Source organism: Thermobia domestica, unplaced genomic scaffold, assembly GCF_964235325.1.
Source record: "Thermobia domestica unplaced genomic scaffold, izTheDome1.hap1.1 HAP1_SCAFFOLD_767, whole genome shotgun sequence".
In the NCBI taxonomy this organism is placed as follows: Eukaryota; Metazoa; Arthropoda; class Insecta; order Zygentoma; family Lepismatidae; genus Thermobia; species Thermobia domestica.
In genome coordinates this window covers 2,072-74,160 of record NW_027656477.1, presented here as the reverse complement: position 1 = coordinate 74,160, position 72,089 = coordinate 2,072, and the positions used below count along the sequence as shown (strand labels likewise).

The 72,089-nt window shown below is 35.3% G+C and overlaps 1 protein-coding gene across 3 annotated transcripts; it reads right to left on the bottom strand.

Annotated features, from left to right (window-relative positions):
* Positions 1-25,468: 25,468 nt before the first annotated feature.
* On the bottom strand, positions 25,469-61,982 carry LOC145677323 (uncharacterized). 3 transcript variants are annotated; one of them, XM_081747856.1, is made up of 3 exons: positions 61,760-61,982; positions 33,663-34,139; positions 25,469-30,552 (listed from the first exon to the last, which is right to left on the bottom strand). In XM_081747856.1, exons 2-3 carry the CDS (start codon positions 34,034-34,036, stop codon positions 29,397-29,399), a joined length of 1,530 nt encoding a protein of 509 aa, XP_081603982.1. In that variant the 5' UTR covers positions 34,037-34,139; positions 61,760-61,982; the 3' UTR covers positions 25,469-29,396. The 3 variants fall into 3 exon arrangements, with proteins under 3 accessions (XP_081603982.1, XP_081603984.1, XP_081603983.1); XM_081747858.1 differs by having other exon boundaries at positions 61,744-61,765; XM_081747857.1 differs by lacking the exon at positions 61,760-61,982 and adding an exon at positions 61,472-61,707.
* Between the last annotated feature and the right edge of the window lie 10,107 nt (positions 61,983-72,089).

Here is a 72,089-nt window from a genome sequence, read left to right as displayed (position 1 = left end):
TTCGCCAAATACTCGAAAAGAAGTGGGAATTCAGTAGCCTGGTACATCATCTTTTCATTGATTTTAGGAAGCCTTACGACTCGGTTAGGAGAGAAACATTGTATAACGTTCTTACAGAATTTGGAATACCGAAAAAGCTAATTAGATCGATTAAGGCATGTTTAAATGAATCAAAAAGTAAAGCCCGAGTAGGAAAATTTTGGGCCACGAGCTTTCAAGTTGAGAATGGCCTGAAACAAGGAGATGCGTTGTCGCTATTATTATTAATTTTGTCCTAGAAATCGCTATAACGAAAATCAAAGATAACAACCAGGACCTAGAGCTGAACGGTGTTCACCAGGATATGGCGTACGCTAATGATATAAATTTAATAGGGTATGATATGAGAACAATAGAAAGAAATGCAGAGTTCTTATTAAAAGCTTGCAGGGACAAGGGTTAAGAAGTAAATGCAGAGAAAACTAAATACATGGAAGTGCATCGGGACCGTAACACGGCAAATTATGGATGCGTTAAAATATTAAATAGGAGAGAGGTGCCGAATATCGCACCCATTTTCTTTTCGTACGTAGCAAAGCAGAAATAGTTGAAAATGAAAACAGAACAAGGACAAGGCAAAGGATGGAGTGTTTGCCAACTCGTGTGATGTCTAGAATGGATTTCAATACATTACATACTTGTAGTTAACGTTTTAAACAAAAGTCTACGATTTTCCGAGTTGAAAACAACTGTGCATAATATCGCACCCCGGTGCGATATTAAGAACACATTATGTAAGGGCATAATGTGCAAGACTTTGTTGCCGAAATCAAGAACAAGAAGTTATAATGAGGCATGTAATCAAACAGAGGCCTCTTACATGTTAATATGCTACAACTATTAAGGCCTCTTACATGCTACAATAGAAAAAAATAAACATGTTTGGTCTACATTCTAAAGCATAAAACACATTCTTGTAGAGATTATCTAGAAATGGAACATGGAAATTGCAGAATAGCCTACATGTGTGCTACAAATTACAAAGGAAACATGAAATTGCATACGCCTACAAACAAAGCTAGAAATATTCAATGAAATATGGAATGGATGCTTTGAAAAAAACATTAGAAAAGATGTAGTTAAAGAAGAGGGGAAATAAAAAAATAATGCCGCCAATGCGGTTCAGTGTTCACGTCAAATTCAATGTGAAAGTGATTATTCTAATGTTCCAAACACAAATCACACACAAGCTGCTTGTAGTCGTCAGTACTCGTGCATAGTTCATGCCACCAAGAGCTACACTGAATACAACGGATCCATTTTTCGCCTCCTTTCTCACGTGAAAATGTTCCGTTACAATAAGGACATTCTCAGTCTTCATTTTCACTGTCTTCATCAGTTGACACTAAATGAAAAGACATATCCAAATCTTCATTACTGGTTATAGAAAATAAGTAAAACCAATATAAGATTACGTCTTTCGCTCCTCTTAGATTTGAGATAAACCTTTTAAATCTCATTATTTCTTGAAACCTGTTTCTGGACATGACATTCCGAAAGAAGCTGCAGCTCAAGCTTTCCAGACCAGACACACTTTACACTTAACGCTCTTCACCCTGGTTGCTCCACGAAAATACAGTAAGACAATAATTGCATCAAACTCATCGACAAAAACTGACCAGTTAGGATCATCTAAAACTCGACGAACATCAACTTCTGTATACTTTATATTTCGCAGTAGAGTATTTGTTACACTCAGTCTGAACGCACTTGCACAAGCATAATCCATATTACGTATAAGGAGTGATGTTTGTTCTAGTTTGATACGAACTATATTATGTTCTTTTAATCTTCCGCATGTCTTGTTGTTTACATCTACTATCGTCCACACAGTCTGATCCTCAGTTCACTTGGTCTACCAGTAATTTCAGTACAATTCCCTTGCTCATATTCTTCACTTGAATCATTACTATTAGAATCAGTATATTTGACTCCTTTGTCATAACTACTGGAAAAATCTTATTTTCCAAGGTTTGTAACATCTTCCTTTTCAATCCAGCTGTTACTGTCCTCATCACCAATAGCACTATCGTCAATACCCTGTAACTGTGCTAGAAACGCTGCTGCTGCATATCGTTTACCACCTGAAGACTCCATCATTCGCAAACACTGAAACACGTTCTTCAAACAACCACCACAAATCAATAGTGGTTCAAAATTGCTTCAGGGATATCAATAATACACCTTGATAAAAAGTATAAACAAAAATCAAAAAAGGCATTCTTATCGAGGGTAGGAAATAGGAAGTTAAATTTGTGGTGGGTTTTCTCGAGGTTTGCCTGTTTCCTCCCACTTTGTTGATTGCACTATTCCGTTCCTTTCTCATCATCACCGTCGCAATTAACCTAGCCGGCATAAACGTGGGATGTAAAACTCTAAGATTTCATTTTCATTTTCAAAGTAAATAGGTAGGTGTCAAAATGACCCCCGTGGTAGTTCTAGGTAAATCATCATTTTTAAAGAAAACAAAAAATAATTGAAATAGTATTTAGGATATAATCACACTGGTTAGAGAGAAGAAAAGTGGTGCAATATGTTTTACATATTTTAATTAATGTTCAAATTAAAAGATAACGAAGGACGGTGAGGGGTCAAAATTACCCCTTTGGTAGTTCGTGTTAAGGGGATAGCGGTCAAAACAAGAGGTCCACAATTCATTATTACTTTAATTTCAAAATAAAACAATACATAGACTACAGAACATAAATTTGAATTTTAATTACTTCAAAATAAGAGCTGACGATCGCGGAGAAGTGATCTAAGCTACTCTTCCAACCAGGGATAAAAATGGTTCTGAAATAGTAGGGTGACGCATGATAACGCGTCCTCCTTGCCAATGTTTGTTTACTGTAAATTTTTTAGGAAGTGGGGGACGCAAAGATATTTTTGGAAGTGGGGTAACGACGTCCCCCAGCATATCCCTCACTTTACTCTGCTTCCAACCCAAGTCCCAAACAAAACAACACTTACTCGTAAATCTTACAGTAAGTCATAAAGATCGCCAACCATCATCCATATAGAAGATGACGTACATTTGTATCCTACGCTCTAGAGAGCTTTGTGTATGCAAACAGAGAAATTTCCTTTTTTATGTAAGGAAAAATATGAAAATTCATTATTAATAATAATATATTTCTTTAACTTCTCGAAGTAAGGTAAAAGCAGGAGATTGTTCACTTTTCATTTTCTTTCACAGTAGATCAGTAGAACGTGGAAAAAGCAGGAGATCTGCAAAATCAGTAGAACTGGCAACTATGTATCTCGAACTTCTTCTTCTTCCAGCGTTGGACATTCATTGTTGTCAGTGTTGGAACTTCTGTTAATCTTGATATGTGAGTTCCAGACGTAATATGATTATCCCCTTTTAACCGGCGATAAGAGAAACGTAATTATGGTAACAGGTGCTTCGGTATTACGTACCGGAATTTGGATCTAAGTACGGTAAAGAATATTTAACTTACAATTTTCATAGTTTCATTTATTTAGCAGGAAATGATCTTGATTTAGCCCATTAGATGTATGCAGTGCTTCAAGTTCGAAAATTTCATGGAGTTGGAAAAATTGCGGAAAGGCTATGTGAACTAAAAGATTTTTTTTCTGATACGCCAAAAGCTTGAAACGTAATGATAGATTTCCAAAGTCTGAACACTAACATGGTCTTTTGTATTCATCACGTCAGTCTCCACAATACAGTTCTATTGTTTATGATAATTTCAGACCTTAATGGTACAAACCAGATAGTTGTTGCTTGGTCAGTTCGAATTCAATTGTGTTAATATACAATGTTTCTTATAATAGAACGCGCAAGTGCATGTGCATTGTTTGTGAGCGTGTGTCCTCCCTCACACCCATTCCATTTTAAATTCCTCAGTGAACCCCATCTGAAGTGGAAGAAGGCTCTATACACAATACGTTCACGCAAACCTTATATTATGGTGCTGTCTTTATAAACGTGTTGGCAACGCTTCACCGTGATGAGTTGCCTTATGTGCACAGGAAACAAAGAGACGTGAAGTGGCTATGATCTTTAAAAAAATAGTTTCTTAATACTTGATGCCATCAATGTTTATTTCTATTGTTTTTGGTATTTGGATTATTTTAATTAAATGGTATATAGGTATAAAACTTAACAGTACATATATTATTTACAAATGAACGTTTTCTAATAGTATTGTAATATTACGTACTACAATCAATAGGCGTAGGAAGACGAACACTTGGTGTCGGAGGCGCGAAAAATTGGCATTGGGACGCTATGGTTAAGTAAATGAACCTATATGTGAATCGCGTGTCAAGAAAATCTCTGATTTAACAAACCATTACCCGAAGTGTTGTAAAATTAACTATGCAAATGTTTACGATGGTCAATGCCGTTTCTCGACATAAATATTTTAGTGAAAATCAGTGAACATATGCCAAAATAATGCAGATTACCTGAAGTCATGCGAACGCACATCGTAACATCCAAAATCCGATTGTGATCAATGTGAAAGTTAGTGGGTGTTTAGTGAATCAATGTGTGCTAAGTGGTCGTGCACCACTAATCTTGATCTCGGCCGGCGATGAAAATATAATTCCATTTTAAATTAATTCTTCATCTTTTTTTAAAATTTAATATTAAATGGGCTAAAATGTTCTGAAAATACATTGAAACCTATGTATCAATAGAAGTATACTAGTAAAAAGATACAAGTAAGTAAATGTGAAATGTAAATTAACTACTGATTAAGTAAAATATATCCTATGTGTTTATTTTTTCAGTTATCTATTCCACGTTTCTTACAGAAATCATTACAGGAATTCTTAACATTTTGTGCTGGTATTCATACATAATCTGTACACCTCAATGATTGACGCGTCAGGGATGGTGGGTAAGTACGAAAGCAACATCCGCACGAGTTCAATTGGTCTACGATTCGGTTAAGAGTTGCACTTAACTTTTGTTCTAACCACTGCCACCTGCAGAGTTAAGTATTTGTTCTTACTAACCACTAAATCCATTTTTGGACACAAAATTAACAGCCGAACACGGGAATTTGAACCTGGCCGGTCATATGAATGACAGAACGACAGAATTTCTGCACCGTTAAATTGAAAGTAGTGATTTATGTTTAGAAACATAAAATAAAAGATAAGTCTGACTCGTGTTTAGAATTTTTGTTTAGTCGTGCAAAATGGATGAAAGTAATGTCAAGTTATTGTTGGACGCAATTAAAGCAAATAAAGATGAAATGCAACTTTTACGCGAATCTTTGGAAAATAAAATAGTTGAAGATAGTGAACAAGCTAATAAGGTACGCGAAGCTTTAGAAAGCAAAATAGGAAAGATTAATGAATCTTTTGAAAGTCAGATGTTAGAAATCAGTGAAGCCACAAAAAAACAAATTGACGATAAACTCGAGGTACAATTAGAAATAATAAGGAAAAAATGTGCGGGTAGATATGAACAAATATCTAAGGAAATAGACGAGAAATGTGAGAAGGTAAATGATAAATGTGAGAAAATATGGGGAAAAACTAAAGAACTTGAGGATTTACGGTTGATTTGGGTAGATGTGAGCAAAAGGTGGACCGTGCATTAGAAAATATTGGATCAATCGAGGAGTCTGTAATAAGCATTGAAAGTAATTTAGAAAATAAAGAAAAGATATTAGTAGCATTGAGTGACACGGCTCATAAGTTAGAAAGAAATGTCAACATATTGCACCGTAGGGTTGATAGTTTGTCACAGAATACTATTTCTCAAGGTATTGATGTAATCAATATGAATCAAGACATTGCTTTAATAAGTGATAGATTCTCAGGGTTGGAAATAAAAGTGGACGACACTCAAGCGAGGTTAACTTCTTTAGTTGAGAGCGCTAACAAAGAGAGTGAACGTAATTCGCGTAGATCAAGTGTATCGAGCGATGATAGGAGTAGTTATAAGTCAAAGTGTAGTAAGGAAGAAAGTAGTAGTTGTAACCAAATGGATTCTAGTTCCCCGACATCAAGCTAGATAACAAACTTGAAAAAACGAATCAAAGTAAGAAAGTCAGATAGGGGCGATGTGAAAAATGCTAAACGGCGAAAATTACGTCACGGTGACATTGAAATGTTTCCAAAGTTTTCAGGTTTAGAAGATGATGGGTCATCAACTTCATTGTTAAAGCAGTTTGAGCACGGGGCGCATTCTGTAGATTTACCTGAATCCCAATACTTAGATGTAATAAGATTTATTTTTACCGGTAATGCTCGTGAGTGGTACAAGTCAAAATTAGGTACATTTCGTTCATTCTAGGACTTTACTAAAGAATTCGAAGCTCAATTTGCTTCCGAACAAGTTATTGCGAGTAAATTATCGGTGTTGCAATCTCAAGCGTTTAACCCAAAAACCGACGGTACTGTTACTGACTTTGTTTATAAAAGATTCAATAAGATGCGTGGTTTGTCATCTGGTATACCGGAAACTTTTATTGTAAACACGATTAAACAGCTGATTCTCATTTCTTACCGACGACAATTGGCGTTGTTCCGAAATATAGATTTTAATTCATTTTTAACTTCCATACAAAATCTTGAAGCGTTGTATTATGATAGTAGAAACATTAATGATAGGAACAATTTCCACGGTAGGACTGTACGTGTTAATCAGATAGATGAAGTAAAAGACAACCATGAGAAGTATAGTAAAAAGGGAAATTATAGTAATGAAAACCGTGAAAATTTAAATAAAGGGAAGCTCAAAGGACCGAATCACGAGAGAAATTCAAACAAGAAAAGGTTTTATTGGAAGAAAGGTAAGAATAGTCATGCGGGGAGTAATGATCGTAATCAGGGTCAAGGTAAGAATTACAATAACTATAAAGGTAATCATGATAATGAAATTTCGAATCAGAAAAAAAGAGTTAGTTTTGTAAATAATAATTATGATGAAGGTATGAACCGAGCACAGTCAATGCCTACATATGGTCAATCTGCACCACAATTTCCATACTATAGCCCAAGAGCTACGTTCCCACAAAATAAAGATCAAAATTTAAACTAATGTCACTCTCCAACGCGAGTGCGGTTGGCAGAGTTGGTAATGTAAATGGTAAACAAGGTACTCAAAGTGGAAATGCACTCAAATATGATTTCCAATGCGAGTTTGTTGTGATTGGAAAAAATGTAGTTAATGTAGTAAGCTGGGACATCGATTCATCTGAAAGTAGCGATGAAGACCAAAAGTTCAATAGTCAATGTAAGTCAGCTGAGATAAAGGTACAGGTTTTAAATCAACCAATAGTAGCTTTGTGTGACTCTGGAGCATCCGTTAGTCTTTTGTCTTTAGAGGCATGGAAACGGACAGCGTGAATAATTTCCCATGCTCACTTGCGACCAGCCCCACATGTTTTGTTGGTGGATTTTTCAGATAAGAAAAAGAAACAGGTGCAAAGTGCAACGATATTGTGTATTGAAATAGGGAAAGTTTGTTTTGACGTACGTGTGCTAGTTGTTTCCGATTTAAACGCTGAATGCTTATTGGGTAGAAATTTCATTACTTAATCCAAGGCGAAAATAGATTTTGGTAGCAATTCTGTTACGGTTGAGAAAGAAGAGAAAGTGGTTAACGTACGTATGCTATGTGGTCAAGTTGACAATGTCAAAGTTACTAAAATTTAACTAAAAGTGATATACAGCAAAAGATAAACTTTGGGTCTCAAGCTGATAATGAAACTAATGTAATTGTTAGCGACAGTGATGATGAATCGGAATATTTATTTGAGATTGGAAAGGTAAATGTAGAATGTCCCATAGTAAATAATTTGGTAAGTGAAAAGCGTAAACTAGAAAAAGAATGGATCAATCATTTTGTTCTTTCTAACCAAGCTTATGATAAAATTCGAAATTCTTGCAGAGACAAAAAAGAAATAAAAGTTTTAAATTTAGAAATTGCCAATGAAGATAAATTTTTGTTCGATTATTATTCAGAACAGATTTCAGAGATTGACAGCGAGATCGAGAAATCGCATTGTAAATCGTTAGAGTTGCAGTTTGTAATATAAATGATAGTCAAACGGAAAGTGAATTTCTTTCAATTTCAGAAATACGGGAAAAAGTTATGGAAGCGAAACTGTCTGATTTTGAGAAAGAAAAATTGTTCAAACTGTTGTTGAAACAGGAAAATTTTTAAAAATATTCCCGGACGTTGTAATAAATTTGAGTATGCTATTGAGGTATTAAAAGGCAATATACATTACCATACAAATTCAAAGAAGATATTGATTCACAAATCGATGAGTGGTTACGATATAGAGTAATAGAACCTTGTGTATCAATTCATTCTCACCCAATTTTCTGTTTCAAAGAAAAATACTAGTAAGATGCGTGTAGTAGTTGATTTAACAGTTCCGAATTCCCATGTAAAACAATTAAAAATAAATAAAATAAATGACTTGTTGAAGTTCCAGCGTGCAAAGTATGTAACAAATATTGATCTGGTAGGAAGTTACTTGCAAGTTCCAATTTCTGAAAATTGTAGAGATTACACAGCATTCTCTTGGAACGAAAAGATGTATAGATTTACATTCATCCCTTTCGGATACGCAAATGGAGGTGTAGGATTAATGGCTTGTCTCTTGGTTGTGTTAGATCATGCATTACTTGATAAATTAGTTACGTATATTGATGATATATCAGTACCAAGTTTTCTTTTAATGAGCAGCTACAAATTTTGAATTTGTTATTTACGAAATTAGAAGAAGCTAACATAACTGTAAATTTAAAGAAATCTTCATTTTGCAACACGATTTTCGAATTTTTTGGTTTCGTAGTCACACCTGAAGGCGTGAAAAAGAATCCATCATACGTAGAAACAATTCGAATATTGCCCCGTCCCAGGAATGTAAAGGAACTAAAGCGAGTATTAGGTTTATTTGAATGGTGTTCCAAATTTGTATATTATTTCGCTCAACTAGCCAATCCGTTGTTTGAACTCTTGAAAAAGGATAAAAGGTGGATTTGGACCGACGAGTGTGAGCAGACTTTTGTTAATTTAAAGAATCTTTAGCTGAAGAGGTGTTGTTAAATCATACGTTGTTAGATCACGATTTTTGTTTCGTGACTGATAGTTCGTTAGTAGCGGTCGGAAGTATATTATTTCAAGAAGTCAATGGGGAAAAACACATACTTGCACTTGTACACACTTGAATAGTGCACAGCGAAATTTCACTATTACTGAATTAGAGGCGTACGCGATTGTAACTGCAATACGCAAATGGGGACATTTGTTATATGGCCACCATGTGAAAGTTTACACAGACCATAACTCATTAGTGTTTTTAAATAAAATTGGCCATTGGACCTCCCGTTTGGCTCGGTGGAGTCTCGAACTACAGTGATTTGATTTAGAAATAAAGCACATTTCGGGAAGTGAGAATGTTGCCAGTGACGCTCTGTCAAGAATAGTTTTGGCCCCTCCCAGTGAAATTTTGGACAAAGAATCTGGAAGTCCTCCCTTCATTCTTCAGAAATCTCACACCAGGAGAGTAAACCGAAAAACATAGGAACATTCTGTATACTATAAAATTATCAAGTTCTTAGAAAAACCGAACGATCCTTGCAGTAACATGAAAAATAGAAATGTAAAGAAATTCTATAAATTGGAAAACGGAATTTTGCTGTATAAGAATTTTCACTTTCCTAACAGCTGGATGATGTGCATTCCACCTTCTTTAGTAAATTTGGTAATTGAAGAAATGCATAATAACCGTGGATATTTCGGATGTGAAAGAAAAGTAAGTTTTCTCAGTGAAATTTGTTATTGGAAATCAATGCAGCGAGACGTCATGAACTATATTAATGACTGTCTCGAGTGTAAACGAACTAAAGTCGACCCCTGACCCCCAGCTAGACATTTAGAAACCATACAGGTGAAAGGTCCTAGAAGACTGATTTCAATTGATATCATTGGACCTCTCGTGCCATCTCCTTCAAAATGTAAATATATACTTTCAGTCATGGACGTTTTCACTCGCTACCTTGTCCTTTATCCGATTCGAAATGCTACTACGAAATGTGTTGTTAAATGTTTAGAATCATTGTACTTTGTGCATCTAGGAATACCTTGCGCTATATTGGCGGACAATGGTAGTTGTTTTATTTCTAAAAACTTCAAGCAGAAGATGGAAGAGTATGGTGTTAAAATATTTTATGCAACCATTCTACCGTACCATCCAGCCTCGAACGCAGTCGAGAGAATCCATCGGGAAAACGAACAGGCTATTTAGATTGTTTTGTAAGGATGATCATGGTTCCTGGGAGAAATTTAAACCGCAAATTGTTGTGTTATTAAATTATTCAATCTCAAGTAGTCTTAGAGCGAATCCCGCCAGTTTATATTTGAACATTCAGGCTGAAAAAACTATCTTCGAACATTTTGGTATTTTTACGAATGATACAAGCGAAAATGATAGTGAAAGTTGGGACAATAAACTGGTAATGGCAGATTTTAAAAGAAAAGAAGTGATTCGAAAGCGAAATGAGAGGTACAACTCACAACAGGAGAGTAAACACAAAATAAAGGTGAATGATTTGTTTTTTCTAAAAATGACAAATTTAAGTTCAGCCACAGATAAGAAAATTTCGAAGTTCTTTAATGTGTTTAAAAGACCCTATCTCTGTGTTAATAAACCATCAAATTCAGAAAAGGTATTCGAATTGTTAGATCCTTTAACTGGTAAATCGATGGGCTCGCACTCTGTAGACCGACTTAAAGTGTGGAAACCTACGAAATCAACTCGAAAGATTTGGTTAGATTTAGCTGTTAAACACAGTTCTGAAAAGTATCACGATGTAATTTCAAGTGAGTTTAAACATTCAGATTTAGAAAGTAGTGTTGAAACTCTTCTTTGCGATATACTAACCACAGTACCTGTATGTTTGTCTCTAAAGGTTAAGTCAAGAAGTAATGATAAACGGATAAACGAAATTCAAGAAAAATTGTTGGATGTTGATAAATATTTGAATTTCTTGTATTGTAAAAATCTGTTCAACTGATGTATTAGAATATGAGTTAGTAAATTTAAAAATCCTTATGTGTTATTGAATGAACAAGTCCAAGAAATACATATGTAAAAAAAGTTGATATGATATAAGCAGGCATCTGTGACCAGCTTTACGAGCTCTAGATGGCCGTTGATACTTTTTTCCAAAGTAATGGAAAAACTAGTTAAGCTGTATGCGAAGTCCTAGAGATGAGGATTTCCCCCATGTATTTTGGGTAATACAATATTTATTTAAAACTCTTAGTAAGCAATTTTGGTACAGTCCCATTCTTTATTATTTTAGATTGTAACCTTATGTTCTATCTTCGGTCTCATCTCGGGATAGGGAAAAATGATTAATTGTGGGTAGCTATCTTTAAAACTTAGCAAGGCAGACCATGTCGAGTGGAAAGAGAAGCAAAACTGAATTATTACATTGTAAAAATTTAGCTGTGGATCTTGAATGCGCCGATGAAATTTTTATTAAATCTCGACAAAAGTATATTATTCAATGCTATGTTGAAAATAAAGTGTTTAATATGTAATATGTTTTGAAAATTTATTTACTAATAAGAAAATTTATTTCGTATTTTCATATTACTGTATTATTGCATAATGTTTGGAATTAATTAGTAAGTTGATATTTTGTCGTTTAAATGCTGTATTTTGAATGTTTGAATAATGAAAATAATATGTTATTAAAAATATTTAGTTCTGCATTTTACATTTGATTTTCTTTAAAGTGTTCAATAATATATATACTTACTGTAATATTATGGAAATATTTAGTTTAAGATATAATAACACGAGTCAGACACAGACACATGCATATGCATATTATATATATATATATATATATATATATATATATATATATATATATATGCTGAAATTTTATGATTTATATAATGGTGTACAAGCTATATAGGTAATTTAATATGAACAAATATAATACAAAAATTATATATAGGTTATATAAAATGAAAACATAATATATAATCGATATGTTATTCCATTTGTGTTAAGATATTGTGTTATGAACAAAGATATTATCTTGTATAATATAAAAAAAGCCATTTAAGATGAATAGCCCATAAAAATAAATAGCCCATTTACCTTTGTGTAAAGTGTTAACGAACCATAATATATCAAGATTTATTATTGCAAGAAATAAGAGGAATAATCATCAGAAAAATATATTTTAAGAAGAGGAATATCTCAAGATTTCAGAATTCTGATAATCTTCGATGAGGATCATCGTCCCTCCCGCGTGCCATTTGTGAGCGTGTGTCCTCCCTCGGACCCATTCCATTTTAAATTCCTCAGTCAACCCCATCTGAAGTGGAAGAAGGCTCTATACACAATACGTTCACGCAAACCTTATATTATTGTGCTGTCTTTTTTAAACGTGTTGGCAACGCTTCACCGTGATGACTTGCCTTATGTGCACAGGAAACAAAGAGACGTGAAGTGGCTATGATCTTTAAAAAATAGTTTCTTAATACTTGAAGCCATCTATGTTTATTTCTATTGTTTCGGTATTTGGATTGTTTTGATTAAATTGTAAATAGGTATAAAACTTAACAGTACATATATTATTTACAAATGAACGTTTTCTAATAATATTGTAATATTACGCACTACAATTAATAGGCGTAGGAAGACGAACACTTGGTGTCGGAGGCGCGGAAGATTGGCATTGCGACGCCATGGTTAAGTAAATGAACCAATATCTGAATCGCGTGTCAAGGAAATCTCTGATTTAACAAACCATCGCCCGAAGTGGTGTAAAATTAACTATGCAAATGTTTACGATGCATAAATATTTTAGTGAAAATCAGTGAACATATGCCAAAATAATGCAGATTACCTAAAGTCATGTGAACGCACATCGTAAAAACCTATTACGTACATGTTTGATCAATAAGAAAATTTAATCCTCGCAGTCAACCACGTCAATATTTATGATAAGATAGTATAAGTTATCTCAAAGGACAAATCCATTTGTTGTTTTATCAATTTATCTAATATCAAGTCATTTTATCACAAACTTCAAAATGGAAAGATGCAAACCAAAGTAACCAGTATAGAGCCAGAAAATCATCGTCAGAATAAGAAGACAAAATCAAAAGGCTTTCTTCTCTTTGGAAATACACCAAATCCATCCCAAAGTCCCCTTGTGATCAATGTGAAAGGTAGTGGGGTGTTTAGTGAATCAATGTGTGCTATGTGGTCGTGCACCACTAATCTTGATATCGGCCGGCGATAAAAATATAATTCCATTTTAAATTAATTCTTCCTTTTTTTATTTCATATTAAATGGGCTAAAAGGTTCTGAAAATATATTGAAACCTATGTATCAATAGAAGTATACTAGTAAAATGATACACGTAAGTAGATGTAAAATGTAAATTAACTACTGATTAGGTAAAATGTATCCTATGTATTTATTTTTTCAGTTATCTATTCCACGTTTCTTACATAAATTATTACAGGAATTCTTAACATTTTGTGTTGGTATTCATACATACTCTTTACGCCTCCACGGCTGACGCGTCAGGGATGGTGGATAAGTACGAAAGCAACCTGCGCACGACTTCATCTTGATCTACGGTTCGATTAAGACTTGGATTTAACTTTTGTTCAAACCACTGCCATCTGCAGAGTTAAGTATTTGTTCTTACTAACCACTAAATCCATTTCTGGAGCCAAAATTAACAGCCAAACATGGGAATTCCAACCTGGCCGGTCATATGTTGGTAGGTGTTTTAAAGAGAGAGCAGACTTTTTGTAAGTGCATGTAAGAGCTCGGTACTGAGGATTTAGAGAGTGTGGAATCTTACGCAAAATTATCCATAAGAGTGGGTATTAACTAGAGTTGTTGAAATTTTTCCAAGCGAAAGATGCCACTGGGTACTTGTGGGTAAAACATATAAAAATTAAAAAAGAATATTAATAAAAAAAACAGCAATAACATCCAAAAATCCACCTCAAAAATTCAGTCCATAACTTGTATTTAAATTCTGATTCCTAATAACGTTATTTTTAATCGTATTTTTCAGTACATGCCTGGATTCAGGATTGGCTTAAATCGAAATTTATTTATTTAGAGATCTCCAGAATAGAATAATATTCCATAGTGAACTATAGATAATGAATTTGGTTTGCGTAGTGATGGGTAAATTCCCGGGAAGATATTTTTCGGGAATATTCCCGGGAAGATTCCGAAAATGGGAATTTATCCGGGAATTTATGAACAATCAGAAAGAAAGTTGCATTCTATTACTATATTACAATTTCAAAGTTGAATTAATTTTTATATCACAGCATATTATTATTGTTGTCCACTGAGGATTCTTAAAATCTATATATTCTGAACGGTACTATGTTATTTTATTAACACTTTACTATATTTAGAGAGTACGCATAAATGTATATTTATTTACAATATGTTCTATCAATTATATATGTGCGAAAAAATTATATGGTAACAGTATAAATTTATATGTAAGTGTAAGTCCTCAACTTGACTCTATTACTGATATTATAAACGCATTAAATTTATAAATGTTATAAACCAATTAGATTGGATAAATGCTAGAAGATACATGTCTCACCAATTTATCAACATTTCCGCATACATATTTGTGTTCACAAAATTTGCAAGATACTTACTTATCTTTATATTTTAGCACGTAACATTGCCGTACACGACCATTCATTCTAATTATTTCTTGAAATTCCATACGTTAATTCACATGTAAAAGAAATTCGAGTCAGAGGGAGGAGACAGACCGACGTCTATTACTAATGGTGGTTAAAGGTTTATTAATAGTACTTCATCTCTATTTCTACATAACTCTACATTATTCTACAAAATGGTTCCTTTTCATCATTTGTAAATTATTACTTTGCTAATTTTGGCTGTTCTTTAGCATTGGGGGCCAGCTTTTGCACCTACATCTTTGCGATTTTCTATTCTGATACGGTTGTTTTATGGTTTCATAAGTTAAATTACGTTACCAATATTAAATTCAGACAGCATTGCGAAGCGAGCGTTAGCGAATGAAGACGGGCTAGAGTCCCGCATGGCACGTTGTTTTTTATCTTCGTTACCAACAATTGACTTTCATTTCTCACATAAATCACTTCCACTTACCTTTCCCTTTTGTATAAATCCCCTACTGCCTTAAAAAAATGTGTTCGATACTTTCTTGACTACTTGAACACCACTATCAACTCATTTCTTCCGTAAATCATCCTACTTTTTGCTAGATTTGGCCTCCAATACTAAACAATTACCCTACTTTTTAGTGCAAATGGAAATGAAACTTAAAAACCGTATTATTAGTTAAATAAAGTACCGTCAAATAATTTTAAATTTTTTAACCTCCAAACTCCTTAAAAACTTAGAAGTAAATCATAATATATTAAAATAAAGTAATTAGTCATATGGTTCTTATAATTTGGAGGATAAAGTAAAGAAATGAAAATAAATTCCTTCCTGGGAATTTATAGGTCAGGGAAAAAACCCGGGAATAGTCCCATTTTTAAATTCCTTCCCACCGGGAATATTCCCACTGCCCATCACTAGGTTTGCGCTGATCAAATCCATTGTAAAAGAGTTCAACTGTCGTCGGAAAAAAGAACAGTTCGACTACATTCTTTTTGATTTCAAATATGCAATTTTTGAGAGTTTTTCGAAACAAAGCATTTCAAGAAAGGCCAATTTCCATTTTCACAGAATTTTGTTCCTTCGTACTTGAAATATGTAAAATAATGACGGTAGTATTTAACACTAAGGTACATTCGATATGTTTTTCTGGTTCGTCTCACGTTATTACTATTGTAGGATCCGTCAAAGTTTGGTACTTTTTCAATGTTTGTGATACTGTAGCGTCTGTAATTTGCAAAATGGACAGTAAGTGTTGTATATTCGTCTTTTATTAATGTAATTTGAAATTTGTAAGAAACTGATGTGGTGCAATTTGAAAAGATAACTTTGTATATATTTGGTTATCAATATTGTTCACTGGCTGTTCATGCCTAATACATGTGTCCTCTCCCTGCTCCCTACAAAGTTTCATTGCTCTCTTTTTTTTGGATTTTCCGTTATGAGCGTTGGATATTATATATATATATATATATATATATATATATATATATATATATATATATATATATATATATGAGAGAGAGAGAAAGAGGTGTCATTTATAATATCAGATCATGATAACCGATAAAAAAGAGGAAGGGAAGCGAAACTGCTCGAAAGAGCTAGAAGACGGGAACACCATATTAGGCAACAACACCAAGTTGATAGTGTTGAAAACTGAATATAAAATTTGTTTTTTTCGAATGGCATTACGTCAGTTTATTAAAAATTTCAAATTTACATTTAAACGAAAACAAACCATACCACACTTACTGTTTATGTTGCAAATATACGAAAGCCACCATTTCTGAAAGCTACAATATTAATAACGCAGGTGGGAGGGATGTCCAAGGCATATCGAATGTACTTTAGCTTCAAATATTATGACCATTTGACGTATTACCAATAAATAGCAACAAAATAAGAAATTGAAAATTTACTTGTTTCGAAAGGACGTATTTTGAAAATTGCATAAATTATTAACACGTCAAATTACGCAGATTGTTTTTCAGAAACATGAAGACCGTAATGTTTATAATACTTCAGTATCTTAAACACTTCCAGAGATATGATAAATTTGGCAATACTGCTTAAAATTACGTATTTGGGAAAATTGTTAAACATAATTGTTGCTCCTTTTCTTTTATATAAAAGGCTACAACGTTTGGTAGTTATGATTCCAACAAGTTATTATAATTACATTATTTTAAGCAATGTTGCCACTTTAACATTAGCTATCAAATCCCTGAGGCGGTTTAAGATATCGAAGTACTGTAAATACCATTATGAGTTTTGTTTTTCAAAAAATAATTTACGTAATTAGATGTGGTAGTTATCTATGCACTTTTTTTTTTTTAAATAAGGCCCTTTGGAAAAGTCACTTTCTCATTGACTTATAAATTTGTTCTTTTCACTCGAAATGCGTCAAATGACGATAATAGCATTTGACTTTAAATGTACATTTGAAATTTGTAATAACTTTACGTAGCATTTGAAAAACCATAACTTTATATTGGGTTGGCAACACTGTTGAAATGGTGTTGTTGCCTATTACGTGCAAGTGTGTCCCGTATCTTCTAGTTGCTTTGTCCAAAATTTGACTTCGCTTCATCTTGTTTTTTTTTTTTTCGTTATCAGGGCTTGACATAAATTACGCACCCTATATATACCGAGTGCGTCATTTATAATGTCAAACCTTGATGACGGAGAAACCAAAAGATAGAGAGAAGCGAAACTTTGTACGAAGCAACTATACAAAGGGGCACATTGGTAGACGTATTATTTGACATCACCGGATGAACAGTGTTGCCAACCCAATATAAAGTTTTATTTTTTAAAATGCAAAGACCTAATCTGTGTTTCATAATTGAATTCAACACTAAAAAGGAAGACGAAAGATATGCCATCCGCAGGTCAGTGTTGCAAATTTCTCGAGAAATAACGTTAAATATGTGTCACATTTAAACAACTTGCACACACAGGGAGTGAGGTACAAACTAGTTTTGCACAGTAATTTAAATATTGGCTAGAACGGTTTAAATTGACATCAAATTTAGATGGGTCCGTTAAACAGTGTTGACATAACAGAAAAGACAAAAGTCGAGTTTGGATATGATGCAATAACTCGAAAAAGGCCATAAGTACATTCGGTTTAAAATTTATAAGACAATTTGGCATGTCACAAGAAGCATTCTCACGTTTATTTGAAATCAATACGTCACGTGCTTACCGAGATATTCGGAATTTTGTAAAAGCTGAGAATTTTGCGCTGTAGAAGTTTGTAACGCTGTCAGCTTTTACAAAATTCCGAATATTTCGGTAAGTAGTTGACTTATCGACTTCAAATAAATGTGAGAATGGTTCTTGTGACATACCAAATTGCCCTATAAATTTTAAACCGTAATATGTACTTATGGCCTTTTTCGAGTTATTGCACCATATCCAAACTCGACTTTTGTCTTTTCTGTTATGTTAACACCGTTTAACGGACCCATCTAAACTTGATGTCAATTTGAACCGTTCTAGCCAATATCTAAATTATTGTGCAAAACTAGTGTGTAGCTCACTCCCTGTGTGTGCAAAAGTTGTTAAAATGTGACACATATTTAACGTTATTTCTCGAGAAGTTTCCAACACTGACCTGCGGGTGGGATATCTTTCGTCTTCCTTTTTAGTGTTGAATTCAATTATGAAATACAATTTAGGTCGTTCTATTTTTTTAAAAAAATCATAACTTTACATTGGGTTGGCAACACTGTCCATCCGGCGATGTCAAGTAATACGTCTACCAATGTGCCCCTTTGTATAGTTGCTTCGTGCAAAGTTTCGTTTCTCTCTTTCTTTTGGTTTCTCCGTCATCAAGGTTTAACCTTTTCGGGATCTCATGGTACAATTTGTACCACACGCGTTTTTCATAGTACATTGCGTTATTTCTCTCCTATTTGAGCTTTCTCGTCCGCTTTTTTTTGTTTGTTTTTCAAGTCCAGAGACTTTTGTAGAAGACATTACGTATAATTTCAGACCGTCCTGCGTCCAGACATAGGAGGTGATGACGTCAGAATCTTAAAATGTATTTTTCCCTTTTAAGCCTATGTTCATTATTTTTTGGCGGGCTTATTTTTGAACGTAGAAGATTGAAATTTTGCAAAAACATTCCGTCCACCGACTAGTATTTACCAGATTTTTCGTTCCTATGTCAGTGTTAAAACAGGGCGGGAACTAGAGGGGCAAAGGGTTAAAAAAGGGATATTTTTACCCCAAAAACCCCGTTTTTCGTGATTTTCCCGCCTCACATACATGATGAAGACACGGGAGTCATACCGTCTGAAAGGTAGTTCCATTCTAAAGATAATGACGGTCGAATTATTATTCTAGGGTAATTAGGGCCGTCTCAGGGAATGTTTAAAAAATATACTCTTATATAGGGAAAAATGGGACAAGGTAATTTTTTTTTTGCGGGCTTACTTTTTCACGTAGAAGATTGAAATTTTGCACAAACATTCAGTTCACCGAGTAGTATTTACCAGATTTTTTCCGATTTCTGCGTAAAAACAGGGGGGTCCAGAAGGGCAAAAGTTGAAAAAAGGGATTTTTAGTCCCAAAAAATCCCTTTGGTCGGGATTTTCCCGCCTTACATACATGATAGAGACACGTGAGTCATACCGTCTGAAAGGCAGTTCTATTCTGAAGAGAATGATGGGCGAAACATGGCCCTACGGTAATTAGGAATGTCTCAGGAAATTTTTTCCCTGAGATCATGGTGTTTTGCGGTAGTTTTGGGCATGGCGGGAATTCCTGATAAAATTTCTTCCGCCCTTACTATTCAAGATAGAAACTTGAAATTTGGTACACACACTTAGTTTACCAAGTACTATTTATAAGATTTTTTGGAGGTCTCTACGTACACACAGGGGGGCCCAAATTTGGACAAAAGAAATTCCCCTCAAATTTTTCCCTTTGACATCAATTTTCCCTCTCCTAGTATATGGTATGGGCATACAAGTGTTACCATTTGAAAGCCAGCTCTATTCTGAAGAGAACGAGGTATGAGCCATGATCCTAGGATAAATAGTGACGATGCAGTAGCTGCTTGACTTAAAGTCTCAAAAATAGCCCAAAAAGCCAAGATCCGTGACGCACCAGGTATATATATCGGGTGTAAAAAATCAATAGGCTCTCGAAACCTGAGAAAACGCACTTTAAAGATTAATAGTTCTACTATTATGCGATCGATCGAAGTCGGATCAAGTCATTACTTAGAATGTACTACGTCCCATATTCAGATTCAGACGTTACGAGCAACGACCGAATCTCTTCACTTGAGGCCGGTTAAAGAAAGTTTTTGAATTCTAGAAATTCGATTCTTTGGAAGCATTTGGAGGAACTCTTAAAGCTTGTTTGCATAGATTGTAGAGGAAACTGATGTCTGAAAAGAAGAACGCTACCCTATGCATCTCAAAAGACGGAACAATTTTCAAGATTTTGAGTTAAGGTATCGTTATATATCAAATTTTTAATCTTATTTACATAAATCTTTTTATTTCTTCTTGCTGGAACCATAATGAGACTTCAGCCTGAGTTGGTTTAACGCTTTTAACAATCATGACTCAAACGTTGCGTCTTGGAGTAATGGAGTCGATTATCAGTGTTCATCACCTATCTACTTCACACAAACTTTCTTCTAATCTATTCGCTAATGGAATAATGTACAAAAAAATAGTTTTGAGACGTGTTCGCCTATCTGGGCTTGTTATATCATACTGAAAACATAGTTTTACCAACTCACTAATTTGAGTGCATGGTGTGTGATTATATTTTGGCATCTGGATAATGTCTGAGAAAGCCATAGTTGCTTGGCGAAACGTTACACTTTTTTAGCTGTTTATAATAAAATGTATTGCTTTGCTCAGCGAGTAATTTGATTATAATTCAACTTTTGTTTTAATCCATTAAGTCATAACTGCGTGTGAAAGACGACTGCTGTAAATGAATATCACTGTAAAAATTCTTTTGGTCCATTTTCTGGACTATCTGCGATTACCGTACAACACAATTTTGTGGTTAATATGGAGTTTACTTTATTAAAAATAACCTCAAGTAAGGATTTGAGATGTAAGTAAACGCAAATCTAAATACCAGTCGGCGCTCCAGTCAGTTCCTTGTTGCCCTTTTGTATTTGAATAAATATTTATTTATTTCTGTCAGTATTAAGCCTAATTACATAATCCTTTTTCTCAGGTCAAAAACAAGTAGTCCATCCAGCAATAAGGGCATTGTCTTTCAACATGACTCTTAACCAGAGGCGTCTGAGAAAGGCATGATATTGGAGGCGGTAAAATAGTAAATCTTGTGTTCTAGTTTCATACGGGCCGTTTTGCTCAATCTGTGATATTGTTTGCTTGTATCTTGTACTCAAGGTTGAATGCTCCCTATTGCGAAGTCTACTTTTTGTTTCCTGTTTTCATTATTGTAGTTGAAGATAATTTCGGTGTAGCTTATATGTTGTGTTAGATTGGTAGGTCGTGTTGTCTCAAATATTACCAAACTGTTAATATTACCAAATATTAAATATTACAAATATTACATTAGTCACATGAGATGGAAAGTAAATTGTGTATACATACCTGGTATATCGGGTATCAAAAAGATCAACCGATAAACTCCGACAGGTGATTCTCATATCTAAATTAGAAAAAAATATTTATATCAATTTCTGGTCAAACGTCCATAGTTCAGGTGCTATTTAATGCCGAAACGTGAAAAACTGAAGTTTAAGGGTTCATAGCCCCCTACTATTGGAACAAATCATAGTCAGGTGAAGACATTATTAGGAACTATTATCCACCCTATTCAAATATCCATGTTTCAGAATCATCCGGTAAAGGCGCTACGAATTGCACAGAGGAATTTGAGGTATTTCATAACTTCTCTTTGAAATTAGAATATGTTTGTATAGTTGCATATTTGTTGCTACATGAAAGTAAAAAAAATAAATTAGTGATTTTTGATTACTAATAGTAAAATGAAATGATTTTTAAATAGCATTCACATGAATATTGCCATTAGTGCCTAATTAGTACTTAAAAGTATCTCCTCGTACTCCAACTTCCTCAATAGAATTCGTTGCGCAAGTGCTGCAGGATATTTGAATAGGGTGCATACTGTTTGGTAAGTGGTCACCCGACTACGATCGTCTCATAATAATCCGAGAGCTATGTGCCCTTAAAAGATCATTTTTTCAAGTTTTCAGCAACCTATAGCTCCGAAACTATGGACTTTTGACCACAAGTTTATATTTCTGTTCACGTATTTTGATGTGAGGAACCACTTCTGTAAGTTTGCGCATTGAATTTTTTTGACATCCGAAATATTATCGAGATAAACTACCACCTGTAAATAAAGTTCTAATCCTGGTATAAACGAGATGAAATCTGTTAATATGATTTTTTAATTTATAACATCATATTTCTTACCTCAATTCCGGTCCATTTTAATTCCGACGAAAAATTGTAGGTGACAGCATTTGTTTTATAAGACGTATGATAACAGATACCATCAAGTCGTTCGTGGAAGGAAAAGGATCACTCACAAGTAAGGGACCATAAGGTTGTCGCGCAAATCAGATGCAGACATACGGCATCTGATTGAGCATGAAAAGATATGGAGAACACAGAAATTTAAGGTGCTAAGAGCCATAGGGAGCGGAGCGAGGAAAGAGGAAACATTGAATGTCGGCAAAATTGAAGAAAGTCAGGAATGACGGGAAAAGTTAATTTCGTGCAAACCGGGAAAGAAAGTCAACCAAAAGAAAGAAACTAAACATAACAAGGCATCAAGGACGAAGAAAGATCATAATCAGGGTTGCCATCCGGACCGCAGTGTTGCCAACGCTGCATAACATTGATATGGAAGATATAGCACAATATAGCAATTCATGCACAAGGAAAAATATTAGTAACACAAAAGACAATTTAAAAGATTCTGTACACGTGCGTAAAAAGGTTTAACGTAATCGTGAGTGTATATTACACCCGCGTGAATACAAATAAAGGAAAATAGAGAACAGTACGCACCATTTGTAGTTTAATTGCAGTTGACGTGAAGATCACGAATGAATGCGTGGTCAACATACAAACATTTCTCGCAGTGAGCACAAAGGATGAAAGCAAGCTGGTCACACGCGTCTCTGCAGCATTCCTCTGTGAGTCCTTTTTTCAAAGCAATATGCGGAAGGTGTTTCAAACTGTCCAGGATGTTCATTGGAGTAGCCACATTTGAAAAACGCAAAGCGTATCATCTTTTGGAATCGCCTAGAGGAAAACTGGTAACGAACAAATGACTGAAGGCGGAGAAAGTTCTCACGTTGCCACACATTAATACTGGAGAACACTAACGTATCTGTGAGGAATTTCACCATGTTTTTGAATGGACGAAAGAAGAACACATCAGCACGTTGTATAAGGCCTGCACACTTTGGAGGAATCAGCTTTTTGTAGAACTGAATACCGTCAGGAACTGTCATGTTGTAAAGAGTGTCATCTTTGTTTGGAGTCCAGGAGTCAACCAAAAGCAAAACACGATCCTTACCCTGAAGATCGGGCCACAAAACTTCTTCCAGGAAGATTTGCAATTGCAAATCCCGTTTGGTCATATTCGGTGATCTGCTTGCATATGCTTTCACATTGGGGAATTCAGCGACCATGCGCGCTGGAAAGTTACCACTGGGTTCCGAAACAAGAACATACATATGTGGAAGCAATGTGTACCCCCTTCACTTTCATGTCTATATTTGTCCTCCCTCATGTACATTATTTACTCACGACTATCGTTAAACCTTTTTACGCACGTGTACGGAGTCTTTTAAATTGTCTTCTGTGTTACTAGTATTTTTCCTTGTGCATGAATTGCTATACTGTGCTATACCTTCCATATCAATGTTATGTAGCGCTGGCAACACTGCGGTCCGGATGGCAACCCTGATTATGGTCTTTCTTCGTCCTTGATGCCCTTGTTATGTTTAATCTCGTTCTTTTGGTTGACTTTTTTCCCTGTTTGCAAGAAATTAACTTTTCCCGTCATTCCTGACTTTCTTTAATTTTGCCGACATTCAATGTTTCCTCTTTCCTCGCTCCGCTCCCTATGGCTCTTAGCACCTTAAATTTCTGTGTTCTCCATATCTTTTCATGCTCAATCAGATGGCGTATGTCTGCATCTGATTTGCGCGACAACCATATGGTCCCTTACTTGTCAGATTACTCACGGGGGCTCATATACAAAGCCAAGGTTACAATCATGCGCTTCGGAATATAATAATTTACTGGAGATTGAAATAAAGAGCCGGGAAATGTAGATAAAATTAAAAAATAGAAATTGGGGATATAAATTTCTGATATATAATATTTAAGGTGAGTGATAGAGAAATTGAGATTTTTTTGTTTGTTTTGAAATATAGATTTGTATATTGGTTGAGTGTATTTTTTCGTTTGTACTGCTTCGATCGATCGATCGTTTTTAAATTAAATGTTTTATTCGAAAGGAGTTCCGGTCTTGTTGAGGCAGGGATCTGCACTACTTGGCAAATGGATTTATATGGTCATGATAATGAGAATCGGATTAAAAAATAATTTCTTTATACTCTTCTTTCATTATTTTATTTTACAATATTTTATTAATTTTTGCTGATCTTTACTGAGCGATCGTGTCTTTTTTGGAATTAAGGTTCTGAGTAGTATAGCTGTACATCTCCATTGACTAAATTCTAAAACATAAAATAAATCCATTTTTTCTTAAATTCAATTCCAGCTGTTATTATTATTATTTTTTAACAAACGCGTCTCAAAGAGTTCGAATTAAGTTAAATTAATTTCAGGTATGATTTTATGCACAGAAAATATGTGATTCATTTTTCAAAATGTAGTTGATATGCTTATAATTGGTTATTGTAAGTAAACTCAGAACACACATGAAATACCAGCTAAGACTTTTTTAACCTTTTAACGGGGAAATATTTTAAATACTGCATACTTTTATTCCCCTTGGTATTGTTTGTTCGTCACCATAATAGCAAACCTACACGGTTTGAAATATGTTTGTTTCCTCAAAACTGAAGCAGATGATTACTAAAAATATTTTCCAGTTTATAAGTAGTAGAATTTATTTCCACAAATTTCTGTGATGATAGAAGTTTCCGTGTACTCTAAATCGGTTCCACCCCATCAATTTGTAAGAATGGAATCCAAATATTTTTAACTTACAAGTGTTGGAAATCTGTTCAGCATGCATTTCCTTCAGTTTTAAAGAAAGAAGTTTCAAACTATATTAGGGAGAAATGTATATTGTCTGACTATTTTCTATGTACAGAAAATATTCTTTTGTTATGTACAGAAAATATTCTCTGTATATTTTCTGTGGTGTACAGAAAATATTCACTGAATATTTTTTGTCATATACAGGAAATATTTTATCATAAAAAGGAAAATGTTGTCTAAACACTTTTTGTCATGTACAGAAAATATTCACTAATTTTTTTTCTTGTACAGAAAACATTTTCTATTATTTATCGGAAATATTTTAACAAATATTTTACAGAACATTAATCTTTGTTAAAAATCAATTAAAAATCTTCAGAAAACATTTTGACTTGCATACTCAATACATTGTAAAATTATTTAGAAAACTTTTTCTTCATCCTTGATTAATTATATTCTATTTTTTGCAAGCCATTTTAAAATATCCCATGCGAAACATTTTAAAAACCATTCCGTTAGCATTGTATAAAACGTTTCAAAATCGTACTGAAAAAATTTATTGGAAACTTTTTTAACGGTGTAAAAAATATTTCTACGTTTCTCAGTGTATTACAGGCATATTTTTAGTATTACTTGGAAAATGTTATCAAAAACATATGGAATGTATGTTCTTAAGGGAAGTAGGATACATTTTCTGAAGGAAAATATCACGTTTTAGAAACGTTTTAAAATATAGAATTGCTGTGTGGGTATCGGCCAACGTAAGTACACTTTTGAGACTTCAAACTATTTCCCTTGGTAACAGTTAGCTACACTTGTTGCAAAAATAAATTTTTCAACAGTACAGGTTGATATGCTAATGTGAAGTACCTTTGTTACTAACCACTTTGATACGCAGAGCAAACATGGGTAACATTTTTATAAGTAACCATTTCCAATTGAATTTTTTTTTTCGCCCAAAGGTGCTTGCCTGAAGTAGTGCAATATAAACTGGTTTCACACCAAAACTTAAAAGTGGTTTCTCAAGACCTCTATAAAATAAATGGTTTCCTGCATTCGATTTGATAGTTTAATTTTATTTATGGGAGAAAGCATTGTCTCATAATTGGACTTGCGGCTGCATAGAATTTCCATGTTCATTTATTTTTTGACACACAAATTTTCAACTTTAACTTTAGCCTCGTTAGAAACACTACACTTAATAAAATTACTCTGTAGTAACAGACAAAAATTTTCCTGTTTGTGTTGACTAATTCATTTGGAAGTTTTTCATCTTCCTGACAAGATAAGTATAAGTATCATTAGTGACGCATAACAAAAAACTTTAAACCCCAGAAAGAGATATCACGCCATCCTTATTTATGGATTTTATAGACCTAATTTAGTGTTGTACACGTTTTCGAGTAAACACAATGATTTTTAAGATAAACAATATTGAAAAACCTCTTTTGAGTTTTTATTAATAATAATTCCGCTTTTTCTCTTTATTCCCATTAATCGGGTGTACCGCCGAATTTCGCAAAAAATTCCACTTTATGACTAAGAGTATTGTACTACAATCTAGCTTTTTCAGTTATACATTTTCCTCCTTCAATACAAATAAATGACTTCTTTCCGGTAAGTTAGCATATGGTACTTAATGACCCCTGTATTTAAAACCTTTGCCACGTTCTGTGCTAATACGTTATTTCACTCCTGTATGAGTAAGAAGGTCAGATTTGATGTAAGGCTTCATCGTAAATACTTTGGCACATTCAGCGAATTTATGTTGCATCTCCTGTATAAGTATATATAAGCTTAAGCACTCTTCTTGGCAAAAACCTTGCATCACTCAGCGCCCAATGTTATCTATCTCCTCTTTGAGTAAACATGTGATACTTTTAACAATTCTTGTTGCTAAAACCTTTCTCATAGTCAGTGTATGGATGTAATTACTGTCGTCTATGTTTATGCACATGGAGCTTGAAATGACCATTGTGCTCAAGAGCACTGCCGCATTAAGCGAAGAATTTTTTTTTTCTCCTGGATGAGCATACGGGACGTTAAAAAATCTTCACCTATAAAAGGCTATGCCACAGTCACTGCAAATGATTGACCCTTCATGTTATGACTTACGATGTGTACTTTCAAGGCATGCTCCCTAGTGAATCCCTTCACACGCTGAGCACAGGTATGTGGTATTTCACCTGCTTAATAAGATTTTATTTTCCAATACATTCCTAATTGTGTTCTTTCCTATTACTAGGATAGGCGTGTGAGGAATACGTTCTATTAGTAGGCACCTCAAAGAGAACATTGACTGAAACTGTTTTTTTTTTTTTTTTAAGCTTTATGTATATTTTAAAACTACTTCAGTCAACAATTTTGCCACACTTAGTGCAAATTTGATTGCTTTCAACTGTTTCTACAATTAACTTTGTGAACTACATTCCAGTTTCTCAAGTAAGTCAACAATAAATGCAGCGATTTCGACGTGTGCCAGTATGAAAAAACACTAGATTATTTAAAAGATTTCGTAATAAACGCTGTACTATAATTAATGAAACGTCCTTTCGTCAGCCATTATAAGGATGAGCTTTTTAACGAACTGTCGTACAGAACGCTTCGCCAAAGAGAACACATGTCTATCAGTGTATACATAAATATGTTTCTTCGAAGTATCTTAATGAGTAAGGGTCTTCCCAGAGTAAGTGCTACGATTTGGTTTTTCACTAGAATGTATAAGTGTCTCGTTCCTCAAATTGCCTTTAGCAATAAATGTTTTTCTACAGTGACACCCAGAATATGATCTGTCCGAATAGACGTAAGACTTTAATCCTTCTGAACTACTCTACAGTATTTTTAACCGGAGATATTTGTACACTAAATTTTTCAAAGCAAGTATTTAAAAATGTTTTTTATATTCTCACCTGCGTTTGCTTACTGTACTAAAATCAAAATATTGTTTTCTCTTATGTAGAAAATGATTTTAACAATGGGTTAGTAATAGGACTCCGAGGATTACAACTTATGTTTCTTCTGTCCAAACGAGCAAAATTTTTATTTACATAACACACATGAGATTTCGAATAACTAATGTTCATCAAAATTACTTCATTAGTAACATAATAAAGTAAGTCCGGGTGTAGTAAGATAAAATGTCCTCTTGAATTACTCTGCATTATTGTGACGTTCTCTTTCTTCATCGACAATTTGAAATAAAAAAATATTTTCACAACTGAAAATTTTGAGAAAATTGTGGGTAAGAAAGCGGATAGTTTTGAAAGGCTACAGCCCGTTATTTCAAACCAGAATTACAACATGACATTTGAGCAAAACCTTAGACATATTGTGCGCAACTGATACATCTTCTCCTATATGAAAAAGACTGAGTTCGTATATGTGACTTCTCTGTTACTCATTTGCTTTAACTTCAAAGAATGGTAACTTTCACATGCATGAGCAAGGTGTTCAAATAAATAAACATTTTGCCACAATAAGTCTAAGCATGTCATCAATCATCAGTATGAATAAGCACGCGAAACTTTTAGTTTCTTTTTTAAGCAATCGCCTTCTAAAAATAAGTACAGCGACGTGTCTTTTCCGTATAATAGCCTTGCCACAATAAATAATATGTAAAATTTTAAATGTATGAGTAAGAATGAGACTAACAAATTATTTTTTGTAAATGAAGAGCATGCCACAAAAAGGTCTTAGATATGAATTTCATCTATATCAATGAACACATGGATCTTTAAGCAAGTTTTGGTTGAAATTCTTTTGCTGCTTACAGTCCAATTAATAGACATTCAATTGTATAAGTAATTATAACACGTTGTACAGTGAACAACAACATACTGCACTAAGTGCAAGCGTTTGCTGTTTCAAATCCAATAATACCCATTCCGACACCTAAACAACCTTTTTCAATTAAGGCCTTGTCCTATTATGTGTTGCAATGTGGCTCTTAATCGTATGAGTATGCATGTGAGTCTTCAAACGAGTTCTCGTTGAAATCCCTTTGCCACATTGCGTACAAGTAAATGGACGTACACCTGATTGAGTAATGGCATGTTCCTTCAAATCATATTTTCTACTAAACGCTTTTCGCAATGAAGGCAAGCAAGTGGTTTTGCACCTGTATGAGTAAGAGTGTTTTTCTTTAAGGCAGACATTCTAGAAAGTTTTTTGCAACACAGAGTGCAAGGATGTGGTCCTGCACCTATATCAGTAAGCAAGTGAAATTTCAAAGTACCTTCCTTACTAAAAAGCCTTTCCAAAATAGGTTCAGGTATGCCATCTAAACCCTGTATGAGTAAGCAAATGACACTTCAAATTAAATTTCTGATTAAAAGCTTATCCACACTAGGAGCACGTATGCCTTAATTTCCGTGTATGAGCAAGCAAGAGACGTTTCAAAATATCTTTCGTACTAAAAGCCTTTGCACAATAGGTGCACGTATGCTATCTTTACCCTGTATGAATAGATATATGAGCCCTTAAATGATATATTGTACGAAATGAAATGCCACAATAAGGACAAGCATGTGGTTTTCCGCGTGTATGAGTAATAGTGTGTTTCTTTAAATGACAATTGCTGGAAAATCTTTTGCCACACACAGTACAACCATGCGGTTTCTCACCTGTATGAGTAATAGTGTGTCTCTTTAATCTAGACTTTTTAGGAAATGTTTTGCCACACACAGTGCAAGCATGCGTTTTCTCACCTGTATGAGTAATAGTGTGTCTCTTTAAATGAAACTTTCTAGAAAATGTTTTGCTACACACACTGCAAGCATACGGTTTCTCACCAGTATGAATAAGAAAGTGACATTTCAATTTTTCTTTCTGCCTAAAAGCCTTTCCACAATAGGTGCAAGTATGTGGTCTTTCCCCTGTATGAGTATGCAAGTGGCGTTTCAAATTATTTTTGTGACTAAAAGACTTTCCACAATAGATGCAGGTATGCGATCTTTCCCCTGTATGATTAAGCAAGTGACATTTCAAATTACCTTTCCGACTAAAACCCTTTCCACAAAAGGTGCAGGTATGCGGTCTTTCCCCTGTATGATTAAGCAAGTGACATTTCAAATCACCTTTCCGACTAAAACCCTTTCCACAAAAGGTGCAGGTATGCGGTCTTTCCCCTGTATGAGTAAGCAAGTGATATTTCAAAGTACCTTTCTGACTAAAAGCCTTACCACAATAGGTGCAGGTATACGGTCTTTCCCCTGTATGAATAAACATGTGGGTCTTTAAATTAGCTTTACAGGTAAAAGTTTTGGAACACTGTGGGCAAGTAGTTGGACATGTACTTTTATGTGTAACACTATGAGTCTTTAACACACGTTTTGTAGTACACGTCTCTCCACATATAATAGGAGTTTCTGTTGCTTCGGCTGTAGGTGTTACAGTTTCATTTACAGATATAGATCCTACCATGTGCTCTGTTCCATCAATAGGAAATCCGCGTAAGGAACATCTGGTATCATTTGGCACCTGAATTAATGAAGCGGAACTTGGGCTCTCGATTTCCACACTCGTATGGTTTACAGAAGTATGTAATACGAAATTTTGGTCAAGTGTTTGTGTATTTTTGTACCCACTCCAAGCAGCGCTATGCGATCTGAAAAATGTAAAATATACTTTTACGTGTGACAGAATAGGAGACACCGACTGGATAACAAAAAACGAAAAAAATGGTGTTACAACGATGGTAAAAAAAATTAGACTCATTGCTGCTTAATAAATTATTTGAGTAAAATAACAATTACATGCTGATAACCAAATAATATACTGTGCCTTAATTACTAAGGTGATAAGGGGAAATTACCTATGAAAGGAAACAAAGCTATCACTGTGAAATTTAGTTTGAAACGTGCGGTAAAAGTACCTTCTCGCTTCATCAACACGTCATTCTTACGTAACAGTATCTCAATTCCAGTAATGACAGAATAAATGTATATGACGATTTTCATTCTATCAATATTACCCTGATTTCTGATGTAATCAATGTGTGATATTACAGTGGGTGAGAGTGCTTCATGGTGGGTGGTGGGTCAGAGTGGGTCTCGGCGGGTCGTGGGTCACGATGGGTGGTGAGTCAATTGGTCGCAGCTAAAGTTTTCATTGTCCCACGCCCTCTGAATTACAGTGGTAAAAATTAATCATTGAAAATATATTGCAATTGATCAATCAATTAAAAGTAATTGCTGTGGAAATCAACTGCAATTGAATTAATTGCCAATTAATTTCAATTGCAATCGAATAACTGAATTCAATTGCAATTACTTTCCACTGCAATTACTTTCAATCAATTGATTAATTGCAATTGATTCTCCATTATTAATGGCCAAATGCAATTAACCGTTACTTACTTTAATTGTTAATTGCAATTAAGAATTAAATTTACAGATTAATTGTTAATTGTTAATTCAATTGAAAATTGCCCAAAACTGATAGGTACTTATATGGCTATTTATTCAGAATCAAACTTAATCGTTGTTGCTCGCACGTGTGGCTTCACGAGAGAAAGGACTTCCCGATGGTGCTTTGTTCTGTTTCGTTGACACATGGCCTGTCGGAAGGTGGAAGTTAGGGGATCAGGTATCACAAATTGTAGGAACGTAACATTTTAAACTGTCTTTCTTTGGAGCACTTACGCGAGTAATGCTCTTGGTAGTGTTTAATGTGCTCTCAGTACTGCTGATGTACAACTGGGCCTCTTCGAACATTTGTCCTATTGGAAGCAAAGCACGAACGGTGATATACTGGCCATTAGGGAGAATCTTCTGAACTGATTTGGCATGTAGAATAACGGGTAATTTGCAATATACAATTCCGGGATATCATTTGCACAGATTTTAAATCTGTCTCCCTCGATATCCACTCCTAAATATAACGGTTGCAGTAACAGAGAGAACTTTTCGATTAATTTCGTGTTGAGTCCTATTATCGTAGCTACAGTTTCCGCATTGTGAAAAAACCTTCCAGCCATGTTACGTTCTTTTCATGTGCCACTGCCGCCCGGCTTTGGCTAATCAAGTATGAGACCTAACTTAAGCTTTTAATTTCTTTTATATCTCTGACTTCCTTTCCTTTGCGCTTTTCTGATTTTCTTTCCCAACTTGCCATTTCTTTATATCTAGTCTTCAGGCCACATAAAGAAGCCACCCCACGAACGTAATAAATACATATAATGTAAAAAGTCTAAATTTGAAGGAGTCGGGATTTTTAGGATAGCTGATAGAGGTCTTTTAACTGTCTATATCTTTAGGTTTTGTGACGCAAAAATAACAAGTTTGTGTAGACTTTGCGTGGTCATACCGTTGCTGATTTGCCGCCTAGCACTGTTAAATTAATCCTGTGTTTGACTTGAAACGCCATATATTCAACGTCAGACTCTTACCTGAATCGTACGATATTGCAGTGTATCTTTCAGATTTTGTCCAGAACTTGCTAATCTTGTTCGCTGCAATGAACTTGCTAGATTTCTTGTAGTACTTTTGACATGTCAAGTTCTCTTTGTTCTCTGGACTTAATCGCGGCTGCGTAAACAAGTGTGTTTTCACTCTTTGCTGACTGAATTGCCTGTCTTTCTTTTTTTAGTCTTTCACTGCTTTCTACTGTCTGCTTTGGGAGTTTGACATTTGCCGAGGTGGATGGCAATGGTTCACTGTCACCCAGATTAATATCAGTATTCAGCCAGTTCCCATAATTTCTCTCTACCTTATCGTACACGAGACTGCACTTGTCGAGGCTGTGCAACATAGGATAGGAAAAGGTAGCTACAGCTTTTTGGTAATCACTACATAACATCCCTCCATGTAATATTTCATCTTCCACGAAGCTCAGAAGCAGCTGCTTCTTCGCTTCCCTGTTCTCCTCTGCATTTCTTAGAAAGTCAAATAGCTTTCGATTAGTTATTTTATGTGGTGTTGCTTTGAAAAGAGATCAAACTAGGTATTAACATGGTGTATTTTGGTTACAAAATTTACACACCATCCACAGTAAATACGCGCTTACAATGTAAACAGGCAAAAAAGGGGAAAAATGGTTCATTGCTCTGAAACAAATAATTCAAGAATCACACTGCGAAAATCCCCATCTTCTATCCGCTTTTCTCGGATTAAAAACCTACGAAACCATAAAAAATGTATTTTTCTCCGTGACTAACAACCTACTTCTCCATAAACATCCATATAATCGACAAATTACATATAATGTCAAAACTAGATATGTATCACTGAATGAAAATATACACATATAGACAAACAATAGTTACTTATCAGTGGATATGAAGCTAATGTCCAAAAAAATATCGCGAAATTAACCTTTTCTAACATAGAGAACACATCGAAAGTTTACGAAGTTTTGTTTTGGCTTTCACTGCTGATCAAAAGAGTGAACACATGTCAGTAACACTGACACCTGTATACGATTGGGAACTTCCTGGATGATATGCGTTATGTGATAGACCCTTTCACGAATTTTAATTTTTGAGGTTTTCATCATGTTTTCGGTGTTCCTGGTCTACTGTGCAGTGCCAGTTGAACTTCAATGTGAAAAACATGCATATTAGACTTTTCTTTGATAATTCTGATATATAGATCAGTGTCTGAAAAAATAAAAATTTATTAAATTTTATATTCAATAAATAAATGTTAATACTTTACAAAGAAATACTATATATATAATATTTTCAGGATTTTCAAATTTAATATATTACGAAATTACCTTTGACTATAAGGTTCCCCTTTTCCATCTTCAATTCCATCCTCAAGTGGCGACGAATCAGCTGATTTTACAGATGAGGCAAACCTATCAATCTTTAATTCGTCAACGAAATCGCTTAAATATGTATTATCTTCATTGGTTTCTGGCTCAGGCTTCACTACTGGTATTAATCCGGAAGTAGGAGATGTAACGTTCTGATGTGTTATCGGAATCTCATTTTGGACTACTGTTAGCTTGGCTTCTTTGTTAACCGTGAATTGCACACAATCTTCATCAACTGGATTTCCATTAAAACGTTTGCTTTTTTCAGCCACGTGCACAATTTCCGATAGCATAGAAATTAATTCACATGTAAGTTTATGTTCATCTTCCATCGTTACAATTCCAACATGTACTTGCTAACAATCACCTAAAGGACATGAACTAATTAGGTGATTGTGAATTAAAAAGTGTTTCCAGGTAAAAGTTGCTCGTTTCCTACAAAAATAATACAGAAAATATTTATGAAAGAGACTGGAAAGATAAAAGAAGGAATATGGAATCGAGAGTTGTATATACAATCAACAAGAAAAGAAAATTTTTATCTCATATCTGCCAAACTACATCATACTGGCATTAGTACTTAAGAATGAATGTGTAGTAGTATTAGAGGTATATTCACGCGCAGTGCATCTAAGTGCGTAGCAGTTTGAGTACGAATGGCCCGGACAACAAATCTATGTACATCTCAGAAGACTTGTAATACATATAGAAAATGCCCATACTCTCCTTTACTTTCTGCAGGTTTGTACTCCCTTCGCGTATTATATTCTCCTTTAAATCTAACTGTCTTTACGCACGGCTATTCTACGATTTTTCGTGGTAATTCATGTTAACAGAAACAATACTGATTTTGCATGGTCAATGTACAAGTTCTGGTACAATGACGCCTGAAACGAATAATGTGTAGATACTGAAAGACTGTATTAGTTTTACTGCAGAATACGTTTTGTTATTAGAAAAATAACACACGGATTTGTTCCTCTGATAGTGTCTTAAGAACATATCTGTAATATGGAAGTTATAAAAATGTTACACTTCTTCCTGAAACGAAAATGTTAATAGATAGATAGAAGGACATTAATAGGTCGCTAAACCAATACTGAAATCAAAAGCTGCAGTGGATTTCTATCATTTCTGGCTTTAATAGATAATAAAGGGCACAGAAAATGTATTCCTGGAACGTTTATTTCATTAAAAAAATTACTTTACGATATCTGTTGAATTTTTTTCTTCTATAGTGATGAACAACAGTTAGTAATGGTTAGTTTCTATTACTTATATTTTGAATACTGCCTCCGTATCCAAACTGCTATGTTCCATCTTTTAACCCTTTGCGTCGTTCGTAAATGTGATGATACAAGTACTCCTTGAGATTTATTTCGTCTCTTGGACGGATGGACATACAGATAAGGTAAATGAGTAAGGGAGTTTCCCTAAACAAATCTACTTAACAACATTTGTTCATAATTATAGTACTTCTGTGAACAGAATAAACGTTAGGCCCAGTATCTGTAATGAACACTCAAAATAAAATCTATATGGGAAAAGTTATAGGCGATACGCCTTTGGAGAGGGTAAACACTGGCATCCCCCGTTAATGTACATAGCAGGAAAAGTAAAAGCTTTAACAAATTTTAAATAACAATTTTCTCAAACCTATAAAACAGAAAAAAATGCTAAGATTATTGGTTTCCTTAGTGCTTGGGAAATCCTCGGATAGAAACGGTGATCAGTTATCTACATTCTTAACTGTGACTTGTTCTGAAGAAAGAAAAGAAATGAATCATAATATCAGAAATTGTAAACTGAGATCAGCGGAAAAGTACAAAAGTAAATAAATACAAGCATCAAGTGGGATTCGAATACGGTTCAAAAGTTTTGAATACCAAGTGGAGAAAGGAGCTTAACATATACAGTTTCCAAAACAACTGCACATCTATATTCCAGTTATACTGATAGCTAAGGAACATCTTAAGATACTAAACATTACAACCTTAAACAAATTTGGTTTGAGTTTGTTCAAAAAGGGTGTACGTTTCTGGTTTCAAGCGGTACCCGCGGCAGCTCAGTGGTACAGTTCACTTCTAGTGCCTGGAGTCTTTGGTTCCATCGTGCGAAGTTAACTTTGTGGTGAAGAAATATGGTGTGTGTTTGGGTTTCTCGGGGTATTTCCGTTTCCTTTCACATTCTTCACTCCACTATTTCATTTATTCCACATCATCACCGTTTCCTTTAGCCTAACCGGCATAATCACGGAACGTAAAACATCAAGATTTAATTTCATTTAACTACAAGAATGATCTCTGCATTTGCTAAGGTACTATCTTGTTTTAAAACTAACATGTCATTAAGCAATAAAAAAAGGAGCTGAATATTTTAAACACCAAACATCAAGGAGTGAAGGAAGTGCCTCGATACTACGAGGTACTCTCTGAGTCTGTTTTTGCCAACTGACAAGTTTAAGGGACTTGGAAAAAGATCACGTACGCAATTATACTTTGGAGAACTATATAAGAGAACACATAGAGAGGGCGAAGAAAGCAATTGCTTCACATTCGTTGTTCAAATAACGATTAACCCCTTGGGGAACTTATGGTACATTTTGGTCCATACGCATTTTTCATGGCACATTGCGCTATTTCTCTTCTATTTGAGCTTTTTCGTCCGGTTTTTTTTCAAGTCCACAGACATTGTAGAAGACATTAGGTATGCTTTCAGACCGTCCTGCGTCCAGACATAGGAGGTGATAACGTCATAATTTTGAAATAGATATTTTCCCTTATTTAGCCTATGTTCATTATTTTTTGGCGGGCTTACTTTTTTACGTAGAAGATTGAAATTTTGCACAAACATTCAGTACACCGAGTAGTATTTACCAGATTTTTTGTTCCGATGTCAGTGGTAAAAATGGGGGGGGGGAACCAGAGGAGCAAAGGGGTTAAAAAAAAGGATATTTTTACCCCCAAAATCCAGTTTTTCGTCATTTTCCCGCCTCACATACATGATGAGAACACGCGAGTCATACCGTCTGAAAGGCAGTTCCATTCTGAAGAGAAGGACGGTCGGATTATTAATCTAGGATAATTAGGAACGTCTCAGTGATATTTTTTTCAAAATATACTTCTGTATAGGGTAACATGGGGAATTTCCTGAATTTTTTTTTGGCGGGCTTATTTTTGCACCTAGAAGATTGAAATTGTGCACAAACATTCAGTTTACCGAGTAGCATTTAACAGATTTAGTTTTAGATTTCTGCGTTAAAACAGGGGGAGTTCAGAGCGGCTAAAAGTTAAAAAAAGGGAAATTTAGACAAAAAAATCCCTTTTTTCTGGAACTTCCCGCCTTAGATACATGATGGAGACATGTGAATGGTACCGCCTGAAAGGCAGTTCTATTCAGAAGATAATATGGGCGACACGTGTCCCTAGGGTAATTAGGGATGTCTCAGGAAATTTTTTCCCTGAGATCATAGTGTTTTGTGGTAATTGGGACGTGGGAATTTTTGATAAAATTTCTCCCGCCCTTACTATTAAAGATAGAAACTTGAAATTTGACACACACTTTCAGTATACCAAGTACTATCTATCAGATCTTTTTGAGATGGCTACGTTCACACAGTGGGGGTCCAGGGGGGCAAAGTTAGAGGAAAAAATTTTTCCCTCCAAAATTTTCACTTTGACTTTTTTACCGCTTCTGGTATATGGTATGAGCATGCAAGTGGTACGATTTGAAAGCCAGCTCTATTCTGAAGAGAATGAGGTATGAACCATGATCCTAGGATAAATAGTGGCGATGCAGTAGCTGCTTGACTGAAAGTCTAAAATATAGCCCAAAAAGCCATGATCCCTAAAGGGTTAATAACACTCACAGCTTCACATATACAAGAAAAAGAATGTTTCCATACACAAGTTACACACTCCATAAACTAACATTAGTTTTAAACACTTTGTAAATTACGGAGAAATAAACGACGAGTTATTAAGAACAAAAGACAAGCAAGTGCAGTAGCAAAGAGGAGAGGCTTCGAAAGTGCACGTCGGCGAATTTGCTGAAATTTTGCACATGGATAATAAATCACAAGAAAGCATTTAATCTGAAACGGTTCACGCTAACACCTAATAGAATTCGAGATATAGAGAGTTATCTGATTGCCTGAATTAAGACCTCAATGACTTATTGCTCTGCAAGCGAGGTTTTCTTCATCGTATCCATGGCGATGTCAGAAGAACAAGCGCCTAGTACTCATTAGATCGATGGTTCGCGCCTAACCCTGGGTACTTCTTTAGTGTGTTTAAGAATCTCCTGAATATAAACAAATCACGCATGGTACCTTCCATTTCAATTCAGGCAAAGCATGTAGCATCACCATCTCAGATCTCGTTGGAACATTTTTATAGCACCTAAACATGTTTTTAACGGGCACATATTTTTTTGTCAAAAAAATTCCTGCCAAGTAATGGGCCACCAAAGATGAGGAGTACAATTTATGAATTGTAGAAGATGTGGATAATGGTCAATTTGGAAATCCACAATTCAGCTATGGAGACAGGGAGATGTATAATTCTTGATGTTATATGTACATAGGGATATAAACAAACTATATTTTATAATAGTTTGGTTTGCGCATGCGTATCTTTTTGTACATAACTTAACAAATAAAGGTCAGTTTATCTGAAAAGTCGAAGTTTGCGAATTTTTTCGAGCACTTCCGGTTCGAATTTTAAAATTCCATTTTCACGGCTGAACACATAGTTACCCGCTTTCTGAGAAAAACAATTGTATCGCTTCAGTGTGCAACGGTTTCGTCGCAATAAATTCCAGAAAATGTTAAATTTTTCAAATTGCCATTTTTGGGCGATATTTTCTCGAAACCACCATACTTTAAAATTCCAAAATTTTGCCAGATGGTTCAACTTTATATGAATAATAAACACACGAAATACCATTCTCGACCAATGCTTCATGAATAAACTTCAGCCTTTTCAAGTTAGGGAAGTTCCATTAACTTTGATGTCACAGTTGGCAATACTGAAAACAATAAAATTTTAACGATTTGATGATGTTTGTGGTTCACATTCATTAAATGAAGAACAGAAGTGTTTATTGACATTTTTTACTAATTTAATCAAAAAGGCTCTCTGAAATAATAAAATGAGCCTCCCCCTACTTCTCTGTTTTCTTTAACCGAAGTAATCTGAGGTGGAAATACGATTACGAAACTCACAAATTTTAAGTTTACTTGAAACAGCCATCCAATAAATTCTGATGATCTATAAGAAGTCTGAACTATTACCTCAGTGATGATTTGGAATGCTCCAGATAAAGTCCTATTATGTGTGTTCCCATTACTGTGATCGAAAATGGACAAAAAGTTAAATCGGAACATTTTCTTACGCGTTCCATTAAAAAAATTTCCGGACTTTTTAAACAGAACAATCCCAACATAAGAATGGGTCATTTGAAATTTTATTCCACTAAAGCAGGTAAGTTCGCAACCTGCGAGGGAAGTGTGTTTGTGTATTATGTAAATTATAAAAATGAATGAAATGAAATTTTTTAAGTTTAACGTCCCACCTTTATACCGGTTAGGCTAAAGGAGACGGCGACAATGAGAGATGAGTGAAATGGTGGAATGAAGAAAGTAGGAGGAAACGGGAGAACCACGAGAAAACCCACGAGCATGGTCTTTTCCAAGTATGTGGTGAATGTCTTGGAGTGGAAGGAATAAGGGTGGAGTTTTTAATTATTGATCCTGATGAAAACGAAAGTGCTACGGATGCCACATGGGAAAACAATGATCTCGTTAAAATCTGTGCTACTTTTTGTTTTTGAATCGTACGTTGCTGGTTTAATTGTAACAATTGTTATTCATAACTACATCAAGAAAATCCAAAGAGAATTAATTGCTAAAAGATACAAATTCTATTTCGTGTAGACTTATCTGAAAACTGGACTGTTATTCTGTAAAGTGAAATTCAGAGTTATCACTGTAAAGCGAGCAAATTTCCATCTTTACAGAACAACTGACAGTTTTGTTGTAATAAGCGATGACAAAACAAGATTAAGCTCATATACTCAGAATCATGGACAAGATTCTAAAAATACTCGAAGAAAAGCGAAAATATAGGTTATAGAAAAAGGTTCGAATACGTGAAAATAAGTGTCTACAATATCCCAAAGCATATCAGCGATTCCTGATTGTGCTGCATCCTTCTAGAAATCGCTTTCAGGTGTTCGAGATGCAAAAAAGTCAGACATGGCTTTGGTTTTTCAGTGAAACCGTCCATGCAAGGGTTTCTGCGACAGTATTGGGGGTGGGTTGTAAAGAATGTGGTAATCCACATAACCTTAGGCAAAAACATATATATACATATCGTATTAAAACTGCAGAAGAATTCGTGAGTATAGTGCAAGTACAAACTCTGGGTATTACTCTTGTGTTGTTGCCAGCAAGAATAGGAACGTGTGCGACTGGTAACTAGTATTCAACAAAGATACCTTTAGTTTTCGAAAAATGGCGAAGTTTTTACGGCAGTATCGGGTCACAATAAACTAACTTCATGCTGCCACAAAAATCGAGCTTCTGCAACTCAAAGTGAAGATTTAAGATGTCTGCAAAAAGAAACTATTTTTTTACATGGATATATGATAACCAGTGCTGGGTAGCAGAAATACTATGCATAAATCACGAATTACTAGAAATGCTGTCCATGGTTCCACATGGACCTTCAACAGGATACAGGTTTCCAGAAGACAATAACAGAAGTGAAAATAAGTGCTTTGTGACTATCTAAAATGTGCTACGAGTTGTGAATGCACCAAAACCTATTGAAACATCTGCAAGATTACATGCTGTTACCGAAGAAGACACAAAGCAAGCAAATGATTGGTTCAAATGAAAAAAAATAAAATTTTGTTTTCGAAGACCATTTGAAATTAGTGAACTTAAAACTTGTTTCGTAATAGTAACTTCCACCTGAGATTACTTCGGTTTAAGAAAACGGAGGAGTAGGAGTGGCTCATTATATTATTTGAGAGAGCATTTTTGATGAAAATAATAAAAAGCAGTCAGGAGAAAACTTTTGTTCGTTATTTAATGAATGTGAAGCACAAACAATATCAAAGTGTTGCACTTTTATTGTTTCCAGCGTTGCCAACTGTGACACCAAATTTAACGGAACTTTGCTAACTTGAAAAGGTTGTAGTTAATTCATGAAATACTGGCCGAGAATGGCATTCGGTGTTTATTACTCATGTAAAGTTGACCAGATGGCAAAATTTCAGAATTTTTAAGAATGGCGTTTTCGAGAAAATGGCTCTCAAAAATGGCGATTTTGGAAAGTTTGACAGTATCACGATTTTTCTACGAAACGATTGCACACAGAAGTTATACATTTTTTTCGGAAAGCTGGTAATTAGGTCTTACCAACCGTGAAAACAGAATTTTAAAATTCGAACAACAAGTACTCGAAAAAAAATTGCAAACTTCGATATTTCAGATAAACTGACGTTCGTTTGTTAATTTACGTACAAAAAGATATGCGTCTGCAAACCAAACTATATCCCTATGTACATACCACAACAAGAATTATACCTCTACATGTGTCCGTAGCTGAATGGTGGGACTTCGAAGTTGACAATTTTCATAGTTTCCTACAATTCATAAATTGTACTCCTCGTCTTTGATAGCCCATTCCTTGACGGGAATATTTTTTCGACAAAACAAAAAATGGGTCTCTCAGAAACATGTCTTGTTGCTATAAAAAAGTTTCAACAATAACTGAAATGGTGATTGTAGAATTTTATATTTTCTGCCTGAGTTGAAATGGGACGTACCGCATATATTCGATTTAAGATATTTTTCTTAGTAATTTTGTTGTTCGTTGTTGCTTCGTCGCCTCACTACCACTGGTGGTATAATTTTGGTAACAGGAATGGGGCCACAGTCATTCGTCGCAGGGGCGATGCCAATTTTTGGCGATATGTCCAAAGTTACCTATCGGTGATCCGCCGACGCTTACGTCATGGGGAATTATGTTTGAAAAATAACAGAATAAAGAAGCATTTTATCCATGAAGTCCCTTGGCACCCCTAAAGTCGGAAACAGTAAATCAGATGTCTAAACCGAAAACACGTATTTCCTCATTTCAAAGGTACAACTTACCGAGGTAAAAGCATTTGTCCCACGGTCCTCCGTTAGTTCCACACAAAATTTACCAATAGCAAGGGCAATCAAGAATTACATCATTTAAAAGTATTGCTAAAAGAAAAATGATGGTAAGATTCTCGAATCCCCATGCTAAACTTGTACAAAATAGCGATCAAGATGCTAATAAATCTTTCACTGAAAAGTCTGGCCACCTCTAGAAATGGTAACTTGTGAAACTGATATCAGAAGAGGTAGACACTTGTATTACCTTTGCAAAAGAACAATGCACGAAGGTAAAAAAAAAAAAAAAAAAAAAAAAGTGCCCAATTTTTGGTTTTTACATCACTAACGTTAAATTCTAAATTCCACGTAGTGCCCATTATGTTAAAGAACAGGTCATTATGAATTATCATTAATGGTACGCTAAAGCATACGGTGATTATGAGAAATGAATGAAATGGTGCAATGAAGTGTAAACAAACGGCAGAACCCCGAGAAAACCCTCGAGCACGGTGTTATGCACCACAAAGCCCACACTAGTGATGGGTAAGTTTCCGGTAAGATATTTTTCGCAAATATTCCCAAAAATGGGAATTTTCCGGGAATTAATTTACAATCACAATGAAAATTACATTCTATTACTATATTATAATTTCAAAATTAAATTCATTTTTATATCACAGTATATAATTATTTTTTTACCCAGATGAGTCTTTAAAATATATATTCTGAACGATGTTTTGTTATTTTATATATTTAGAAAGTACGTATAAATGGATACTTATTTACAATATGTTCTATGAAAGTAAATATGTTTCAGAAATGGTATAGTAAGTCCACATACTTTTAAACCACTAAAAAGTTTAAATTTATATGTAAGTGGATTTCCTAAATTTGACTCTACTACTGATATTATTAACATATTAAATTTTTAAATATTATATACAAATTAGGTTGGGTAACTGCCAGAAGACACATATCCTACTATTTTGACAACATTTGCGCATAAATATGTATGTTCACAATATTTGCAAGATACTTTCCTATTTTTATAATTTTGCATGTAATATTGCCTCACATGACCTCTCTTCGTACCCATTTCTCGAAATTTCATGCGTTAATTCACATGCGTCCGAGTATCTTTTCAGATATTCGAGTCAGAGAGAGGAGACAGACCGACGTCTATTACTAAGGTGGTTCAAGGTATGTTAATAGTAATTCATCTCTATTTCTACATAATTCTACGTTACTTTTCAAAATAGATCTTTTTTCATCCTTTCAAATTAGCACTTCGCTACTTTTGGCTATTGTTTACCTTTGGGGGGCCAGCATTTGCACCTACTTATTGTGATATTCTATTCCCATGAGGTTGTTTTATGGATTCATACGTTATATTACGTTACCAATATTAAATTTACACAGCATTGCCGAGACAGCGTAAGCGAGTGAAGGCGGGTTAGAGCCCCTCAGGACACGTTGTTTTATATCTTCGTTTCCAAAAATTCACTTTTTTCTAACATATATCACTTTCACTTACCTTTACGGTTTCTACAAATGTCCTACTGCCTTAAAAAAATGTGGGTCGGGTATGGACTTTTGGGTTTCGGGTAGAACAACGATGAATTTCGAAAAAGTACTTATTGAGGCTTAACAACAATTGAAAATGTATTATTACGCAAAATTTAGTAGGGGGTACCATAGGGGTTCGGGGGTACCATGGGGTACCTAATTTATGAATTTCTAAATATTTTGAAACATATGTCTACGAAATCTTTCAAAGAACGTTACAAATACTAGATAATCGAAAACCACATCTCGCTACACCTCTTGGTTACCGAAATATGGGGGAAATAAACAGTGATACCATAGGTGTGTGGGGTTTGGGTACTAGATGGGAAATTTCGAAAAACTAATTACTCATTCCTAATAACAATCTCAAAAGACATTTAAATCCAAAATAAACACACACAGCTGTGGGGTTTTGGGGGTACCATGGGGTCGCAAGCCATACATTTCTAAACACTGATAAAACACGTCTTAACATACTTTTAAAGAACATTACAAAGATGTGCTTACCGAAAATCCCAAGTCAGTACACCTAACTGTTATCGAAATATGGGGAAATTAGAAACCGGCACCATAGGTTAGTGGGGTTCACGTGCTTAAAGGTACATTTTGAAAAACTAATTATTGAGGCCTAACAATAATACCACGAATATTCATAATCATTAAAAAAAACACATACTAATGGAGCTTAGAGGTACCATGGGGTTTGTGAAACCCCCACATCTACTTCAGTTTTAAATTTCTTTCAGCTAGCTTAACCACTACCCTCAGCTAAGTCGAATACCGAAAACTGCATGTTAATATCTAAGAAAGTAACCGAGATTTTAAGAATTGTATTTTTGATGACGTCATAAATAAAGAGATTCTTATCGATATGGACTTTTGGGTTTCTACTATAAGGAGAAGAAATTTCACAAAACTAATATATGTGCATTAATATACAATTTAATAGACATTCTGAAGTAAAATATGATGGTACCAATATGGGTTAAGTGAGAATCCCACTATATTTTCTACAAATTCATTACCTCAATTATTAATTTCATTCGGGTACCTTAAACAATGCATTTAGCTGTGTCAAATGCTGAAAACGGCATGACAATATCTGAAGGAGTAACCGAGATATTAAGAGTTGTATTTTTTGATGACGTCATAAATATAGAGATTCTAATGGATATGGAGTTTTCGGTTTCTACTATAAGGAGGAGAAATTTCATAAAACTAATATATGTGCATTAATATAGAACCTATTAGACATTCTGAAGTAAAATATGATGGTACCCCTATGGGTTAAGTGCGAACCACAATATATTTTCTACAAATTAATTACTTCATTTATTAATTTCTTTCGGGCACCTTAAACAATGCATTTAGCTGTGTCGAATACCGAAAACTGCATGTTAATATCTAAGAAAGTAACCGAGATATTAAGAGTAGTATTTTTTGATGACGTCATAAATATAGATTCTTATGGATATGGAGTTTTGGGTTTCTACTATAAGGAGGAGAAATTTCATAAAACTAATATACGTGCATTAATATACAATTTAATAGACATTCTGAAGTAAAATATGATGGTACCCCTATGAGTTAAGTGAGAACCCCAATATATTTTCTACAAATTCATTACTTCATTTATTAATTTCTTTCGGGCACCTTAAACAATGCATTTATCTGTGTCGAATACCGAAAACTGCATGTTAATATCTGAAAAAGTAACCGAGATATTAAGAGTAGTATTTTTTGATGACGTCATAAATATAGATTCTTATGGATATGGACTTTTGGGTTTCTATTATAAGGAGGAGAAATTTCATAAAACTGATATACGTTCATTAATATAAAATTTAATAGACATTCTGAAGTAAAATATGATGGTACCCTTATGGGTTAAGTGAGAACCCCAATATATTTTCTACAAATCCATTACTTCATTTATTAATTTCTTTCGGGCACCTTAAACAATGCATTTAGCTCTGTCGAATGCTGGTAACTGCATGACAATATCTGAAAAAGTAACCGAGATATTAGGAGTTGTATTTTTTGATGACGTCATAAATATAGAGATTCTTACGGATATGGACTTTTGGGTTTCTACTATAAGGAGGAGAAATTTCATAAAACGAATATACGTGCATTAATATACAATCTAATAGACATTCAGAAGTAAAATATGATGGTACCTTTATGGGTTAAGTGAGAACCCCAATATATTTTCTATAAATTCATTACTTCATTTTTTAATTTCTTTCGGGCACCTTAAACAATGCATTTAGCTGTGTCGAATACCGAAAACTGCATGTTAATATCCAAGAATGTAACCGAGATATTAAGAGTAGTATTTTTTGATGACGTCATAAATATAGATTCTTATGGATATGGACTTTTGGGTTTCTACTATAAGGAGGAGAAATTTCATAAAACTAATATACGTTCATTAATATACAATTTAATAGACATTCTGAAGTAAAATATGATGATACCCCTATGGGTTAAGTGAGAATCCCAATATATTTTCTACAAATCCATTACTTCATTTATTAATTTCTTTCGGGCACCATAAACAATGCATTTACCTCTGTCGAATGCTGAAAACTGCATGACAATATCTGAAAAAGTAACCGAGATATTAGGAGTTGTATTTTTTGATGACGTCATAAATATAGAGATTCTTATGGATATGGACTTTTGGGTTTATACTATAAGGAGGAGAAATTTCATAAAACGAATATACGTGCATTAATATGCAATCTAATAGACATTCTGAAGTAAAATATGATGGTACCCCTATGGGTTAAGTGAGAACTCCACTATATTTTCGACAAATTCATTACTTCATTTATTACTTTCTTTTGGGCACCTTAAACAGTGCACTCAGTGTGTCGAGTACTGAAAACTGCATGCCAATATCTAAGGAAATAACTTAAATTGTATGAATAGTATATTTTTGATGACGTCACCGTTATGAAGACGCTGATAAATGTTGAATTCTGGCTATTTTGTAGAAGAATGAGATTTTCAGATAATTAAGAAATATACGAACCCTATCTGAATATACGAGTTAATGGGAGCTGTTTGGGTTAAAGGAGTGGGTTAAATGAATACAACAGTCGAATGTTTTCACGAAGTTCTTATGTTTTAAGTTTTATTTTAAGGCAATTTTAGGAATATACGGATTGGTGTACAAGGGGCGAAAGGTCCACATGAAGATCAAATAGAGCCCCAAGATATAAATTAATTAACTTTTTGATGACATGTTCAGAATATAAACCCATATGAGTTTGAAAATATTCTTGTAGTGAAAAGAAAGTCGAGAGAACTAAATGCCTAATTCAGTTTTAGGGAAGTCCTATGTTCAAGGCTAGTACATAATTCTGATTAAGGTTTGCCCATAGCTTTCCAGCTTCTGTATAACTTTAGTTCGTTTAAAGACAATGAATATTCTTGTTCATATACGTATAATTGCATTGCAGTTTTGTAGTGGAAATCAAAATCTATACTCGTTACAGTAGGCATTTATTTTATATATCTTTTAGTGGCTGTGTCACACGATAGTTATATTTTGGTTATTTGTGCTTGTTATTGCCTTAAAAGTACTTTTAGTAATGAACATCAAAGTACTTGTCGACCTGTAATATGTTTCTAAATATTTCAGTTAGGAGGATCATTGCTATTACTGTAAAAGGTGAACAACTATTAAGGGACAAGTTTCTGTGTAAGGAACCTGCCCGCCGGATTGGCCTAATGCTCCGCCACTCGATTGGAATCTATGGAAAATAAGAGGCTCAAAGGAGTTAAATATCGTCCATTTTGAAAGTTTGGACATGTATGTGTTATCTTTCGCAATTAAAAATGTATGTTTTCGAAGGGTAGTGTCTTTCCACTTACTGTGAGAATGAAATCAGTACGCGTATTTTTTTATCACTTCGCGATTTAATCAAATCTTTTAAATCTTTTAACCCTAGATTATAAAGCTTTCGTAATTTTAGGACGCGATTTATATATATATATATATATATATATATATATATATATATATATATATATATATATATATATATATATATATATTACATAAGAGTTGTAAAATAACAATGATTATTAAAAAAACTGTTATAATGAAAATTTAAAATGAAACAGTAAATATCTATTCTTCGTTACTTTGTTCCCATGATGTTCGGCAGGTAATACTAAATCTTCTGCTTTCAAAGCCTCCAACCTGTCATGTTATGTCACTGTCTTCACGTACGGTACAGCATTCATGCCGGTTTTTTTTTTTTTTTTTTCATTCATATAAACTTATGGACTGTGAGCTTTCTCTCCATACTCCTTGCTCGGTTGCTACATAAATTGATGCACCATTGATGTCTGCTTTTACTCCTAACCTCCCTTCTCCGCAATTGCAGAAGAAAGACTTCTTCTAGCTCTTTACTAGTGGGTAACGTTCCCATTATAGCCGACACGTTCCCACGTTGAATGGCTATGCTTATGCGTTGAATCAGGAAACTTTTTGCTCGATTATCTCCTGATTTAATTGATAGACGGTGGCCGATTTATTTTATAAATTTGAGACCTCCTTCTTCCCAAGAACTGCTAGATTCAATTGCTATTGCGACAAAGCAATAGTTATCGAGTAGATTGCTATATTTATTCCTTTTTTCTTTCGCTCTTTGAGCAGCTACGAGTCCAGCTTGTACTGAGCTATATTCTAGGTTGGAGGGGGCATAGGTGTTTGAACATGTTAAGTCTCAAATCAATGCCTTTCCTTTCTTCCAAGGTACTAATGTCATACCATCGGGTCTTTTTCCATCAGATCGGCTGCATATAATCGGTTTCCTCATTGCTGGGCTCCCTGCTGTTATTAATGCTCTTAATATTATATCATTTACACTTGAATGACGTGGGTGTCTGCCTGCACTGCTTTTGCACGACAAACCGTGTAATCCTTTTTTATCTACAAAGGTGTTACAAATGGGGCAGTGGTGTGGTTCACATATATCTGCTCCCAACCGTAGTGCAACTGATACTCGGAAGCTCTCATTGGATAGGTGTAGGCCCAGAGATGGTGATGGTAAAGCTTGAAGCCATGCTCAGTTTTCTGGGGACATGACCGCTAAAAGTCTGGCTTTATCTTCGATATTATTTGTAGTCTGCAATAAAGAAGCTGCATGGCAATTAACGACGGGCTCGTCCCAAGCCGACTGATTGTTACGATTTTCGAGAGTCGGAGGGTCTAACCCAACTAAATTTGTCCATTTAACTATGCAGTCCATCACATCTGGATTGGTGATTTCGTCGTTATCCCATTGAACAAGTGAACTAACTATTTGACTTGCACCGTAGAAAGACGCTAAAAAAGACGGAATAGCCATATCTGTGGCGCGACGGATTCCAAGGCCTCCATTTTTGACTGGTAAAGAAGCTTGTATCCAAGAGTTGTTATTAAGATTATTAAGAGAACAATTGAGGATGGATTCCAGACCAGTTTTAAGAGTATCGTCATACTTTTCCAATAGGGCATCTTCCTTCCAAGATGGAGAGCATCGGAGGAAATAAAATAATCTCGGCATTCCAAATGAAGCCCTTAACAGATAAAAAGCAGAATGGGCTGAAAGCTTGGAAAGTCGTGACAAAAAATTCTATTTTGGAGGTTTTGTCTATTTTTAAAATTTAAAAATTATGGAGGATTCAGTTATATGACTATATTACAAACATATATAATTTCTTTGTTTATCTTCAGAGCGGGGAATATAAAACAATATTTGAGCGACTCTGATTATGAAGTTTATGTCGTTTAAAAAGAATTCATGTTTGTTCTCAGCGTAAAACTCTAACAGACGTTGAACGTAAAACAGCGTTTTACGCCTGTTATAGTGAACACTGAAATCATGAAGCATTAACGTAAGTGAATCTAAACTTGGTTGCAATGACCGAAATGCGTTGTCTGCGTTATCTTTTATGGCTTTGGCGCGCTGTAGTCGTATTCTAATGTTTTTCCTCCTGTGTTCTGAGTCTGTGGTGGCTTCAGTGGGTGAGAAAGTATCACTGTCTGTGTTAAAGTGTATTTGTTGTTGCGTATGTTCTGAGTTTTTGTCTTTGCGTACGTTTCTGCTGCTACCTTGGGTACCCTCAGGGATAGGTTCTCGCACAACCCCAGATGGAGCTGTACGTGAGTTTCCGGTTATGATAGGTGACTGTTGGGGAGTGCCCCTTAAGGTACGTGAAGGTAAAGATGTAAGTTGTGGAGTGGGAAGCAGTCCAGGTGTAGGGGTAGGTAGAAACGCAGGTCTTGTTGTGTGTGTTGGTTGTGTCGTCATCCTGTTTATGTTGTGCGTTGCGTTTACTCGTTTTACAAGGTTGTCTGCGTTAGTTTTGGATGTCGCTCCTCTTTGCCTCGATTTCACAATCTTTTTGTAAACTGTGCAGCCCCTGTAACTGGCCGGATGCTCTCCTGAACAATTAGCACACTTAGGCTTTTGTTCGCGGGTTTTCTTGCAATCAGGTGTCAGGTGAGTCCCTGCGCACTTGACGCAGCGAGGCGCTGGCCTGCAGTTCGTGCTGCCGTGATCAAATCGTTGACAACGATGGCACTGCACCACTACACTCTTTTGAACGTACTCCTCAAATCTTACTCGAATGTGGAAGATATGAGGGACCTTCATGAGTCGCTGTTTAGTTTCCCCATCCAGGACCGTGCTAAAAAAAAGGGGCAAAGCCGACTGATTGTTACGATTTTCGAGAGTCGGAGGGTCTAACCCAACTAAATTTGTCCATTTAGCTATGCAGTCCATCACATCTTGATTGGTGATTTCGTCGTTATCCCATTGAACAAGTGAACTAACTATTTGACTTGCACCGTAGAAAGACGCTAAAAAAGACGGAATAGCCATATCTGTGGCACGACGGATTCCAAGGCCTCCATTTTTGACTGGTAAAGAAGCTTGTATCCAAGAGTTGTTATTAAGATTATTAAGAGAACAATTGAGGATGGATTCCAGACCAGTTTAAAGAGTATCGTCATACTTTTCCAATAGGGCATCTTCCTTCCAAGATGGAGAGCATCAGAGGAAATAAAATAATCTCGGCATTCCAAATGAAGCCCTTAACAGATAAAAAGCAGAATGGGCTGAAAGCTTGGAAAGTCATGACAAAAAAATCTATTTTGGAGGTTTTGTCTATTTTTAAAATTTAAAAATTATGTAGGATTCAGTTATATGACTATATTACAAACATATATAATTTCTTTCTTTATCTTCAGAGCGGGGAAAATAAAGCAATATTTTTGTGTGATGTGTATTTCTAGTTTTTAGCGTTTTTGCAAATGGCGCGTCGTAAAATTTACGAAGGCTTTGTAATCCGGGATTTTAAAGGCCCAGTCCCTAAAAAAACCGATTAATGTATTATTTTTCTCTTTACAATTTACCCAAGATACCAGGGATGTAAATGAGCGCGCTCATCTGAGCTAGCTCACATGAGCGTGCTCGTTTATCGTAAGTTTTATCATGAGTTAACTCCTTTTGAAAGATGTGAGCGTGAGTTCAGTTTAACTCGAAATGTAGGTGAGTTTGATCGTAAAATCCCGTTCAACGCCACATAGTTTGATTTTCACAAAATAATGTAATTATCCATTTTTAGGTTTACTGTTATCCGATCTCTGGGAAGAGACTTTAAATACTAATTTGTAATTATATAAATTATGTAGGTTACGGACTTTAGGACTAGAAATAGCTCGAGGCGACTGTAGTCTGGAAGTGAATCTATTTCTAGTGACAGTATTAGTTTAGTTGGCGGAATTTATCATTTTTTTAATGTTTGTCCAAAATTATAACCCGATAGTTATGTATGAACCAAAGACAGATAAAATATCTTGCCTTGTTTATAGTTGATCAGTTATTTTATTTCTAATGAAATCAACGGAAATATATATTGTTGTAACCTACAAATTTTGAGGAGAGAATCATCTTATTAAAAAGATCATCTCGGTATTTTTAAAAATCAGTTACTTCTTGAATTTCTCAATGCAATAACAAAACGTAGTAGTCCCAGATTTATGACATTTTAAGTTATGTTTGAGGCTTCTGGGCTTAAGCCTCGCAATTTTTATTTACTATGTTAAAGTAAATGAAATATCTTGCAGAATTTTCACATTTCCAGGACTAAAGTTAGCAAAGACCCCCGAAACAAAATAGTAAATACGCCACTGCGTATCATTGTAAATATTTTTAGTTATTAAATCATCAGAGTGTGTTTTCATTATGTTGAACATGAACTTGAGCGTAACTTAAAAAAAAAAACTGAACGTGAGTTGAGTTCGCTTCTAAAAAAAAACTTGTGTGTTAACGTGAATTAACTCACTTTTTACACTCTGAGTTTGAGCTGAGCTAAGCTCGTTTCAAAAGTGATAGTTTACAACCCTGCAAGATACTATAGATATATCATGAAACTTAATGAAAAGAAGAAAATAAAACTAGCAATACTATCTGCCTCATTGGATCCGTACACGACTCACGGCTCGTTTTCGATTCTGTGTTGTGTCTAGCTTTTGATTTTTCATTGATCAGGTAGGACAAGAGCAAAAAGAAAAATATGATTAAACTTTTAGTTGATTATCATTCAATATTCTGCAGTTAGTGGGATTCAATATTCTGCAGTTTTTTTTTTTAAAGTAATGAGGATGAAATATGATTCTCGATATTTTCCATCTTTATTCCTCTGAAGATTACCCACTTCATTTGGAGCTCCCTTGTACAACCTGATGACATGGCCATTGTTTTACATTTGTTTTTCGTACTAAAAGTAGTGTAGAAAATACTCGGAGCTTTAACCCGTATTTTACTGTTCTTACTGTTGTTTTTTATCATTTAGGATGTCTCAGTGGCACATTTGGTTGTATATCCATTGTACCGTAATGCACACAGTGTGCGGTAGGAGTTTGGCAGTGTTTGTTTCCTATTTTTTAACTGTGACGGAATCCAAGCTGTAGTAGGGCATGGAAACTTCTACTTTTCGTAACGTGATGTAACCCATGTGGAATAGTAGATCTTGCAGTGTTACTTTCACATTTTTCGAGTGTCTCGCGGTGTCTCAGCAGTATTGGAACATGGATACAATTGTGTTACTTTTACTTCTCTTACCACAATGTGAACAATATGTCAAAACAGATTTTGCAGTGCTATTGTCTTATTTTCCGTGTGCTAAGGTATTCCAGCTATAGTGGGATATATGAGCATTCATCATCAGTCTTTTACTGCATACAGTCTGATTTCATTATAATGTGGAACATAGTCTTCAGTTTCCTGTATTTTCCGTAAGAGGACTCCTCAATTTCTGTGAAAGTCCCATTGCGCACTTCAAATTGGGCCTCAATTGCAGCACCATTGTATTCGTCAAGTACGACTTCCTTTATCTTCTCTTAACCTGACATTGCTATCTCAATTTCTTCTTGCGTTATTGTGTTTTAAACATGGTATGTGGCGATTTTTGGACACCTTTCACTCGCAAACTATACCGTACACTTCACCTTTTTTCATAGGGGGGTCTATAATATTTTGTCCTTGTTTTACTTGAAAATCACCTTCCAAGCGTTCTAACGCGTATTTTAAAATGTCCTGTATATATAGGGTGTATCAAAAGTACACCAACAGGGGCGCATGCACACGGGGGTCCACAGGATCCGACCCCTCCAAAATACTTCCTAACTCAACATACACTTTTATATTTTCTTAATAAAACTATACTTGTCTAACATTGAAATGATTGATGTAGCATGAATATTTGATCTTACTCTTCATCCGTACTCTCTCATAAAACAATCTAGTTCTATCATTTTTTTTTTTTTTTTTGGTGCAGAATAATATCCGTTCAATACTACGTAAATGTAATGGCTTGTAACATTGGACCCCTCCCTACAAATTCTAAGGGCGCGCCTGAACACTAACAACGTTTGAGAGTTGATTCATGATACAAGATAAAGACAGAAAACACAGACTTACCTGGATATAGAAATGCCTCGATTCGGCACCATAACTTCCAAAAATTTGTCGGAAAAATACAAAAGCAGCCTTAACGCAAGAACAAAATGTCGAATCAAAGTTGGATAAAAAGGAATGTCCGTTATGTTTAGTCGTAGATTCCACTTATGCACAATTGGAAGTGGTGCAGGGGCGGCACAATGTTGACCCCAAAGAAACTGGAGAATTACTGAAGTATTTTATCAAAAGTTGAACGACGAAAATAAACGCAATAAACAAAATGAAGTTGAGTGACCACATACAATATCTCAACGAATGAAAATCATAGTACAACGAGTAAAAGTTAAGCTAGAAGACGACAAATTTGAAAGAAAAAGAAGAGATACACGTGTTTGATTGCTCTACTTTGTCTCAGTGCAGGACAAACTCTCTGAAGATCTGTTTTCTCCTTGGACATATCCTTTGAATGTATTATATACTTTAAAAACTATTAAGATATGTATTTTGTTGGAGTTAGCAGGTTGTACTGCACGAACAATCCAGCACTTGAAATTCCCTCTAGTTTGTTTTTTTGTAGAATCTGTCCTTGGTGTATTTATATTCTTAAGTTGATGCACTGTCGAGCTGCCGACTATAGGATATTTTATCTTCCCTATTACATGTTATCTGACAATCCATTTAACTCTTACTCTTGAAGTTCTCCTAGTTGAAGTTTCATAGTCGTATTTCCTTCACAACGTCTTTCTACTTTTTTACGTTTGCGATGCATTGAATTATGTAAAAGTGAAGTGTCAGTGACTTCATCAGACGGAGCAAGGAGGACGAGCTCCCTCACTGATGACGACGCCTGCTCCCTGGACACGTTGTATTCTAATGTAGGTCAAAAACTATCCTTTCGTGTATATAAGAATTTGTTGTCTCCCAATTTTCTCTCCACTGCACTTACTTCCCCCCGACCCGCAAGAAATTAATGATTGAGCAGTCAGTTCATTGTATCAATTTCCTCAAAATTAAGAAATAAAACCTTCTTGTGAATGACTTACAGGTTATGAAATTGTTATTCTGATGCGATGAGGCAGTCTGTAGAAATTAGTTTGCTATTGTTGACTACGTAGGTCTTGTAGAATCGATGTTCAAATGTCTACTAAATGACGTACATTGTAATATCGAATACCCTTATATGAAGGACGCCCAATAAATACCCTCAATTATTAAACATTGACCTTATCCTGTATGATTTCAGGTTATTTGCACTATTTCTTGGCGTATTTCCATTCGCTTACAAAATGATTTTCCCATTTGGCTATGAGTTTCTTTGTACTACAGTACCCTAGAACAATATTTTCCAGTTCATCCAGCAATAGAAAACTGTCTGAATTATTTAAGTAACCATGATAGGGCTAATAATGCGTAAGACTCATGAACAAAATCTGCTTGATGTCTCTCTCTATGCTATTCAGGTAATTTACATTTTCTTACAACTAATCTAGAGCTGTAGTTCCCAGCCTTTTGAACATGGTCCTCTTTCTTGGTAGCCCTTCTTCCTTACAAATAATAATAACCATAACGAAACTATTAGAAACTACCTTAACCAGCAACCATTAACAATTCGCGAGCCCTGGAGGACCAGTTGAGAATGCGTTACCTAGAAAAACGTATTTCCCTTTTAGGACAAAGAAAACTCTACGAATTCCACATTTGTGAGCATCAGTACTTTCTTTGCATTGTTTTATCACATGTGAGATATCCTCGACAAATACATCTACATAGTTACAGTTCTTCCTCCAAAGTGGGAAAACAGTGGAATAGTGATAGAGTAGGAACTTCTAGTATCAGATCATAGGTGCTAGTGCATAACATCTATCTGAGTTTTGTAAGAGTTTTCCTGGTTTCTTTTTCCTAAGATGATTTTGTGGTTAGGAAAGTAGGATCGATTTATCCAAATATAAAATAAGAAGTCCCGACTGACTGACATAAGCAGGCCCGTAGCCAGCCCAAAAATGTAGAGGGGGGCCCCGGAAGAAGTTAGGGGGGGGACTGAGCCAACCATATTATAGTTCATCAAATAGTAACATCAGCAATTCATCATATCTGCTCTTGAACACTGAGAAAAAACTGTAGGTGGCGTACTTAAAAAAAAATAGGTTACATGCGTAATTCCTGTAGTTTTTGGACAACGTACAGCAGACGTATAACTGAAAACGCGTTTTGTAAAAGTATTCCATCTATACGTAATTTCCGTATGAAACAATGTAGGCGGTCAGGATCTCACATAAAAATGGACGTATATAACATATAGCTGACGAAGGCAACGTAAGTATATGCATGTGATATACGGAAAACTGTTAGTAGTCAGACATCCTGCAACGGCATGATGTAACATCTAAGGGCAGTGCCTATGTAACATACGGATAACGTATGCTTCGTACTGATTCAGTGGCGTATTTAGGGGGGCTTCCGGGCTTAGGCCCCCCCGAAATCTTACTTACTATAGTAAAGTATATGAAATATCTTGCAGAATTTTCACATTTTAAGGCAAAGCCACCCCCGTAAGTTAGCAAAGCCCCCCCCCGAAACAAAATCGTAAATACGCCACTGCTTATATGGCTAATTAATGTTATACGAGACCTGTAGCCTAAGTATCTTGTTATTCGCACTTCAAAACACCTCAGCTTAGCTTTACTTAAAAAAAAGTCTTTAACCAAATCAGTGCTTTGACTAGTGTAGTGAATCTCAACCTAATTCCTATCACGATCTCATTTTATCACATCCTCTTGCCAGAGACCGCTTATAATTTCTGGTTTATAATAAGCTTGTGTGTAATTTTTTCATTTACCTACAGCGGAGATTTCACGATATCCATCCATTCTTATAATAGTAGAATGTATTTCTTGTATATAGTGCATACAGTAACTTCCCTAAAAGCGAACGGATTAAAACCAAATTTGGTCGGTTCATTCATATTGCAAATATCGATTCCGATCCATCATACTGTTGTTTCAAAATGAAGGCCGTCTGAAAATTTTAAAACATTATAACTCTCTTAATTTTGCGTCACATGATAAAAAAATAACGTGGTTTCTTATTTTGGTTTATAAAACTTGGACAGTTGTTAAAAACGTTATTGAGCATTTTAGTTTCTGAGATGCCGCTACTTTTAGTTACCTGATATTGTTGTGAATTTGGTTCATTGTTCTGTATCACAAAAAACTATTAACCGCAATATGTTTACATTTAAAATTTAGGAAACAAATAAAATTCCACACTAGAAATATATCTTCATTCTGGCCAACTTGCTGGAAAAAACACTATTCGCTCACACATATAGGTCTACTATCTTATTAGCTTTCAATTTAATTGTATTTCAATATGCAGGTTTTGTTGCATTTGTATTTTTCTGGTATTTCAATATGCAGTTCTCATTAGTTTGATACCGTACCTCTTTCTTTAAATTGATTTTTAAACAACTCCGTACTGTTGAAATTGTTTAGTAGACCTATTTTTTGTTGTTCTTAACAGTATGTATAAAAATAAGTTATGTCTATATCAGAATAAAATTCAAAATAATATTTAAAAATATTTTCAGGTATTAGATTCTAATTATGTTTATCTCTTCCGCTTATCTTCGCGAACCCATGAAACCCTATCGCTACCCTATAGGCTTCGCGACCTTCCGGTTGAAAACCCTGGCCTAGTTACACAGGACTTTTCGGGAATATGAGCTCTTGTGATAAGAATTCCTACCTAGAATTGTACTATAGGTTTTAGCTGGAGTTAAATATCGCCTCTTTTTGAAAAACAGGAAAATGGTCCGAACCATTGACCATTCTCTATTCCCAGTCTCTCAGTAACGAGACAAGAATTTTTGACCCTTTTCAAAATGCCAATCCCTAACATAGACTTGGAATCAACAAATAAGCAACAGGTCGTACGCTGACCACATCACACAAACTTAAGAAAGAACTTGTGAGTACCATGATTGATATGAGTATGTACAGAACCGGTAGACTCTGTACGTCACGAATACGTTCACAAAAAATGAAATGAAGTCTTGATTGGAAGACCAATCGGAAAAATGAAATGAAATGAAATCTTTAAGTTTTACGTCCCACGGTTATGCCGGTTAGGCTAAAGGAGACGGTGATGATGAGAGATGAGTGAAAATGGTGGAATGAAGAAAGTGGGAGGAAACGGGAGAACCCCGAGAAAACCCACGAGCACGGTGTTTGTCCACCACAAAGTTCACTTAGCGGAGGCTGGGATCGAACCCGGGACCTCAAGCACCAGAGGTGAACGCTCTACCACTGAGCCACCGCGCCCCCCTGAATACGTTCACAAAGTGAGGTGTGTTCGAACAGGAGTCGAAAATCCGATCAACGGTCCCAACAGTGTTGTAGTCACTTCTCGGGGTCACCGTGCACCATTGAAGAGGCTTCCAGTGGAGATATTTGGAGCTATCCTCATCTGACTCCGCTGCGTAATTTCATGCCGCAGACTACCCATGAATCAACGGATATCCAGCAGGATCTTCACAAGAAGTGTCGAAATTCGGCCCAAAAACACGAATTGTTTACCTGAAGGGGCGCATACCTCTGGATACAGAAGGTTCCCTCAGACATTGTCGGTATAAAAACAATGGAATGACAAGCTAGTTTCCCAATATGCAAACCCGGTGTCAAATTTAAAGTTGTTCCAGTGAAAGAGCCCAAAGCGGCCGTTGTCTGCTATTTCGAACCATGGTGAGCTCGGTTTCATTCCAGTTCGAACCCATCCTTGTTCTTAGTTATGATATCCAGGAGGCCCGTATCTAGGAGTGTGTTATAGGGGAGGCACAGTTCAATGTATTCCCTGACACATACAAAAACACAAATACAAACCAAACTTCGCAGAAGCACTGGGCGAAATAGGCCAGAGCGATCAGCGGTGTCTGCCTGTTTCAATGCTCACCGGTCAAGAAAATACGGAGTCACTGGAGATGCATTCTAAATTAATCTTTTCAAAGAATTAAATTCTTTTTGTAGAAACAACGCTGAGGTTGTCAACTAACCCATCGGGGTGCCAGATACTAAACTGATTACTTGAGGCATATATTAGTTTTCTCAAATCTCTTCTTCTTATGGGACAGACCCATCACTACATATCCATAAGAATCTCTACATTTATGACGTCATAACAAATACAACTCAATATCTCGGTTACTTTTTCAGATATTGTCATGCAGTTTTCAGCATTCGACACAGCTAAATGCATTGTTTAAGGTACCCGAAAGAAATTGATAAATGACGTAACGAATTTGTAGAAAATATAGTGGGGTTCTCACTTAACCCATAGGGGTACCATCATATGTTACTACAGAACGTCTATTAGATTGTATATTAATGCACGTATATTAGTTTTATGAAATTTCTCCTCCTTATAGTAGAAACCCAAAACTCCATATTCATAAGAATCTATATTTATGACGTCATGAAAAAATACAACTCTTAATATCTCGGTTACTTTCTTAGATATTAACATGCAGTTTTCGGTATTCGACACAGCTAAATGAATTGTTTAAAGTACCCGAAATAAATTAATAATTGAAGTAATGAATTTGTAGAAAACATATTGGGGTTCTCACTTAACCCATAGGGGTACCATCACATTTTACTTCAGAATGTCTATTAGATTGTATATTAATGCACATATATTAGTTTTATGAAATTTCTCCTCCTTATAGTAGAAACCCAAAACTCCATATCCATAAGAATCTATATTTATGACGTCATCAAAAAATACAACTCTTAATATCTCGGTTACTTTTTCAGATATTGTCATGCAGTTTTCAGCATTCGACAAAGCTAAATGAATTGTTTAAGGTACCCGAAAGAAGTTAATAAATGACGTAAAGAATTTGTAGAAAATATAGTGGGGTTCTCACTTAACCCATAGAGGTACCATCATGTGTTACTACAGAACGTCTATTAGATTGTATATTAATGCACGTATATTACTTTTATGAAATTTCTCCTCCTTATTGTAGAAACCCAAAAGTCCATATCCATAAGAATCTCTATATTTATGACGTCATCAAAAATACAACTCTTAATATCTCGGTTACTTTTTCAGATATTGTCATGCAGTTTTCAGCATTTGACACAGCTAAATGCATTGTTTAAGGTACCCGAATGAAATTAATAAATGAAGTAATGAATTTGTAGAAAATATATTGGGGTTCTCACTTAACCCATAGGGGTACCATCATATTTTACTTCAGAATGTCTATTAGATTGTATATTAATGCACATATATTAGTTTTGTGAAATTTCTTCTCCTTATAGTAGAAACCCAAAAGTCCATATCGATAAGAATCTCTATATTTATGACGTCATCAAAAATACAATTCTTAAAATCTCGGTTACTTTCTTAGATATTAACATGCAGTTTTCGGTATTCGACTTAGCTGAGGGTAGTGGTTAAGCTAGCTGAAAGAAATTTAAATTTGAAGTAGATGTGGGGGTTTCACAAACCCCATGGTACCCCTGAATTCCATTAGTATGTGGTTTTTTTAATGATTATGAATATTCGTGGTATTATTGTTAGGCCTCAATAATTAAGTTTTTCAAAATGTACCTTTAAGCACGTGAACCCCACTAACCTATGGTGCCGGTTTCTAATTTCCCCATATTTCGATAACAGTTAGGTGTACTGACTTGGGATTTTCGGTAAGCACATCTTTGTAATGTTCTTTAAAAGTATGTTAAGACGTGTTTTGTCAGTGTTTAGAAATGTATGGCTTGCGACCCCATGGTACCCCCAAAACCCCACAGCTGTGTGTGTTTGTTTTGGATTTAAATGTCTTTTGAGATTGTTATTAGGAATGAGTAATTAGTTTTTCGAAATTGTCCCATCTAGTACCCAAACCCCACACACCTATGGTATCACTGTTTATTTCCCCCATATTTCGGTAACCAAGAGGTGTAGCGAGATGTGGTTTTCGATTATCTAGCATTTGTAACGTTCTTTGAAAGATTTTTAGACATATGTTTGAAAATATTTAGAAATTCATATATTAGGTACCCCATGGCACCCCCGAACCCCATGGTACCCCCTACCAAATTTTGCATAATAATACATTTTCAATGGTTCTTAAGCCTCAATAAGTACTTTTTCGAAATTCATCGTTGTTCTACCCGAAACCCAAAAGTCCATACCCGACCAAAATGTGTTCGATACTTTCTTGACTACTTAAACACCATTATCAACTTATTTCTTCCGTAAATGATCCTACTTTTTTCTAGATATCGCTCCAATATTAAACGGTTACCCTACTTTTAGTGCAAATGGAAACGGAACTTTAAAATACATATCATTATTTATATAAAGTAGTCAAGGAGGTTATAGTTAAGGAGCCGTACTTCCCCTTTAGGGAAGGATGAGAAACGCCATACTTTCAGGAATTATCCATTGACTATCTAGGATGTTAAAAAGTAGGTAGTAGACTGAATTCTTGCCCTTGTACTTAGGGAGTTTTCTAGGAATATCTGCTTTTAATATCGTATGGGAATAATAATGTGCCCTTGTACTTAGTGTATGACTATGTGTGTGTGTGGGGATTTGAAAACACATATCGCATGTCCCGTGCACGTGGATACTTCTTACTGTTGCACTACGTATAAAAATGATACTATTTGGTGTACAAATAGTAATAGAACACAGAAGAAACGGAGATCACGCTGTACTCTCCCTCCATGTTGGAGTGTGAATACAACATGATCTGGGTTTGTTGTGCGTTCTATTACCACTTATAAATTATATAGAATCATTTCTGTAGGTAGTGCAACAGTAAGAAGTATCCTCATGCACGGGAGATTAGAAGAAGCTGTTCTTACCTATTACCATCAAAGAATTTTAAATTTTTTAACCTCCAATTTTTTTTAAACCTAAGAAGTAAATCATAATATATTAAAATAAAGCAATTACTGATATAGTTCCTGTAATTTGGAAGAAAAAGTAAAGAAATGGAAATAAATTCCTTCCCGGGAATTTATAGGCCAGGGAAAAAACCTGGAACATTCCCAGTTTTTTAAATTTCTTCTCACCGGGAGTATTCCTACTGCCCACACGGAGCGAGCTGGGGTCGAACAATGCATCCCAATCACCGGAGGTGAACACTTTACCACTGAGATACCGCGACCCCCTCCTTCGCATAAAACTCGTGGCTAACACAACTGATGTCCATCAGCGTAAACTGTAATTAGCCACTATCTTTCGAGGTATGCCAGCTAAGGAACTAAAGTCTTCACACTTGTGAAATTCATTAAATCCAATCCATTAAAATATCCAATTCATTACAAAAAAAATCATCTTATACCTATTCAGATATTTACCGTACTGAAATTAAAACAAGGTCACTAAGACAGAGTCTACTAGACGCAGAGTGCCAGTACCATGTAACTTATTTGGTCTCAATGCAGTGGTGGAATGAAGTAGGGACATTCAACCATGATTTGCTTCAAGGCCACACTAATCTTACGATAATCTGCATAATTGTTATAATAACATTTACGCCGCTTAAAATAAAAACATGTTTTCATCAACATCACGTTTTATTTAAACTTCAATTTTTCCGTATATTTTGTCGGTGTCAATAGAAGAATATCTGAAAAGAGTGGGGGCCTTCAGTAATGGTTTGCGTAAAGGCAAAGCTAATATTGGGATAATATGTAAAAATAACATTTATGTCCCTAAAATAAATAAAAAATGTTTCCATCAATATCATGCTCTATTTAAACTTCTATTTCACCGTATACATTTTTCAGTGTCAATAATAGATTCTCTGACAAGACAGTGGGGACCTTCAGAAATGGTTTACGTAAAGGCAAAGTTAATCTTACGATAATCTATAATAATAACATTTATGTCGTCTATAATAAAAAACATGTTTTCATCAATACCATGCTCTATTTAAACTTCTATTTCTCCGTATAAACTTTTTGGTGTCAATAGAAGATTTTTTTCTAAATACAGCGAGCATATTCAGAAACGGTTTGTGTAAACGAAAAGATAATCTTGCAATAATCCGCATAGTAGTTACAATGGGCATAATGCAGAGTCGTTCTGAAACATGACTGGTGCCTTAGTAAAGCGTTCGACTAAGATATGTTTCTTGCAGTAGTCAGGCATTTAGTATGACATTAATCATATTTCAAAACGACTGCGCATAAGGCGGAATAACATTTTGTTTTAAGGGCCGTATGCATAGTTATTCTGCGGGTTACTTAGGGGCTACGTACGGGACACGTGATAATTTGCGTTGCAGAGTTCTCCCGCAGGGTCAAACAAGCCCGCAACCTTCCCGTAAGTCCAGGGGATGGCTAGGGGTGCTTCAACGCACCCTTTGCTAGCCCGTAGCAGTTTCTGTTGTTGTATAAAATGCATATGCTCCGTGCTGACAAAATATTTGAGTATGTTAATGAGTTTACCGAATTCGTTGACCTGATTAAGCGATAATAAATGACATATTGATGGCAACCAATTTAAAAATATATACCAATTCCTGAAAGAAAATTGCAGGATATTTTGCTTCCGCTCGTACAAATATTGAATACAAGGTCAAAGAATGGACTAACAACTTCTACCTGAAATAAAATAAGCGAGAGATACTTGTTGTTACAGTATTGGTACTGAAGTAGATTTTAGATTAGATTGTAGATTAGCTTCAGAATTGATTCTAGGGGTCCAGTGGTGATTTCAAGGATCGGCTGGGGGGGGGGGGGAATTTCTCCCCGAGAACCATGACATTCCCTCAGGACCACATAGCCTATCGTGCTCAATGTGAATTCTCAGTATTTTCGTTACTAATACATTTCATCCGCAGTATATTGAAATCGAAAAAAAAAAAAAAAAAAAAAAACTGGAATCTTCACTGATGGGAAAAATTGACTCAATAGTTACACATATTTCATCGTGAAAATGTTATTCTAATGTGTTTTACATCCTTCTCCCTTTTGGTGTTTTCCTACATTTCTCAGTTAGCATAGGTAAAGTTGAGGAGCGCTAACATACCTTTTTTTTCACTAATGATCTAACGTCTTCTGAATTTTCGTTTCTTACCTGACCACCAGCTGCGTACACATTTATAATATGCTTGCAAACTTATATATTATAAATAAATAAGTGCGAAAAACCATGCCCAACACAGGATAAGTTTGCATTTATTCCGATTCCAGGCTGGGCACAATTTGAGGGATCACGCATGATTTTGTCCGCGGAAGCAGGCACATTAGTGTTGGTGATATGCGTATAAGGAAAGACAAGTGGAAATCATCGAACTCCTGTTTATCGACGCGCTGTAATTGCTCAAAGTATGCATCGGTTCACGTGATTATGGAAACAGTGTTAAGAAGTATGGCTCATAATTATGCAATTATAATGCAAAACTAGGTTCTAGTGACCACCTACTACAGATTGATGCATATTTTTTATACTAATTTGATCATTATTCGAGTAAACAGTTCTATCAAATTTTGGCACATTTCTTACATTTTCAGGTTAGGTTAGAGCTTTGTATTTCTTTTAGCAAAGTATGTCTATATGAAGAGCTCCATTACTACTTGCAGATTAACTTCAGGAGGGCTCAGTATAAATACAGTGTGGGCGTATAACATAAAAACTACAGTACATAAGATACGAATCAATTTGTGCTATGTGGCTAAAAGCACGAATGCTACCTTAACTGAGTAATGGTAGGAGCGCATCAAGCGGCTCCGAGTGATAGTGAGTGGGTGCGTCCATAAGGAGCAGGCGCGTCAGCGATGGGGGTATACGTATATACGAGGATAGTGGAAGAGCACACTTACACATACAATACTTTCATTATCACTTAAATCATTTCAATATGCTGCCATTGATGGTAATTACTTATAATTGCTCTTTCATTCTTTCACGAAAAATGTAGGGCTTCACATCGTATTTTAACTATAAATTTTCTATTTCGTAAAAGTGTCTGCTCGAGTGAACCCCTAATTCGTTTACACACCATCGCAAACTCGCCCGTTCCCTACGGACGGACCTCGACTGTAGCCCTCCAGCTTCACCTTGGCATTAAACCGTAGTAGATGCAAAAATTGCTTGTAATAAGCAGCTTGCAAAGTTTGGTGCGTGGTTTTGAGATGTCTGGCTTTCACTATATGTATACATGTCTTATACAATTGTACGCAATTAGATGATAACACTCTAGGAATAAGTAGATAAGAAGTTTTACGCTATTTGCATGGAATATCCCCCCAAAAATACTGTATTTATAGACATAACTTTTATGCCCTCCTAAGGTTAACTTTTACTGGCAAATTGTTTAGAAAATACATTCACAAAAATACTATGGGCTGATTTTGTCCAAAAAATTACAGTGTATATGTAATTTATTTCTAGTGGGATCTCTATTGTAAAGCTACAGCCTCACACGTTTTCTAGCTACATATCCATATTTTTTTTTTTTTTTTTTTTTTTTTTTTTGCGAGTTAACAGACTACCTGAAAATTAAAAAAAGAAATGTATTGCTAATCCACATCGATATTTTTCCGCTTTTCTGTATCACTTTATAACTATTTTCAAGTTAACAGACTTTATCTCAAAATTTAAAAAAAAAGAACTGTATTCCTAATCTACGCCATTATTTTTCCGCCTTGGCAAGAACAAAGTTCAGAACATTTATTTCATTTTTTTGATATAGCATACGTTGTATCCATGCAGTTGCTGCTTCGATGTTAATTGTTTATCATAGTAGAATTGGGTTTCGGAGTTCTACCTTCAACTTTTTTTTGACAAAATTTTAGCCTCGCTCGAGGTATACTAGACCAATCAGCTCTCAGTGTTAACCGTACCTGAGGGATCACTTTGGAAGCTTTATGCATTGCAAAGTCAAGGGGAAGGTTGAGGAAGCCCACAGGTACGGTTCGTCTAGGGGACCCCTACGTGGTCGACTATGCATATGGCCCTTAGTGTGTTACGTTACTGCAGGGGCGGATCCAGGGCGGAATACTGGTGGGGGCGGTGGTTGTAATGCTGCTACTTAGAGCTACTTGTAAGAGCTCCAAACTCAGGGATGGTCTTTATTTTTATAAAAATAAAAAAGTTTCCTCTTCTCGCGTGGCAACCGCTTTGATCGCCTCCCTGTATCCGCCCCTGCGTTACTGTAGGAAGAATTTTTTTGAAGACTGGTACGGAATGAACCTTAGCATTAATAATTTTAACACGATAAGCTTTTTAACCTGATGAGAACTTTTGCGAATTTGTTTTGACGTATGATTAGCATCATACTAAAAGCCTTACTACTGCAAGCAACATATGTTTGACGAACTCTTTAGTATAGCTGTAATCACGCTTCAGAACGACTCTGCATAAGGCCCATGGTCCTTAGTTGTCATGAATATTTCTTATTACTAACGGGAAACCCATCAACTGGGTAATAATACTAAAGTTAACAATAACAAATTGAAAATTGTTATACTTGTTTTAAATTAGTGTTAATGCATCATTCAATGCAATTTAATAATAATACTGAATTAAGAACTCAATTAAACCGTTTGCTGTCAATAGTATTAAAATTCTACGTGACTCGCCGTCAAGGCCGCTGAGCTCTCAAATGCTCATGTGGGTCCCATGAAAATAAAAAACACCTCAGTACTGCGCATGCGCAACACACATAAGTTGTAGAGATGTGTCGTTCATGAACGACCCGTTCATAATGAACGGGTCATGTACTGATCCGAATGATCCATGGATCTTACAGTGAACTGAACCGGATCAGTTGGTGAGCCGTTTTTTATTCGTGGTCTTTTCTTCGTCGCACAAAGTGAAAGCGAAGAACCGAAGAATGTTGTTTGCTTCAATCGAACACTACACAGTGGGAGGATTTGTAAATGTGTGTGTGACCCGTTTACTATACTGGAGGGCTAAACGGATCACGAAAAAAATGAAAGTTGTGTGTGTGACCCGTTTCAGAGTATTGTGGATTTGTAAATGTGTGTGTGACCCGTTCGCAAGAGAGCCAAACGGATCACGGGGGAACTGTTGTGTGTGTGTGTGTGTGTGTGTGTGTGCCTGTGTGTATGGGACCCGCTTCAGAAGGGGAAAAAAAGGAAGAAGTTTCGATTTAAAAAAGAAGGAAAGTGGGATAGAATGGTTTACTGTTGTTTAAAGAATTGCAATTGTTGTTTAGAGTTCTCCTATATACATAAGAAAATAAAATAGGCACATCCCTACTTACATGACCATTTATTTTTTATACTTTTATTTTGTTTGCTTTACGACACTTGTCCCTACGAAAGAAAAGAAAGAAAGGAACCGATCAGGGCGGGGAAGAGAAATGGAAACCTATCGAGAGAAAATCGTTCACAAAGACCCAAGAAACGAACTTCGGCTCATGATCTATTCTGTGTGGCTCTTCAAACGGGTCATATGAACGGATCATTTGAACGGTTCATTTTGATGAGCCGGATCTTGAGATCCGGATCAGCATGAAGAGCCGTTCTGCCCATCACTAATAAGTTGCTTATCTCGTCCTAAATGTTCATGTACAATTCTTTGATTGCGTCATTACTGTTACGTCATAAACCAAACTGTAACAAGCCTTATAATTGGTTAAAAGTTATAGCAGACGCGTTATGAATTCAGTCCGGGCTCCGGGGAGCATTAAGTGATGAAAGGATAATTGTAAGTAATTTTAAACCCCGTTTTAATACACTTTTCCACTTTGTCACCTTGGTTTTATAGATAAGTTATAATCTTGAGTGATTTTTTTAAAAATGTAGTTCAACTATAACATTCCCGGCGGCAAAATAACAATTAATTTAGTGCTATGATTTTTGATTGAACTTCGGTAGTGCAACTTACGAATATGGGGGCATTGTATTAAAATCAGGTAAAATGTGTTACTTCCGAAGGGAAAGGTACCGGTAATAGTTAACCGGACTAAATTTAGAAACAATCTCACTGGGAGATCGGACTGAATATAGGAACAAGCTCACTGGGAGAGGGTCTCCTAGACGCAGAGGGTGGTATTCAGAGAGAATTCGTTAATCAATAGTTAGTCACCGACTAGTTTGTGTCATACTAGAACTTCAGTAAGGAAGGTGTACTTTTTGGTATTCAGAGCCTACTTTGAGTACAACTAAAAAATGATTTGGGTATGATTAACTAATATAATCCAATGCATCAGGTAAGAAAAATAAATGTGGCAACTACGGAAAAGAGATGTGCGCATGCGTAGTCTGTAAAAGTGGAAATACATGACATACGCAATCTGAAATGAGTCGCACAAGCTAAACAGTGGCTAAAAGGGTACTCTCTGCTCTAGATTAATTAGTCACATTTAATAAACTCCGTCGATTACTACGTCCTAATCAGGACTTTGAATAAACTTTTGATAAACATTTGTTAGTCAAGCCAGTAGTATAGCCTTAATCAGATTTCAAAACGACTCTGCATAAGGCCCAGAGTGTCAGTACCATCTAAATTATTTGAATGTGCAATGAAGTGGGCACATTCAGAAATGTTTTGCGTCAAGGCAACGCTAATCCTAACAATAATCTGCTACGCCGTTGGATGTCGCTACCATCCAAATATAACGCGTCTCAGTAGACTTAAACAGTCAAAGTTTTAGTTTACCTATTTCTCATGAGATGTCGTCATGGTCTCTATTCCATAATTTTTGCATTCAGTGTTGCTACTTCAGTGTTTGAAACACGTTCAGTTATTTAGTTCATCAGCATACGCGTATGTGCAGTTTAACGAGATAGATATGTGACGTGATTGTTTTTCCAAAGGTCGACCTGAAGTCCTTCTACACGAATATATAATTGTTTAATTATTAGTAAACTATAATAACAAGTCAAGTAAATGCTTATGCGAAATTCTTGTTTGTACACAAATAGTTTCGATGCCAGTGCCAACAGAAAATTACTTTCTTCTAAATCGTAGCAACCACCGTCATACTCGATTAAACCATAAATTGCCCCATCGTTTGTTTCTATATAAATAACAATTTTATTTGTAATTTGGAAATGTTTCAATGCTTTGCACAGACTTCGATTTAAAAAAAAATAGAAAAAAGTTAGTTGTAAAATATGCTAGATTGGTTTCCTTTTTCCCTCTACTTTTATAAAGCTTAATAATTTATTGTATTGACATGGAATAGATAGTCATAATGTGCATTTTAGAAAAGCGTCTGATTTCAAATAATCAGCAAACTTATTTTAATATATTAATAATTCTGTAAACGAAAATGAAATGAAATTTTTAAGTTTTACGTCCCACGAATATGTCCGCTAGGGTGATTACAAGAAACGGTAATAATGTAAAATGAAGGAAATGGTGGAATGAAGAAAGTGTGAGAAAATGGGAGAACCGCGAGAAAACCCCCGCGGTCCACAAAAATAAGCTTAGTGATGGGTAAATTCTCGGGAAAATATTTTTCGGGAATATTCCCTGGGAAGATCCCCAAAATGGGAATTTTTCTGGGAATTTTGTACAATCTTAAATAAAATTGCATTCTATTACTATATTATGGTTTCAAAGTTAAGTTCGTTTTTTTTTTATCTCAGTAGCTATATTATTACGGGAGCAGGAAAATTCGGTGTACGGAAAACTCGGTGTGGGGAATGTTAGGTGTAAAGAAAGATTCGTTGTAGTTGGCCGTAGGATTTATTAAAAACTCAACTTTGAGGATAAATGAGCGTAATAATTTTAAGCTCAAACTGAAGTAGACCGTAGGATTTATTAAAAACTCAACTTTGAGGATAAATGAGTGTATTAGTTTGAAGTTCAAATTTTGTGTAAACGTACTTTTACTGTCTACTATCATTTTTACTGTTTACTGTCTACTTTATATTGCTTTATATTGAATTGTGTTCCTGAAATTATTGGAATTCTAGATTTCGAGGGATTTTTAACATTTTATGGCCCTCACCTAACGAGAAATTTGTCCTCCAATCAGACACTTTAGTTTGTTTACCTTAAGGCAAACAAACTAAAGTGTCTGATTGGAGGAGAAGTCAACTATTTGTACAACTATTATCTAATAAAACCATCCTGCTTTATATTGCCTTTTCCACTAAGACTTTTTTGATTAATATATTTTTGCATCTTACATATGTATATGCAGAGTGATTCCTTGAAAACTCACGGATTTCATTTGGCTCTAGAATTTCTAACTGAAGTCAGGTTTTCATGCGGTTTGCTTAAATCATCAAGGAGGGATGGAAGATTTATGGGACTATGTTTACTGGTTTAAATTCATCCGGGGTAATATAGATCAGGCCGCAAGAAAAACAGCGAACATTCGCCATTGTACGTAACAGTTCGAATGAGATATTGGATATTTGAAGCGAAATCACATGTTGAATAGAGATTTATTGGGTGACTTAGAGTCGGTACCTGACATCTTCCACAACATCCGCCAGCGAGGTCCGATGCTTCCCTGTCTTCCTCAGAAGCGATCCTGTTTCCTGCAATTTATTCACTAACGACCATGTTATGTTCCTGTCTGGGGGCAGAACGTGAGTCAAAGTTGCGTGTAAATGCCCTTTGCTTAGCAGCAACAGATCCCGTTCTCCAAAAACTTTTTAACGATAAAATCACGTTGCCCCAAAGAGTACATTATTGTAACTGTGTCCTGATCGTATTTATACAGTAGCACAGCATATTTCTCAATACAACGGCCCAGTTTCTTGTTTCTTATTAACCGTCCCGAGGTTGCTATCTAACGAAGAAACTCAAATCTCCACACCGCACCTCACCTAATTCCAATTCGATACAGTGGCAAATATTTGCTGTTTTTCTAGAGGCGTGGCCGACATTAACACAAATGAATTTAAACCAGTAAACATAGTTCCATAAATCTCCCAACGTTCCTTGATCATTTGCCACAAATCGCATGGAAATCGGACTTCAATTAGAAATTCTAGACCCAAATGAAATCCGTGAGATTTAAAAGAATCACCTTGTATATGTTCTATGATGTACTATAGGAAAGGTGTTTTTAATTGTTCCTATAACTATGCTCTGAACTTATAATTGTTTTATTTCTGACAAAAAGTGTCAACTTCATTGTGTGATGAAAAGTAGTTTATAGTAATACCCAGCGAAAGACATGCAAGAGGTAGTAGACTCAAGGCAAAAAAATAAATTTGCTCTTCTTGAAATAGGAAATAACATTTTATTCGTTACATTTTGTTTTTCGTTTTCACAATATGAAGTGTCGTAAATTATCGTATATTCAATATGTATTACACCGAATCTACCTTACACCTAAATTTCCCCACACCGAATTTTCTGTACACCGAGTTTTCTTACACCGAATTTTCCTACAACGAAATTTCCTACACCGAATTTTCCTAGACCCATATTATTACAGTTGTCTCCAGGCCCGTATTCAGGGGAGTCTAGCCCCCTAAATTCTTTCTGCCCCCCTAAAATGTTCACGGTAGACTGGCAAATGAATTATAATATGGTGATGAAGTATAATATGGTTGCATCGGCCCCCACTAACTTCAGTCGAGCCTAGTGATGGGTAAATTCCCGGGAAGATATTTTTCGGGAATATTCCCGAGAAGATTCCCAAAAATGGGAATTTTTCGAGAATTTATGTACAATTACAAAGAAAATTGCATTCTATAGTATGATTTCCAAGCTAAATTCGTTTATATATCAAAGTATATTATTACTGTTGTTCCCAGGGAAGTCTTTAGAATGTATATTCTGAACGATGTTATGTTATTTCATCAACATTCTGTTATATTTAGAGAGTCCGCAAAATGGATATTTATTTACAATACGTTCTATGAAAGTAAATATGTTTCAAAAATGATATAGTAAGTCCACATACTTTTAAACCGCTAAACAGTTTAAATTTACATGTTAGTGGATTTTCTAAACTTCTACTACTGATATTATAAACATATTAAATTTATAAATGTTATAAACAAATTATGGTGGTTAACTGCCAGAACATATATTTCCCACCTTTTCGTCAACATTTGCGCATAAATATATATGTTCGCAATATTTGCATGTCTTTCTTGTCTTTATAATTTTGCATGTAATATTGCCACACACGACTTTTCTTCTTGCCCATTTCTTGAAATTCCATGCGTTAATTTACATGTAAAATAAGTTCGAGTACCTCTTCAGAAATTCGACTCAGAGAGAGGAAACAGACTTACGTCTATTGAAAACGGTAGTTCAGGGTTTATTAATAGTACTTCATTTCTATTTCTACATAATTCTACATTACGTTACAAAATTGTTTCTTTCCATCATTTGTAAATTACTAGCTACTTTTGGCGATTGTCTAGCTTAGACGGGTCAGATTTTGCACCTACTTTTTTGCGATATTCTATTCCGCTGTTGTTGTTTTATGGTTTCATACGTTAAATTACGTTACCAACATTAAATTTAGAGAGCATTGCCGAGCAAGCGTTAGCGAGTGAAGGCGGATTATAGCCCCGGAGGGCACGTTGTTTTCTATCTTCGTTACCAACAATTCACTTTCTTTTATCACATAAATCACTTCAACTTATCTTTACGGTTTGTACAAATCCCCTACTGCCCTAAAAAAAATGTGTTCGATACTTTCTTGACTACTTGAACACTACTTTCAACTCATTTCTTCCGTAAATCATCCTACTTTTGGCTATTTTTGGCCTCCCAATACTAAAC

Coding starts and splice junctions, on each gene's coding strand:
- LOC145677323 (XM_081747856.1), bottom strand. CDS start 34,036: ATGGAAGATGAACATAAACTTACATGTGAATTAATTTCTATGCTATCG. Junction 30,553..33,662: donor GGGGAACCTTATAGTCAAAG/GTAATTTCGTAA, acceptor TACATTTTTCAG/ATCGCATAGCGCTGCTTGGA.